This window comes from Camellia sinensis, chromosome 12 (assembly GCF_055761805.1).
Source record: "Camellia sinensis isolate YWXY chromosome 12, ASM5576180v1, whole genome shotgun sequence".
NCBI lineage: Eukaryota > Viridiplantae > Streptophyta > Magnoliopsida > Ericales > Theaceae > Camellia > Camellia sinensis.
Window position 1 is genome coordinate 127,808,542 of NC_138972.1, and position 72,089 is coordinate 127,880,630.

The window sequence follows — 72,089 nt, forward strand, 5'->3', positions numbered from 1 at the left end:
TGCATGTAAGGATCGGTTTTTCCGTCGTAGAGTGTGATCTTAGGCTAGTGGAAGCCTGCCGGAAGCGGTGTTGTTTCTATTTCCAGGGAAAAAGGGGTGGCACTCAGTCTGGCCAACTCCGTATCTTCAAAGAGTGGCACTGCATGGCGGGGTGGAGGCATTCCGACCTCCTCGCTGCCGTGAACCCTGTAGGATAGCCGCTGGAACGCCGGTATTCTCTGAGCTTCGCGCCGGCGAGCCCGCTCCTCTAAGATCGCCTGCAAATCCTCTGAATGAGCGAAGTAAGAGTACCTCGACGTCGTCACCGGACGTGAGGGTTTGTAGGTGCTGTCTTGCGCGCTAGACTTTTCTGCATGCGAGTCGGAATCACCAACCTGGTAACTCCTGGTAATAGATATGGACTGAGTGCGTCGCTGACTCTGACCGCCTGAACGGCGGGATGGGGTGCGCTCACTGTGGTCTCCCACTCCAGCTACACCTTTACCTTTGACATGCCGCTTCAGATCCTCCATCTCCACCGCCATTCGCCGGATGACAGCGTCTTGGTCCCTCAACTTATTTTCCAGACGTCTGGCGTGTGAGTCTCTCCTCCGCCGGTGACCGTCTGGACTCCGTGAATGACCATGACTTCTTCCGCGCTTATCCCGCGCGTCTCCTGACTGTCCTCCGGTGGGCGTCCCCAAGTCCGCCATTGGATGAATGGCGGGAGGGCCTTCTCTCCTTCGGGTGAACTCCGGGGTGGCTCCGTCTATGGCAGACAACGGAAACTCGTCGTTGTTCGCCATGGACGGCGATCAGATGAACCTGGAAGACAAGGTTTTGTCTGTCAAGTCTCCCACAGACGGCGCCAATTGTATGGGGAGCAAATATTCCGGCAAGCCCGTACTCCTTTCTTCCGAGCTCCGTTTTTGTTCGATCACCTGCGAGCAAATAACGGTGAGCTACCCGGCGGTGTGTGGCCGGAAAAACCCTCTGACGATCAAGTTAGCACACACCTTAGGATAGAGAGAGAGAGGGAGGAGTGTTTGAATGTAAGAATTTCCTTACAAAGTGTTCGTCTCTACGTCTGGGGGGTGCAGACATGCTTATATACCCTCTGCGCCCCATATCCACTCCCAGTCATCTCCTGACACGTGGCTCCGCTATCCTATCTGTCAGCATAAACCTTGCTGAACATCACCTAATCTCAACTGCCTGCCTTCTCAGCTGGAGCTCGGCCGCCGAGCTTCTCTCTCCACGGCCGTGCTGTGCTTCATACCCAAGCACTTCACTGGTTTAGCCCAAGGAGGACCGGGCTAGTCGGCATCTCGACAAAGCCTAGCCTGGGGTACCTCCTGTGGTCGGCCTTCCTGCCGATCAAACGATTACCTCGGCTGACCATGCCTTTCTGGGCGCCGGTCACTCAGCTTGACTGGCTCCACCATCGCCTGATTAAGCATCTCGGTCCAACCGAGCACTGCCTTGCCGAGCAGCTTCTTTCCAAACTAGGCCGCACATCCTCGGCCCAACACTTGCCCAACCCAAATCTGTCCAGCAAAACCCTGTCTGGCTTAGATCTGTCCGGCCTAGTACCAGATCATTAGTCTCCCTCTCAGTAGTGAAATGACTATTTTGACCATCTACTATTTAATTATGTATTATATTTAGTAAAATTTAATAAAATTTAAATGTCTCAATTTAAAAATAAAATAATTTTATTTAATTTTTATTGATGTTTTATTTTAAAATTTTGTTTATATTTTATTTAATTTTATTATTTAAATTTTAATAGATGTTTTATTTAATTTCATTATTTAATTGTTATTATTTTTTAAAATATATTTATTTAAAATTTTAATTAAAAAATTACACATATTTTTATTGATATTTAGTTTATTTAATTTTTTTAAAATAAATTTATTTAATTGTGCAAAAAAAAAATACTTTTATTTAATCTAGTTAAAAATAATTAAAATATTAAAAATATGTTTAATATTGCTATTAATTAATAAATAATTGAAAATGATAAAATAGTCATTTGAGCAATTTATCATTCTCCATAATACCCCAAACAAACATAAGATTCAGTAAAATAGTCCAATATAGACATCTAACCTCATGACTAAATAAACATAGGATATAAATCCAGTCTAATCAAATAGTCCGGAGACAATGTAGGACTAATAGTCCGATGGATTCCAATCCAAGAAATTCTATTTTCACACACTCATCTACCTCTGTCCACACACTTAATGATTTATTTATTTTATTACAATTTTAGCCTAAAATAAAATTACTAAAGTGTACTTATCTTCCCCACCAAAACCCTAATTTCTTCATCTCAGAAAGCCGGTGGTGCATATACAATAGGGTTTGAATTGCCTCCTCCATAGCCAATTCTGCAAATGGGTATCGAAGAGTTTGCTTGGTTTTGCAGATGCAGAAGACTACGATGAGTATAGTTCGAACCCAGATGAGAAACAGCGAAGAGCTTGATTGTTGTTAGAGACAGAGCAAATCCGTGCATGTTCATGAATCAATAATCAGTGATATGATATCGCAACCGAAGAAGACTCCATCAAGGCGTCATCTTGTGGCTGTGGACAATTCCAATCTGTTGATCGTGATAGAACACACTTTGATCGTTGTTGAATGGATTCACCATTGTTGACATTGGATTGAAGATGGAACCGAGAGAGAGAGAGATGTAATGGACTTTCAGACCATAGCAGGGGAGGATGGATGTTGGTTTAGGTTTCAATATCAAGGAGGGGTTGTTGGAGGAGATGAGGGTAATATGGTATTGTATGAAAATTGGGGTTGTGTATTGAGATTAAATCAATATATTTAATTTGTGTGTGGTGTATACTTAGTAAATGATGTGTATCGAGAGAATTGTGATGTGGAAATAAAATTACCCTTCCAATTCCTTCTTATCCAAGCCGTCCAAACAAACACAAACTAAATGGATTAACTTAAAAAAAAATTAGTTAAAAAAATCTATAACTCTTTTGACAAACCTAATTCTCCAAAAAAAAAAAAAAAAAAAAAATAAAAAAGCAAATTCTCCATTCCGCCACTAACTGCTACTTTTTGTGATAAAAAAATATTAAAAAAAAAACCATTGGATAGGCCACCAAAAAGGCCACTTTAACATTTTTCTTATTTTGTCCATACTATTTATCTTATCATATATATATATATATATATATATTATTAAAAATAATATTTTTTCTATACTTAGGTAACACATTATGAGGGCTTGATATTTTCTAGGAAAGGAAAATGAGTTGGACCCCCACTAGGGGCATCCCCCACGACCTTCTCTTTTTTTGATTGGTCAAATTTTTTTTTTTCTTCTCCTTCAATCACCAGCCCCCACGTGTGTGTGGGGGTGGGGGTGGCGATTGGAGAGGATCTCAATTATTTCCCTATTTTTTAAAAGATTTACGTCAGCATATATTTTTTTAAGTACATGTAGAGTTCAACACAAATCCAAACATAATTTAAATTATACTAATTTTATATATTTTATATAGAATCTATTTGACAAATATTTCTTTTCCATATATTTTTCATGATAAATTGAGATAATCCACAAACAAATACAAATTTTGCGTTTCACGTTTTTTTCTTAGTTTTTTCAAGGTATTGGAATTTTTTTAATACTAAATTGTCTTCTTTTTTTTTTTCTTTCTTATTTTCCCGTGCATTATTTTATACCTAATACCAATTTTATATTATTTTATATTTTGGATTTATCATTTAAATTTTATAGTGATTTTATATATGAAATTATATTTCATTTCTTACATTATTTAATATAATCACAACTCACAGGAGGAAAAATCTGCACAACAATGATACTCTTGAAAAACCTCAAAAGTTTAGATTTACTGCTTGAGTTACTTTTTCAATTGTTGAACAATAAGTTCTTTTATATTTTGACATCATATTATAGATTATTAATCACTTCACACGATGAGATGTATCTATCGTTTTGATGTTTTCATTATTTTTTCCTTTTGGGTTTAGATGTTGTTATGTGATTTTTTCTTAGTTAGTCGTTGTTGAATTTCTTTTATATAGTTGATATTTTAATTTAATTAAGAGTTTATTTTATAATCTTATAATTTAATATATATATATATATATATATATCATATATAACCATTATATGATAATCCAACTACAATATGTTTATATTTTATTTTTTAATAAATTTTATATAATTTCTATTTTTACATATTTTTATTTTCCAAATGAATAGAAGAGAAAATTAAATAGTTAGAATTACTTTTAATTTCATGTTACTAGTTCTTTTTAGGAGAATTATTTATTAGTCCTATTTGGGAGACTTATGTTACATATGGTTCTAAGTAAAAATTTATGTTCCCATAAGTCATATGGGAAGTTAGTTGACATATTTACCCTCAATATTATTTGTTAATATCATAAATAATGGCAAAACCATATATAGGAAATTGAATGTTACCATATATCATATCTATGTGGATGTGAATTTAAAATTCAAAATGCACGTTATATTTGGATATTACAGCTTTGATTAAACAAAATTTTAGGAAACAAAATATATGAGATATGTTTTGTGTCACTATTCTAATGTGGACGGTTGGTACATTTTAGAACATTTGGAAACCCACCACTGAGAGAAGAAGGGGCGTGATTTGGTGGCGAGGTTCGACGGGATGGTGGGAACGAAATCTCGTCTCTGGTGAACGACGAAGAAGGATGGCTCCAAAACAAAAGTGTGGCTTTCCCCCTATTTTGCTATGTTCATTCATTTGATTTTGGTTAACAACCCATAACTAGGGTTTATGTGAATATGATGTTGTTGATAATTTCGGTTTCTTTCAGTTAGAAGCTGTAATGGTAGTTGTATATTTTGTGAATTTTATGAGAATTACAGGTTTTGATAGTTATCGGTTTGAAGATGTTAGTATATATGTGGGGGTTGTCGATTGTGTGTTATGTGACTTAGTTGTTGGTGTTCTAAGATGGGGGTTCGGTGGGTTGTCAAATTTGGGTATTTTCTGCATGATTCATTGTTGTGTTACCGAATATGGTGTCTATTTGTTTTTTGTTTTTTTTTGAACCTATGCAAATGATTGTGTTTGATAGTTTGATTTTTGGGGGTTCACATTGTGCCAAGATGTCGTTTGGTCGTATGCATTAAGTAACAAAAGTAAGTTGTCAAATGTGACTAGTGCTACGTCCTTGTTTTATGTGTTATCCAGTTTCTGAATGTGAATGTGACCCAAATGTAAATTACTTTTGAATATGAATGTGATCCCATGTAAATAAGTTATGAATGTGAATGGGACCCCATATGAATAATTTCTGAATATGAATCTGACCTCATTTCTGAATGTGACCGTGAATTTGTGGGACTATTTGTAAATTGTCACAAAGAGTCGAATAATGGAAGTAACACAATTCTGGAACGTGGTTGTGATTTCACGTCCCCAATTCATGTCATCACATTTGTGGTTGTGATTTGACGTTTACGTGGACTACCAAAGTGTCGCATTTGTGAACATGTGTGAGAATGTGGATACGTTGTTACGTTTTTGTTTTGTGAAATATGTGATCACGTAATATACGTTATGACGTTAACTGTATTTTGAATGACAAACAATACAACTTTGGTTAGTGGTTTGTGTTGGGTACATTTAGTTGATGTTTGAATTGGTATACGTCACATTGTCTTTCATGTCGTCACATTTACACAGTGTCACATATCCATTATATGTTGTTACATTTATGTCAATCCATACTCTTTCTTCAGGTCAAACACGACGTCAATGGGACGTATAAGTGGCTTGTCACACACCGGATCACCAACAACATTGCGAACCAATTTAGAGCTGATTCTACTACTATGTTTCCCAGTTTGAACAACAGCACCACAATTGTGACACATATGTATACACTGAATTAAATGACACAACACAAATTTAAAGACAAATACAATCGAGCATAACACACAAAAGACATTACAACGTTGTAATTTTGCGCAACGTAATGTGTCTCGTTTGTAAATACTTAATTAAAAAATTAAACACGAAAGACATAACAACGTTGTAATTTTGTGCAACGTAACGTGACGTGGTTCAACCCACATCAAATTAAAAAATTAAAACCCCAGTCGTTTTGTGCAACGTAATGTGACACATATGTAAACACTGAATACAACAATGACACAACACAAATTGAAAGACAAATACAACCGAACGTAACACACAAAGGACATAACAACGTTGTAGATGTGAGTTAGCATTACACCCTCAATGTAACTTCATTGAAGGCCAATGAAAGTGTGTCAATGGATGGTTGTAACAGATTGTCGAAGCCATAAAAGATAAGATGTCATTGACAAATGAACAATTGGCAAATACACAATAACAAAACGCACCAACTGAAGAAGCAAAAACCCTACCTCCTTCCCTTAATCACTTGGATTCAAAATCGGCAAAAGCAAACAAAACACAACCTCCAACCTTCAAGACAACATCGGCCATATCTATATCCAAACAATCAACATTTTCAAAATCTACCGGAATCAACAAAAAATGAGATATTCACGCCCACGGACATGTCCAGTACAATCCACTTTCCTAAAAGCCTCCAAAACACATAATATGTGAATGATATAATAATCAATAATATGGAAACATATAAGGGTATAATAGTACACTGATACTATTTACTTACAACTCATAGGACTTTATGGAATACATTTCTATCTAAATAGGACTTGAAATTCTATAAGAAATTGCATAAGACTTCACATTAAATAAGTCTCTCAAATAGGACTTATAAATAATTTTCCGTTTTCTAATTTAACTATTATTTTTAATATTAAAATGAGTATTTATTTTACTATTTTATAATTTAATATATATCATACAAAATTATTATATGATAATTACACTTTTATAATAAGATATAACTAAAATTATAAAAATACACAAATAATTTAACTAAAATTAATATATATATATATATATATATATATATATTGCCATGACCTAAAGGAGGACAAAACATGTCCTCTCCGTTTTTCTTTGACTCCAACAAAGTAGCAATTGAAGAAAGACAACATGACAATTTTCACCCAAAGTGAATCTCTACAAAACATTCCATACCCTATGTAGACGCCCCCGAACGTCCTGGGAAAATCTCGTTTTGTTCATTAGGCTCACTATAGTTTGGACTCAAATGTCACGGTTCTGAATCTAATCTCGCAAAGTGCCATGCAAGAACGATAAATCACCATAGAGTCTAAATCTGGCAAATCGTTTTGAAAAACTGATTTTTTAGAAAGAAACGCCAAACATGGACTGCTTTGCTAGATACAGAGTTGCCACCTAAATGTTTTATTTTGGGAAATTTAGGAAACCCTGACTCGTGCCTAAGGCCACGTGTCCGTCATCACCAAAGTTGCCTCGGCTCGGGAACTTGGGTACGAGAAGGGAAGGTCATGCAATGAGCACCCCCGCTCACCCGATCAAAGATCGGCCTTTACTAACATGATATCTTGTTTTTGAAAACACATGTGTTCTTATTCCGGTTATTTAACCTAGAATTACTATGTTATGCGCACAGCAAACAAGTATAGACTAGATCACCTAAATTGGAATAAAGCATTACATATCCGTTTGTTTGAACATGGTTTGAGGTTTGTTACTCGCAAGTAGGCTAAATCAAGGATTCCAATGAATTGTCCCAATTCAAGCAATCCAACCTTTACTCACAGGCATTCAGGCAGTTAATCACATAAGCAGTTAGCCTCATAGCAAGCATGTTTTTCATGGCAACGTTAACACACATGCAATATGCTAAAGCGTAAACACTCACAGTGTACTCCGAGCCAAAACAGAGAACTAGTTAGAAATCATGCATGATCCTAGTTCATGTTAAGAAGGCTAATGCAACACATGCGAAATGCAACTAAGATAGACTCGGCTATTCTAAAAATGGCATGTGAAATGTAACAGTTGATACATGTATTCAACTTGGTATTGAAATACAATGCAGTTAGTATGATGCGCTGAACCTGGTGCATGCAAGACAGATGAATGAATGCAAACATGCAAACATAAGGATGCTAATTGAAACACGCTCTAAAACTAACCATCGTAAGCTGCTAAACAGAAGGGAGAAAGAAATGGGGGTTGGAAGATATGCATCATACACACGCACATTTATTTACAACAGTTGTGCCCTCTCGACGAAGGGTCCGAATGAATAATACAGAACCAACTAGCTAATCTAAGCTAATCTAGTTAAACTAGTTATTACACAATAGAATGAATAACAAGCTACAGCTAATTATTACACAACTCTAACTAATTAACAAATTAACTAAATTAGCAATTGAATAAGCATGTAAACTATATGAAATATGCTGCCTCAACTATGCCTTGGATGACGAAGGATGCGTGCCTGGTAACCTCGTGCGAAAATCCATCGCGATGCCCCGATTTGCCTCTGTTTGCAACTAGTCTCAGAACACTGCAAAAAGCTTCAGAAGGCTGAAACTCCATCATGGAAATCTGTAAGAGGGCTACCGACCAGTTGTTGGCATTAGAGGCCACTTGCCGACCACTTTCTGTGCTGAAAACTAGAAAAAGTGGTCGGCCAGCCACTTTATCTGGTTGGCCGACCAGTTTCTGCTGCCAGACTTCAGTTTGCTGCAACAGAGAGCAAGAAAGGGACATGGCAAAGTATTTGCAACACATGTATGCACAACCACCCTCCCTCTCATTACATAAGCTCAAGGGGGTGTGGTTCTCGACCCTCGGGCCACCAATCACGCATTTTGATGCATGATGGCCGAGGAGCCAAATTGCACAACTCAATATGAAATGAATGCACACACGAACACATAAAGCCTAAAACTCCATCATGTATAGTCAAGAGTGTTGGCGATCGAGAATTGAGGCACGTTTCATCACTTCGAGTATGAAACGTCCCTCGTTTCCCATGTTTGGACTAACTCCTATTCCAAACACAATGCAACAAACAGCATGGCATGATATACACAATGCGGCTCAAGCATGCAAACATTCAATGCAATGAAACAAGCATATGAACACGATGCAAGGGACATGCATGAAAGCATGCAACTAACATACTAGCATACACAATGCTATGAACTACATGGCATACACAATGCACAATGGACTTAAACCAAAATGGATACGCCTCAGCCATGTCCAAATCAGTGGCCATACATGCTAAGATAGAAACTCAAAATGCTATACAAACATGCATGCATATCGGCCCAAGCTTAAGGCTCAAAACACAACTCTCCAAAAGCATTGAAAGGATGAAACATGGGGTACAATGACATATATTCCAACATTGAAATGACATGCAAAATGACTTAGAATCATGCCAACAACCCATGTAATGCATGTTGAAAGGCTCAAGCGTCAAAGCTAGTGAAGTGTATTACACTAGAGGCATGCAATATAATGCTCAAATGACCAAACTAACCCCAAACAGACCCTATGCAGGCCAAAACAGGAGCAAAAATGAGTTGGGATGATGGCTTGAAAGGCACGAAAATGAGGCTCATATAATGGCTCACAAATAGGGCATAAAGGCATAACCCTCAAGAGCACTTAAGGAGTGGAAAATATGGAAGTATAACAGCCCTACATGTTCTAAAATATCATTCTCAATGATGCCAAAACATGCGAATACCTCAAGTTAAGTATGCAAGAGGCCTCGAAATTCAAAGCTAGTCAAGGCTATTACACTACAAGCATCATTCGACCAAGAAGCCTCAAAACAGAGCTAGAACAGCCTAAAATATGAACAAAATCATACTAGAGCATAGCCAAAATATGCTAGAATAATGAGCCAAAGCATCATGCAAACAAAGCTAGTAAACAAGATTTGCACTACAAGCATGTGAAGCATGCAAGAGGCTACCAAACTAGTCAAAAATAGAGTCATGACATGTCAAATGATGGCAAAAAATCTACTGAAATTGAGCCAATACACGCTAGAAAGACATGCTACTTTGATGGGCCATAAATGGGAATACACTACACATACAAGAAGCAAACACAAGGTGACCAAACCAGCCATAGACAGAGCTAAGGCAGGCCCTAAAAGTCATGAAAAAGTGCCTGAACCAAGCCTTGAAAGTATGAAGATGCATACTCCTTTGATAGGCCAATAATGCAAGCAAACAAAATAAGAAGAGAGGGGATCACCCCCCTCTGATTTGAGGCCTCAAAATGACATGCCTACCACTGAAAATCTACTGGATTTCAGTGGCTAAAAGGTCAAGCAAAGACCAACCCAAAGGCCTTAAGTCATGGCACAAAACAAGACTAAACAAGGCATGCAAGAGGGTAGAAGGCCCACAACACCAAAAGCGCCTTAAACAAACATGCTAAGGACTGAAAAATAAAGCTTTTTTTAGTTCAATGTTAAGCCAAGAGAAGCATGCAAATATGGCTAAGAGAGTGATCAAAACAAAGCTTAAAAGGGAGAAAAGAAGTTACCCTTGAACCACTGCAATACCAGCAAATTTCTTAGCCAAGAACCAGCTTTTTAACCTCCAAAATGTCCTCCAAGAACCTCAATTTAATGATGGGGGTGTATGGTTAAGGGTTGTGGTGCAAAAGTGAAGCACAACACACTCTTTAGGCACAAAATATAGAGATATAGAGAGATATATGCTTATGCCTTAGGAAAATTTCAGAATCTCTCCCATGGAGAGGGAGAGCCTCTCTTATAGAAAAACAAAGGTTCAAGCTTCTTGGAGAAGCTAAAACTTGGATGCAACCCCTCCATACACGTGTATGGAGGATACAGTCTGTGCCCTCCAGCTGGCACAGTTGGCATCCACACAGTCTGCCAAAACAGGGGGAGAGCTATCGACCACTTAAAGTGGTTTAAGTGGTCAGCTTGCTACTTGCAGTGGTCGGCCGACCACTTCAAGTGGTCTCCCAGGAAAAAAAGTGGTCGGCAGGGGGAATTGGTGGTCTCCATACTGAAAGCAAGCCAATGGTGAGGTAGGAGACCAGAAAAGGTGGCCCAAAGACCAAGAAAACCAGTTTCCCGACCAGAAAACCGGCTGGCGGGAAGGAAAGTGGTCTCCAAGGGGGAAAACTGGTCTCCCACCCTCGTACCACCTTCCAAGCAAGGAAAACAAGGTTTGTACCAAAAACAAACCAACACGGATGCAAAACGAGAGCTCTGGATGCAAAGCGCGCGACCGGGAGCCTCGAAACCCAGCTGTTGAGCACCAAAAGTGGTATACGACCACAAAAGTGGTCTCCCGGACCACAGTGTCCCTCTAGGGAGAGGAAACAAGGTGTGGTACAAAAACCAAGCCAAACGGAGAACATTAAGCGGTCCCGAGACAAGGCGCACGGCCGAAGGCTCCAAAAATCAGAAACTAGTCTCCAAACGGGAAAAGTGGCCTATGACCATGAAAAGTAGTCTACGACCACAGAGAGATGGTCTACAAGACCCCTCCCTCTCTCCGGGAAGGGAAACAAGGCTTTGGTTCGCAAATCGAGCTGAAGCACAAAGAGTTCGGAGACCCGGAGGCAAGGCTCTCAGCCAAAACTCCAAAGCTCGAAACGAGCACGACACGCACTATCACCGAGCGCTCAATCGATGACGTCTGAGTCTTAAGGTCGGTCAAAAATGGGGTGTCTACAGTTGCCCCTCTTTGACAGAACTTGAAAGTCATAAGTGACGGGAGTAAATGTCAAAGCCCAGAGACGACTTATTTTTGACAAGGCCGAAGACTTAGACAAACAGGTGAGATAACAAAGAGACGTGCCCGCAGGCAGGGGCAAAATGCAAAAGACATGCACAAAGCCGAACACAACTTATGATCATGCAAAGAAAGCTGTAATGAAGCAATTATACACAATAAATTCGACAGTTTAAGCAAACGAATACAAATCGAACTACATTACATGCAGAAAAAATGTAAGAGAATTATGCAATTCTCGCTACGTTTCACACGGAGGATACAATACCGTCCGGTTCGTCTGGTCGCACCAGCTTCAAATGAATCGTACATACAATATCGTGTCTGCAAAAGAAATAAACTCAACAGGTACAATATCGTTAGAGACATGCATGGCAATGCAAGTGAAAAGTGCGTGACAACGCAAGCAAAGTACGGGTGCATGACAATGCAACCTAAGCATGACGCATAACAATGCGAAAAAGGGGTGCATAACAATGCAACCTAAGTGTAACGCATAACAATGCGGAAGGGATGCATGACAATGCAACCTAAGTGTGACGCATAACAATACAGTAAAGGGGTGCATAACAATGCGACGGGACGTGCATACGGCTCGCACATATCACAATACTAATTTGGCACACAGCGTATTTAGGATATGATGTTGACTTGGCACACAGCTCACAGCACAATATTCTGTTAATTTGGTACACAGCTCACTCTGAACACACAGTTCGTCCTGACCACACAGTTTATTTCGGGCACACAACACATTTTCGGGCACACAACTCACTTTTCGGGCACATAGCTCATTCTCGGGCACACAGCTCACTTTCCGGGCACACAGCTCATTCTTTAGGCACGTAGCTCACTTTTCGGGCACACAGCTCATTCTCGGGCACACAGCTCACTTTCCGGGCACACAGCTTATTCTTTGGGCACGCAGCTCACTTTCCGGGCACACAGCTCATTCTTTGGGCACACAGCTCACTTTTCGGGCACACAACTCATTTTCGAGTACACAGCTCACTTTTCGGGCACACAGCTCATTCTTTGGGCACGCAGCTCACTTTCTGGGCACACATCTCATTTTTTGGGCACGCAGCTCACTTTCTGGGCACATAGCTCATTCTTTGGGCACGCAGCTCACTTTCCGGGCACACAGCTCATCTTTGGGCACGCAACTCACTTTTTGGGCACACAACTCATTTTCCGGGCACACAACTCATTCTTTGGGCACGCAGCTCATTTGGGCACACAGCACATTTGGGGCACACGGCTCATTTGCGCACACAACTCATTTGGGGCACACAGCTCATTTGGGCACACAGCTCATTTAGGGCATACGGCTCATAACACTGCTCAATCTGAACACACAGTTCATAACACAACATTTTGTCAATCTGAACACAGTTCATAACGTAGTATTTTGTTCAATCTGAACACACAGTTCATAACGCAGTATTTTGCTCAATCTGAACACACAATTCATAACGTAGTATTTTGCTCAATCTGAACACACTGTTCATAACGCAGTATTTTGCTCAATCTGAACACACAATTCATAACGCAGTATTTTGCTCAATCTGAACACGCAGTTCATAACGCAGTATTTGCTAAATCTGAATAGTTCATAACGCAGTTTTTGCTCAATCTGAACACACAGTCCATAACGCAGTTTTTGTTCAATCTGAACACACAGTCCATAACGCAGTTTTTGTTCAATCTGAACACGCAGTCCATAACGAGTTTTTGCTCAATCTGAACACGCAGTTCATAACACAGTTTTTGCTAAATCTGAACACACAGTTCATAACGCAGGGTTCTTTTTGATTTGCACACGGCTTATAACACTGTTCAATTTGAACACACAGTCCATAACACAACATTTTTTTTGATTTGCACACGGCTTATAACACTGCACACTTTTGCATTTTGAACACACAGCTCAAACTTTTGAATTTCTGAACACGCAGCTCATACTTTTGTTATGAACAGGCAGCTCACATTTTTGAAATTTGAACACGCAGCTCAAACTTTTGTTGTGAACACGCAGCTCACATCTTTCAAGTTTTGAACACGCAGTTCAAACTTTTTGTGGTGAACACGCAGCTCACATTTTTCAAGTTTTGAACACGCAACTCACATTTTTTGAAATTTTGAACACGCAGCTCAAATTTTTTGGTGAACACGCAGCCCACATCTTTTGAAATTTTGAACACGCAGCTCAAAAATTTTGGTGAATATGCAGCTCACATCTTTTGAAATTTTTGAAATTTTGAACACGCAGCTCAAAAATTTTGTGGTGAATGCAGCTCACGTTTTTTGAAATTTTTGAAATTTTGAACACGCAGCTCAAAAATTTTGTATTTGCACGCAGCCCATACATTTGATTCTGAACACGCAGCTCATACATTTGCATTTGCACGCAGCCCATATATTTGATTCTGAACACGCAGCTCATACATTTGCATTTGCACGCAGCCCATATATTTGATTCTGAACACGCAGCTCATACATTTATATTTGCATTTGCACGCAGCCCATACATTTGATTCTGAACATGCATCTCATACATTTGCATATGAACTGAATACATCTATTCATTCTGAATGTAGGTGTTCTCCCGTTTCACACGGGGTTATGGATCTATCCTTGCGAAGGAGTGGTACGCGGAGCTCCCGGATACTGTTCGACACATTGTAGATGAGGCAGGGTTTGGCCCATTCTGTGCGGGATTGTCATGTCATCCAGCGAGCAGAACCCTCATGGGCGCACTTGTAGAGAGATAGTGGGGCACCATCAACTCCTTCTATTTTTCAGCTACCGAGGACATGACAATGACCCCATTTGATTTCTCCATGTTGACGAGCCTTGACGTGGGAGGCCGACCGATCCCATACGACGCAGATATGGGTGAGTGGGAGGCCGCGTGGATTTATCTGCTCGGAGACCGTCCGCCGATCGACAGATCATTAGGCAGGGTTAGGTACACCTGGTTCTCAGAGCAGTATAGGGGGGCTTCGCCCCAGACCATTGAGACCGTACAACAGTACACCTGAGGATTCTTGATGTTCCTCATCGGGACCACACTATTCTCCGACAGGGGGAACACAGTTGGGCTTTATTTGCTCAATGCTCTCGTGGACCTATCACGGGTCAGTCAGTATGATTGGGGTAGCGCGGGCCTTGCTCCCCTTTGCTGCTACATGAGCGCGACCTCCAGCGAGCGGGGGACCATAGTTGGAGGCTATTGGCGAGCCTGGGAGGTACATTCAGCCCTCTTGATTTACAGTTCTGCTTTTCATTATCTGTACGCTGCACACGGCACGCATTACATTTTGTATTCTACATTCTGCACTCAGTATTCTGGATTTTCTGTATATTCTGCACTCAGCATTCTGTATATTGTATACTGCACACAGCATTCTGTATTCTGATATTCTGCACTCAGCATTCTGTATATTGTACACTGCACACAGCATTCTGTATTCTGACATTCTACACTCAGCATTCTGTATACTGTACACTGCACACAGCATTCTGTATTCTGACATTCTGCACTCAGCATTTTGTATACTGTACACTGCACACAACATTCTGTATATTGACAGCCATTGTATTGCCTTTCACAGCTGTGGGTTTATTCGTATTTCCCGACATTGGCCCCTGAGCTGGAGGTCGAGACACCTCTTGAGATCCCCTTCTCGTGCAGATTTGAGGGTCGGTGCCGGCCCAGGCCTCGGGAGACTTTACCTTACCTCCGACAGTTCTTTGATACTGTACGACCGACGGAGGTAATCCAGAACTCTTAGTTTTTCATGCTTTCCGCTTTGATTTGTCTTGCATACTTATGACATCTAATCAATTTATATACTTGCTACCCGCAGGTGACCTGGCAACCTTGGATAGCCATGCCAGGGAATCCTCGATTTCTGTTTGTTGGGGATGGGGCACTTCGTGATACGGGGTTCTGTTTGAGGGACCAGTCGGTAGAGCCTGGTTCCTCGGAGAGCGTTTCATGCGCCAGATGATGGGCAACTCCGATCAGGACATTCCCTCATTGCCTCCACCAGAGATGCGGTCCACAGGGGATCTCCCTTTGTGTTCTGTTGTTCGAACACTTACCTTCAACTCACAGTACAAAGGTGGTGAAATGTTGACAAGGAGCAACATCTGCTAGGGAAGCCACGGATGCTGCTTTTCTTCCTGATTATATTCACAACTTTCCTTATTCTTCAATGGGGTGATAGACTAGGTTGGTTCAGTATCTAGAATTGAGAAGCACACCCGCTACCTCAACCTATGGGGCTTCCATACAGATTTCAAGCAGGAGATACACCCTTGGGTATTTAAACTAGACTTTAGTCTCGGGAATTCCAAACCTTTGTGTTCTAGGCATCAGCCATTCGAACTCTAGTTTCCACCGTTGCAGTTGATCTCCTAGGAACTCATTGCAAACACAGCCAAGATGCCTCTGGCAGGGATTGGTACTCCGGGAGAGCACTTCTGATTGTTATTCTGGCTTTGAAGAAGTTGACACAATATTCTATTCACTTGGAACACACAGCTCGTACGACATACTGCTCACAGCTCATAACACAGTACTCGATTTATTCTGCACACGGCTTATACAACGCATTGCTCACTCTGAACACACAGCTCAAAACACAGTACTCGGTTTATTCCGCACACGGCTCATACAACACACTGCTCACTCTGAACACACAGCTCAAAACACAGTGCTAGGTTCATTTTGAGCACACGGGACGGAAAGACGGAACTTGTAGGAGTCGAAACAAACTCAGATGCTTCGAATTTTCCCTCTTTTCTTTTGCTTTCCAACCTGGAACCTATAGCTTCAGATAGGTCCTGATTCTATTGCTCTGAGATGACTTGGGTTGAACCTTGCGGTTTTATGAAATGACAAATTCTGTTTTACACAAATGTGGAGAATGGCACAGCACTCTTGAGCACAAAATGATTCATTTTTGAAATTGTAATGAGAAAAGGGTTCTCAACCGGGTATTGAGCCTATAGCTGACCACAGTCAAAACGACTCAATAAAGACAAACAAAAGGTAAACAACCTAAACACATCGAGAAACACTCGAAACGACTCAAAACAAGAATCGAGACAAAACAAAAGACACGACACTCAGACGTGCACAGGGAGCCTGTTTCTCTGGGTATTGTTTCCTACTCTTTCTTATTTGTGATTCTCACATCACTCGGCCCTTAGGCTCTGTTTTTTTTGAGAAACCCATTTTCTCACTTTTTCTCTTAGCGCACATCTCTCTATTCTTCAATCACTCATTTTTTATCTCTCCCCCGGGTGGTTGATGGATAAACAGAAAGCTGTGAGTTTTTGCCTAACATTTTTAGCTCGCGGCTACTTCCTCCAGTGACGCCTAGTCGATGCCCCAGATGAGGGAGTAGAGTATCTTGATCCATTCTAATTCATGCTTCGCACTCGACTTGATACATTGTTGCTTGGAGGTTGAGAGAGCTTTCAGCCCTTTATTGTTAGCTCCAGTTGTGCGCTTTGTGGCAAGTAGAATGCCCTTTCTGGCAAGTGTGGTAACAATGGGGAAAAAACAGAGCACCTGACTCAACTGTGCCCCTAGTTCATCATTTTGACCATTTTTTGTTTTGGTTTTCTACTAAAACAATTTTGACCAATATGAGAGTTAGATTAACACACTTGTTCGATTTTCTGATTTGAAATCATGCAAGTCAGGCTATGAGCACTGAAAATTTTCCTTTTTTGGGTCCAAGAAATGGTCCAGTTTTGAAAAAATGGAATAGTTTTCGAGAAGATTAGTCAACCTCAGTAAAAATTCTCAAAAACTATTTTTGCAAACGACCACTGCTCAACGAGCACGGAGCCTACCCTTGAGATGCACAACCTCAGATCCATAATAATGGGAAATTGCCCCTTGTTTGAACGGCACTGCATGGCAATAGAAAATTGCCTCTTGTTTGAATAGTGCCGCAGCACACTGTATGGCAACGGAAAGTTGCCCCTTGTTTGGATAGTGCCACAACACACTGTAAACGGTTCTCATAGTGATGATCACAAACGAACTCTGGGATACAGGAAAGACAAAGATGATCAGAACCATGACATGGATACAGTCGATTTGGAAGTGTTTATGGCTGGACTTCAGAATGAAGTTGCCTACGTATCCCAAACATGGGAATCAAGCCTTATGTAGTTTCGGTTAAGGTACACTCGGGTATTAACCTCTCCTTTTGCGCTCTAACTTTTGCCAAGGCCGCCCTTTCTGGGTTTTCAACCTTGCAAACTACGTTCTTCTTTTCTTTTCAATTCTTTTCATTTCTTTTATATTTCTTGCCATTCTTTTCTTCTTTTTTTTTTTCTTCTTTTTCTTGCTCTAACTTTTGCCTGGGTCGCCCTTCCGGGTTTTCGGCCCAGCGACCTCTCAAGGGTAAAAGTGTAGCTTTGTCCATGTCGAATGGTTTTGAGATCTCGAAGCCATCTGAATCCAGGAGAATGACTGATGTTCGCTAATGATGTAAAAGTCCATTTGATAGGGGCTGAATTTGCCCCTAGTGTTGTGGATGGGAACTCGGTTGTTCTTCAGTAATACTTTTTTTTTTCCTCCTTTCTGGGATTTGGCATTCTTGCCGATCTTCATTAACTTGAGGAATGTCCCAATTTTTGACTCTTCGAGCACATTTGAAATTCTTTTGTCCGTAGTTCGAGGGGTGCTTCTTATCTAGCTTCGCAAGCTTCCTTTGATGACGTTTAACCTTCTTGATCTGACTTTCTTGCCCCTAGTTCGAGGGCTGCTTCGAATCTGGCCACACAGGCCTCACATTGTGGTTGACCGTTGAACATTCTAAATTAAGGTTCAAGGTTTGAAAGTAAAGGGGGTCGAGTCTCGAGGCTGAGAGCGATCCTAGGCTGCACAATCTCAAGAGCGATTCCACACAGGTCTTCGCAGGATGGCGTAAAACATTTTTTGAAATCTTTTAAGAAAGCGACAAATCGCTCATGCTGAAGACAATGTAGAACCAATCTGGATCAAGCTAGGATCCTTCTCAGTACTCACATTAACAAACATGATTTCATTCAATAAGGGCTTAGCACGCATCTCTTTCTCTCAATTGATCAAATTTTGAAAAACCCGAGGAATTCCTTCCTTTTTGTTTTCACCGTAGTGTTCAAAAAGAGTTTTGAAAAACTTAGGTCGATGTAATGAATTCAAAGCACAAAAAAGACACAGTTTCTAGTCATATACTGCCATCTCATTCAGAACTTCTGGCATAACTGGCACAAGGCAGAAGCAAACACAAGAATGTGAAAATTACTGCTGTTTCATTTAGATCTTCTGGTGTAACTGGATCCATGACAGAAACTGACTCAAAAGAAAGTGAAAAGAAAAATGCGAAACAAAATAGTGACATCCGAAGTAACACCCCCAGAATCACCCGACTTCTATACAACAGGACTGACTCGATACAACAAGACAGACCCTTAATCAAAGAGACTGACTCAAAACAAAGAGACAGACTCAAAACAAAACCACAGAACTGACTCAACACCCAAGTCAGAAACTGCAAAAACCAGTACTCGCAAATGCTCAAAACACTATACGCCACATCTGAAGTAAACTGAGCACCGCCCACAGGTGGTTCATTCTCCGATCATATACTTGCATTATCCTCGAAGTTCACTGATCCAGTGATGATAGACTTTGCTGAGCTTGGTGGGAGGACGACCCCTTTGTCAAACAAATCATGTACTTCGTGGCAAAGACGGAAACAATTGTCGGTGCTATGACCAGTTTGTTGATTGTACGCACAGTGCTGGGTAGCATCATGACTAGATGGAAGACGACTAGGGAGAGGTCGAGGCTCGGGGGGTTTGAGATGCCCCTTTTCAGTAAGGATTCGAAGAGCCTTGAACAAAGGCATGTAGAGAGAATGGAAGACCCTGCGACCTCAGGGTAGATACTTTGAGGTTTGTGGACTTTTGCTGGATGCACTAGCAAAGGGGTCAGCAGGTGCTAGCTTGGTTTTCTGATCTTTTTGGGATACAGGATTAGGGTTGAAAGGAACGGCTTTGGCACGACAGTCTTCCTCCCGATTTTCCCCTTGGCTTGAACTGCCCTCGTTCTGAGTAACGAAAGTGTCCTCCACAAATTTTGCATCAATTGCGAGCGTTTGCTGTTTGTTCAGTCCCCCGGCTTTTAAAGTCTCAATAGCCTACAGAAGTTGTTCATAAGGATCAGGGTCTGCCTTCACCTTGTTCTTACCACTCGCCTCAGCTTGGTCGAAGGTTTGGGTTGCTACATCAGTGCGAGGCCCGGTTATTGCCGACACGTCATTGCCTGAACTTGGGATGGCTTCAGGTTGGCTGAGTTCAATTACAATTCGTCCCAATAGCGGGGGCTCTTCCGGCATGAAATTCTCGGCATGTGACATGGTCGACAGCGGAGCCGATATTCCGTAGGCTAGATAAGCAACAGATCTCTGAAGATCGCCGATCATTCCCATCAGCTCAAAAGTGGTGGGCTCACGAGTTTGAAACAATTGAGGTTCCCAGATTGGATGTGCAGCAGGTGACCTGGGCGGACGTTGCATCTCAACATCGGTCTCACTCAGTATGGTGATTCCTTGGTTTAGTGCCGCTGCCATGACCACAATTTTTTCTGAATTCTGTGTCATCATGAGTCTGCTGAAATGAACAGAGGTGATGTGACTGGTGGCTGACGGATCTGATGAACCGGTGAGCCTTGACTGGCCTTTTTTCGCCTTGCCTCAACAAAGGAGAACACTGGTTGCTCTGAACCGAATCTCTGAACCTTGAAAGAGAAAACATGCAGCATCTCAGTCCAATTTCACCAGAACTGACATAAGCATAGCTAAATAATTGTATTCGACCACTGATCACTGTTCCTCAAATTACTGCCCCAAAACTGAATCCGATACCCGCAGATATAACTGATTCTCAAAATACTGATGCCCACAGGCCTGATACTCAGACTTGCAAACTGATACATGCATTCCTGTAGAGGCACACTCTAAAAGTACATAGCAAGCAAATGAGAGCCAAAACATCCTTATGTTGGAGTAAGGTTTCCCTGTCCTATTTTGTCAGGAGCTAGGGTTTTACTACGCAAGCAACGGTTTCAAACAACCTACAACCAGATAAACAACCTGTCCTAGTCTGGAATAGTCACTATGGATTCCAATATGCACTAGGTCGAATGGTCAGAAGGGGTGCCTCAGTAAAAACTGAGGTTTATGTTCCCGTCGTGGCAGAGCCCGCAATCGGTCAGCCTTATGGGACACTTTTCAAAGCGAGCCTCCGGCAAATCGTTCAGGAATAGCATACGGCAAACACGGTGTCCTAGGCGCACTAATGCAGATGCAATGCAAAGAGACACATAAGTGTTGTCAAAACAAGATATCATGAGTTCAAGTCAAGCTCTCTAATTTCCCCAGCAGAGTCGCTAGAAACTGTAGGCGCGCCCGAACGTCCTGGGAAAATCCCGTTTTGCTCATTAGGCTCACTACAGTTCGGACTCAAATGTCACGGTTCTAAATCTAATCTCGCAAAGTGCCATACAAGACCGATAAATCACCAAAGAGTCCAAATCCGGCAAATCATTTTGAAAAATTAATTTTTTAGAAAAAAGCGCAAACCATGGACTGCTTTGTCAGATATAGAGTCGCCACCTAAATGTTTTATTTTGGAGAATTTAGGAAACCCTGTGTCACAGCCCAAACCCGGCCCTATGGGTTTAGCACCGTAACCGGCCAGTAATCCGAGATTACCGAAGGCCTGCTTAACAGTAATACAGTAAAACAGAGTACAGGGCCTGGCGGAAGCCAATACAGTAATTAAACAATGTCCGATGAGCTGTAACAGTCTGTATGCCAAAAAGATTTTCATGCATTCATACATACACAAACAGTACGGTCTATACAAAATTTACAGTCACACAGTACAGGGACTTAATCCCTTGATAACAGTACGGTAAACAGTCAGTCTATACAATACAGTGAAACAGTACAAAAGGGGGAAATTCTAAAACACCCCTAAGCCTTAACAGTTAGGCTCGGAACCTCGCAGTGAGGCACATATGCTGGCTTGACAAAAATGGAGCAACCCTGACGCTCCTAGCTGCGGTCTGGTGCCTGAACACCTACATATATATATGAGCAGTGAGCTAAAGCCCAGTGAATAACATAAAGCGTAAAGGGGTTTAGAATGAATGTCCTTACAGTAATGAAAACAGTTCATTTCAATCAGCATTTCAGTTGCTCAGTACAGTAAACAGTCATATGTGGTACATCCATTAGCATAACAGTAACAGTAGGTCTTAAAAGACCGAACAGTAATGATGGCCATCAATCAGTAAACAGTAGTGGTTCCACGAGGGAACCGACAGAGATCTCTGTAACAGTAACAGTAAACAGTAGGTGCTAAGGATGCCACAGTACAGTTCAAAAATAAAGGACATACATTCATTCAGTAATACTAGTTCAGTAAACCGTTCAATTCAGTATTCAAAAGATATCAGTTGAACATATCTTTACACAATTGTTACTCACAGAGTTCTGGGCTACAGTATGCTAGAGCGTGTCTCCCCAGTTGCCAACCCTACACAGTTCACAGGTTGAACACACTAAGCTACACAGTTGGGAAATATCATAACTTAATCCCTAATTTGCCTTGGTGTGTTCTACATCGATATCCTCATTAAGATGTCTTAAACTAGGCCTAAGAATGCCTAGAATGGGATGAGGATGCAAAGATGTACATTTAAAAGCATTTTCAGAAAAACAGAGTCCCGCTCGAGCGCAGGTTTTCCCCGCTCGAGCGTACAGGCAAACAAAGGTCCCCGCTCGAGCGTCCATTATACCGCTCGAGCGGACCAAAAGTACTGGATAGGGGAAATCTCCGCTCGACGCCTGCTCGAGCGTGAGACATGACTCCGCTTGAGCGCCCAATCCTCCGCTCGAGCGGACTGCAAAACAGTGCAGAGATGCTGGATGCTCGCATTCTACGCTCGAGCGTCACTTTCCCCGCTCGAGCGTAAGTGCGAAATCTGGAAATTCCAGATTGCACCTTCAAGCTCAAAACCAAGTTCAAAAGCATCAAAACTCGACCTCTTGGGCTAAATTTCTGGAAAACTCTTAGAAACACATGGAATAACATGATTCAAAACTCAATTTGAGAAATCAAAGCCCAAGGGTGTTTAATTCAAACCTAATTTCAAGCCATTTTCCAAGAACAATATGAACATGCAAACATGCAAGGATTCAAACCAAATTCAACCTTCAAAGCTTGTTTAGCTGGACTCATTTCTTCAAGAACAAGATGAATTCGTGGACTCAAGCCTAATTATGAACATGCATGTACAATTTTACCATGAATTCAACTCAAAATCCAACAATACTAACATGCATGCAAAGATTGAGCTTCAATTCACCATTAATGGACCAATTCATGACTTAGCTCTACAACTAGACATGAACCACGTAAGAACTAGTTCAAACACAAAATCAAAAGGATGAAATTCATACCTAGGTTCCTTGAATGCAAGTTTAGGGGTTCAAATATGCACTCAACCTTCAAGTTCTTCAATTAGCAAGAAGATTCAAGATGGAAGACAAGTTCTCTCACTCTCTCCCTCTCATGGTCGGCTAGAACAAGAAGAAGGCTGAGGAAATGTTGTTTTAATCAAATGCATTAGGTGTAATAAGGCTCAAAAGGTTTGAGGTAGTGGGCCACTACAAGGCTAGTTTGGTAAATAAGGCAACTATTGCAATTTAACTCATTTTAATCTAATTTAATCATACCTAATCAGTTTTCAGATAAATTTACCATAAAATCACGTTAATTATGAGGATCATTAAACACCAATCAATTTTGGATTCGGCCGCCGATAAGGCCTTCAATTTGCAATTTAAACATACACAGGAACAGATAATCAAACAGTCAAACAGATAGAATACAATTTAACACACACATACTCAGTTAATTCGATTCCAGTTTTCAGTCGGTCAGTTCAGTACCTTAGGCAGTTCAATTATCAGTCATTATCAGTTCCGTTTAACAGTAATCGGTGATTATCGGTAATCAATCAGTCATAAATCAGTAAACAGTACGAGGGTTGTTACAGTCTCCCCTCCTTATAAAGAGTTTAGTCCTCTAAACTCGAGTTACCTTCATTCTGGAAGAAAACAGGATTCAGTGGAAACAGTTCAGGATATCTTTTAGCCATGTCCTCTTCCCTTTCCCACGTGGCATACATGCCACCGTGGTTCTGCCAGTCAACTTTCACTAGTGAGATCTCTTTGTTCCTCAGTTTCTTGATCCGTCTGTTTACAATCTGTATGGGCCGTTCCTCGTAAGTGTAGTCATCACTCAACACTACGTGGGTAGGCTCTATTACATGGAAAGGATCCCGAAGATAGTCTCTTAACATAGAGATGTGGAAAACATTATGCATGTGTTCCATTTCAGGAGGGAGCGCAACTTGATACGCCACCGGATTGATTTTCTCAATGATCTCATATGGTCCGACGTATCTCGGTGCTAACTTGCCTTTGACTCCAAAACGAGTCTGGCCTTTCATTGGTGTCACTTTCACAAAAACGTGATCACCCACTTCATACTCTCTGTCCCGTCTTCTGATATCTGCATAACTTTTCTGTCTACTCTGTGCAGTTTTCAGTCTTTGCTGTATCAGTTTCACTTTTTCAGTTGTTTCATACACAATCTCGGGCCCAAGCAACGGCCCATCTCCAACTTCTGTCCAGCAGATTGGAGATCTACATTTTCTGCCATACAATGCCTCAAAAGGCGCCATACCAATACTCGAATGGTAGCTGTTATTGTAGGCGAATTCAACTAATGGCAGATGACTTTCCCAGTCTCCCTGAAAATCAAGGACACACATTCTCAGTAAATCCTCCAGAGTTTGGATAGTCCTTTCTGACTGTCCATCTGTCTGAGGATGATAGGCACTACTCAGCCTCAATTCAGTACCCAATGCAGTCTGTAGGCTCTGCCAGAACCTCGATGTAAACTTCGAATCCCTGTCAGAAACAATAGACACAGGCACTCCATGCAGTCTCACAATCTCATCAATATAAATCACGGCCAATTTGTCCGCATTATAAATTGTCTTGACAGGTAAGAAGTGAGCAGATTTGGTTAATCTATCAACAATAACCCAAATTGAATCCATACCTTTTCTGGAGCGAGGTAACCCGACGATAAAATCCATCGTGATATGCTCCCATTTCCATTCTGGTATGGGTAGGGGTTGCAATAACCCAGCGGGTCGTTGATGTTCCGCTTTGACCTGTTGGCAATGAAGACATTTGGACACAAAGTCGGCAATTTCTTTCTTCATTCCCGGCCACCAGAAATTCTGTTTCAGATCTTGGTACATTTTCGTATTCCCCGGGTGGATAGACAATTTCGAATTGTGGCCTTCTTGCAGAACTCTCCTTTTCAGTTCAGTGTTGTTCGGTACACACAGTCTTTCATGACATTTCAGTACATTGTTCTCAAATTTGAATCCCGGTCTCGGTTTGGATTCTATTTCTTCGATGATCTTCTTCAAGAAATCATCCAATTGCTGTTTTTCTTTAATCTCTTCAATCAGTGCCGGTTGAGCAGAAATAGCAACCAAGATTCCACCTTGTTCTCGTAAAACAATTTCGATTTCAGATTTTTCAAGGTCACAAAGCAACTCTTTTTGTTCGGTAAGCAAACATGCTACGTTTCCAATTGATTTCCGACTCAATGCATCGGCAACGGTATTGGCTTTTCCCGGATGGTACAATATCTGTAGGTCATAGTCTTTAATCAGTTCCAGCCATCTCCGCTGTCTCATGTTCAGTTCTTTCTGCGTGAAGAAATATTTTAAACTCTTGTGGTCGGTGTATACTTCACATGTCACCCCGTACAGCTAGTGACGCCAGATTTTCAGTGCAAATACTACTGCAGCAAGTTCCAGATCATGGGTCGGGTAGTTCTTTTCATGCGGTCTCAGTTGACGGGAAGCATAGGCAATGACTCTCCCATTCTGCATTAAAACCCACCCCAGACCCTTATGAGAAGCATCACTAAACACAGTATAATCATCCGTACCTGAAGGTAAGGTAAGAATCGGTGCAGTCACTAGTCGAGTTTTCAACTCCTGGAAGGCAGATTCTCTTTGGTCAGTCCAGTCAAATGATGTCCCCTTTTGTGTCAGTTGGGTCAACGGTAAAGCAATCTTGGAGAAATCTTTGACAAATCTTCTGTAATATCCAGCCAATCCCAAAAAGCTTCGGACTTCAGTCACGTTTGTCGGTCTAGGCCAGTTCACTACAGCTTCAATTTTCTACGGATCAACAGAAATCCCATCTTTGCTAACAACATGCCCCAAAAACATAACATGGTCGAGCCAAAATTCACATTTAGACAGCTTAGCATACAGTTTCTGTTCCCTTAAGGTTTGTAGGGCAAGTCTCAGATGATGTTCATGTTCTTCTATACTCTTGGAGTAAATCAATATGTCATCAATAAATACAACAATAAGGTCATCAAGGTACGGTTTAAAAATTCTGTTCATGAGGTCCATAAATGCAGCAGGGGCATTCGTGACTCCAAAAGGCATAACCAAAAATTCATAATGACCATACCTCGTTCTAAAAGCGGTTTTATCAATGTCTTCCGGTTTAACCTTCAGTTGATGATACCCCGATCTGAGATCGATTTTGGAAAACACTTGTGCACCCTGTAACTGATCAAATAAATCATCAATACGCGGTAATGGGTATTTATTCTTTACAGTTACCTTATTCAGTTCACGATAGTCAATGCACAGTCTCAGTGAGCCATCTTTCTTCTTGACAAACAAAACAGGCGCACCCCATGGCGAAGTGCTAGGCCTGATAAACTTCTTGTCTAACAGTTCCTGCAGTTGCACTTTCAATTCCTTCAGTTCAGTTGGGGCCATTCTGTAAGGAGCTTTCGATATCGGCTGTGTACCCGGAATCACATCAACGGTAAATTCAATTTCCCTGTCAATCAAATCCCCTGGCAGATCATCTGGAAATACATCTGGGAATTCCCTGACTATAGGAATACAATTCACATCAGTTTTATCACTATTATCAGTAGCCACAGTCAGTACAGAACACAGATATCCCTTACACCCCTTTCTAATTAATTTAACAGCTTTCACTGACGAAATCAAATACGGAGGAGGTACTACTCCACTCCCATTAAACACAAATTCAGGCAAACCAGGTGGACGGAAAACAACTTGCTTGGTCACACAATCAATAGTGGCATGATATTTTTGTAACCAATCCATCCCCAATATTACGTCAAAATGATCAATGTTCAATGGCAGTAAATCAATAAACAGATGCATATCCCCAACAATGATTTCACATGCGGGGTACATATAAGCACATGTCATGGACCCTCCTACGGGTAATGATACGGCTAGCAGATAGTCCAAAGGTTCTAAGGGTCTATTCAATTTCCGTGAGAAAGCATGCGATACATATGAATGCGTAGACCCCGAATCAATCAGTACATATGCATTTTGAGTACAGATAGAGAGAATACCTGACACAACGGTCTCGGTATTCTGCACATCTCCCGGTACTAGTGCGAACACTCGGCCTTGCCTCACAGGCTCTTTCCCGGTAGCTTTAGGGTTCGGTTTTGGTGGAGCGTTTGATGCTGCGCCGCTGGCTGCAGCTTTGCCAGTGCCCTGAGGAGTAGAAGGACAATCTTTAACCATGTGGCCCACTTTGCCACACCTATAACAGGCTCCAGATAATTTGTGACAAACCCCTTTATGCTTGTTACCACATACAGAGCAGGGTGGAATGAACCCACTCCCTTGGCTAGGGCTAGTCGTTGGCCCCGTATTCTGTTTCTTGTTGGCTGGGTTGTGCTTGCCTTTCTTAAATTTGAAACCCTGCCTTTTACCATGCCATTCAGTTGTTGGTGTTTCGGATTTCAGTGCTTCAATGTTCAACTCGGCCATCAATGCCCGGTCGAGAACACCCACAAAGGTCGGTAGTTTCAAAACATTTATTCGGTCAAGAATTGCGACATTAAGGCCACCTTCAAATTTTCTGGCCTTCTTATACTCAGTGTCCACCATGTGTGGTGCATAACGGGCAAGTTCAGTAAATTTCGTTTCATATTCGGCAACCGACGTGGTGCCCTGTTTCAGTTGTTCGAATTCCGTCACCTTCCTATCCCTGACACACTGTGGGAAGTACTTTTCAAAGAAGGACTCCTTGAACTGAGCCCAAGTCATAACAGCATTTGTGTCGCGGATCAACATCCACCACCTTCTAGCTTCTTCTTGTAAGGTGAAGGTAGCTAACAGTACTTTATTCGCTTCTGAGCACGGGAAAACCTCAAATAATTTTTCGGTTTCCAGTACCCAAGCTTCAGCTTTTAACGGTTCGAGGCCTCCCTGGAAGGATGGCGGTTTCATTTTGCTGAACTTATGGGTGAGAGCAATAATATCCCCATCATTCACATTCACATTAGGTTCCGGCTGAACCGGAGGAGGAGGAGGTGGGGGTTGTTGGTTCTGTTGTTGTTCCAGTCTGGCAGTTATCAGTTCTATCATTCTTTCCATTCTTTCCATTCTTGCCTCGGTAGACGAGGATTCAGGTTCATTTGCATTGTCCATTTCACTATAAGCAGTTATGACAATTATAACAATTGTAACATAAACAGTTGCATATTTAAACAGTAATCACATTACCATGTATTCAGTCATAGCATAGCCACACACTTTTCAAGTTCATGAAATGCCCTAATCACTTTTCTAGGACATCCTATAGCTCATTTGGACACGTGTGTGCGGTATAACTCGTGGTCAAGTATCGCTCTGATACCACTCTGTCACAGCCCAAACCCGGCCCTATGGGTTTAGCACCGTAACCGGCCAGTAATCCGAGATTACCGAAGGCCTGCTTAACAGTAATACAGTAAAACAGAGTACAGGGCCTGGCGGAAGCCAATACAGTAATTAAACAATGTCCGATGAGCTGTAACAGTCTGTATGCCAAAAAGATTTTCATGCATTCATACATACACAAACAGTACGGTCTATACAAAATTTACAGTCACACAGTACAGGGACTTAATCCCTTGATAACAGTACGGTAAACAGTCAGTCTATACAATACAGTGAAACAGTACAAAAGGGGGAAATTCTAAAACACCCCTAAGCCTTAACAGTTAGGCTCGGAACCTCGCAGTGAGGCACATAGGCTGGCTTGACAAAAATGGAGCAACCCTGACGCTCCTAGCTGCGGTCTGGTGCCTGAACACCTACATATATATATGAGCAGTGAGCTAAAGCCCAGTGAATAACATAAAGCGTAAAGGGGTTTAGAATGAATGTCCTTACAGTAATGAAAACAGTTCATTTCAATCAGCATTTCAGTTGCTCAGTACAGTAAACAGTCATATGTGGTACATCCATTAGCATAACAGTAACAGTAGGTCTTAAAAGACCGAACAGTAATGATGGCCATCAATCAGTAAACAGTAGTGGTTCCACGAGGGAACCGACAGAGATCTCTGTAACAGTAACAGTAAACAGTAGGTGCTAAGGATGCCACAGTACAGTTCAAAAATAAAGGACATACATTCATTCAGTAATACTAGTTCAGTAAACCGTTCAATTCAGTATTCAAAAGATATCAGTTGAACATATCTTTACACAATTGTTACTCACAGAGTTCTGGGCTACAGTATGCTAGAGCGTGTCTCCCCAGTTGCCAACCCTACACAGTTCACAGGTTGAACACACTAAGCTACACAGTTGGGAAATATCATAACTTAATCCCTAATTTGCCTTGGTGTGTTCTACATCGATATCCTCATTAAGATGTCTTAAACTAGGCCTAAGAATGCCTAGAATGGGATGAGGATGCAAAGATGTACATTTAAAAGCATTTTCAGAAAAACAGAGTCCCGCTCGAGCGCAGGTTTTCCCCGCTCGAGCGTACAGGCAAACAAAGGTCCCCGCTCGAGCGTCCATTATACCGCTCGAGCGGACCAAAAGTACTGGATAGGGGAAATCTCCGCTCGACGCCTGCTCGAGCGTGAGACATGACTCCGCTTGAGCCCCCAATCCTCCGCTCGAGCGGACTGCAAAACAGTGCAGAGATGCTGGATGCTCGCATTCTACGCTCGAGCGTCACTTTCCCCGCTCGAGCGTAAGTGCGAAATCTGGAAATTCCAGATTGCACCTTCAAGCTCAAAACCAAGTTCAAAAGCATCAAAACTCGACCTCTTGGGCTAAATTTCTGGAAAACTCTTAGAAACACATGGAATAACATGATTCAAAACTCAATTTGAGAAATCAAAGCCCAAGGGTGTTTAATTCAAACCCAATTTCAAGCCATTTTCCAAGAACAATATGAACATGCAAACATGCAAGGATTCAAACCAAATTCAACCTTCAAAGCTTGTTTAGCTGGACTCATTTCTTCAAGAACAAGATGAATTCGTGGACTCAAGCCTAATTATGAACATGCATGTACAATTTTACCATGAATTCAACTCAAAATCCAACAATACTAACATGCATGCAAAGATTGAGCTTCAATTCACCATTAATGGACCAATTCATGACTTAGCTCTACAACTAGACATGAACCACGTAAGAACTAGTTCAAACACAAAATCAAAAGGATGAAATTCATACCTAGGTTCCTTGAATGCAAGTTTAGGGGTTCAAATATGCACTCAACCTTCAAGTTCTTCAATTAGCAAGAAGATTCAAGATGGAAGACAAGTTCTCTCACTCTCTCCCTCTCATGGTCGGCTAGAACAAGAAGAAGGCTGAGGAAATGTTGTTTTAATCAAATGCATTAGGTGTAATAAGGCTCAAAAGGTTTGAGGTAGTGGGCCACTACAAGGCTAGTTTGGTAAATAAGGCAACTATTGCAATTTAACTCATTTTAATCTAATTTAATCATACCTAATCAGTTTTCAGATAAATTTACCATAAAATCACGTTAATTATGAGGATCATTAAACACCAATCAATTTTGGATTCGGCCGCCGATAAGGCCTTCAATTTGCAATTTAAACATACACAGGAACAGATAATCAAACAGTCAAACAGATAGAATACAATTTAACACACACATACTCAGTTAATTCGATTCCAGTTTTCAGTCGGTCAGTTCAGTACCTTAGGCAGTTCAATTATCAGTCATTATCAGTTCCGTTTAACAGTAATCGGTGATTATCGGTAATCAATCAGTCATAAATCAGTAAACAGTACGAGGGTTGTTACACCCTGACTCGTGCCTAAGGCCACGTGTCCGTCATCACCAAAGTTGCCTCGTCTCGGGAACTTAGATACGAGAGGGGAAGGTCATGCAATGAGCACCCCCGCTCGCCCGATCAAAGATCGGCCTTTACTAACATGATATCTTGTTTTTGAAAACACATGTGTTCTTATTCCGGTTATTTAACCTAGAATTACTATGTTATGTGCACAGCAAACAAGTATAGACTAGATCACCTAAATTGGAGCAAAGCATTACATATCCGTTTGTTTGAACATGGTTTGAGGTTTGTTACTCGCAAGTAGGCTAAATCGAGGATTTCAATGAATTGTCCCAATTCAAGAAATCCAACCTTCACCCACAGGCATTCAGGCAGTTAATCACATAAGCAGTTAGCCTCATGGCAACGTTAACACACATGCAATATGCTAAAGCGTAAACACTCACAGTGTACTCCGAGCCAAAACAGAGAACTAGTTAGAAATCATGCATGATCCTAGTTCATGTTAAGATGGCTAATGCAACACATACGAAATGCAACTAAAATAGGCTCGGCTATTCTAAAAATGGCATGTGAAATGCAACAGTTGATACATGTATTCAACTTGGTATTGAAATACAATGCAGTTAGTATGATGCGCCGAGCCTGGTGCATGCAAGACAGATGAATGAATGCAAATATGTGAACATAAGGATGCTAATTGAAACATGCCCTAAAACTAACCATCGTAAGCTGCTAAACAGAAGGGAGAAAGAAATGGGGGTTGGAAGATATGCATCACATACATGCACACTTATTTACAATAGTTGTGCCCTTTCGACGAAGGGTCCGAATGAATAATACAAAACTAACTAGCTAATCTAAGCTAATCTAGTTAAACTAGTTATTACACAATAGAATGAATAACAAGCTACAGCTAATTATTACACAACTCTAACTAATTAACAAATTAACTAAATTAGCAATTGAATAAGCATGTAAACTATATGAAATAGACTGCATCAGCTTTGCCTTGGATGACGAAGGATGCGTGCCTGGTAACCTCATGCGAAAATCCATCGCGATGCCCCGATTTGCCTCTATTTGCAACTAGTCTCAGAACACTGCAAAAAGCTCCAGAAGGCTGAAACTCCATCATGGGAATCTATAAGAGGGCTGTCGACCAATTGTTGGCATTGGAGGCCACTTGCCGACCACTTTCTGTGCTGAAAACCAGAAAAAGTGGTCGGCCAGCCACTTTATCTGGTCGGCCGACCAGTTTCTGCTGCCAGACTTCAGTTTGCTACAACAGAGAGCAAGAAAAGGGCATGGCAAAGTATTTGCAACACATGTACGCATAACCATCCTCCCTCTCATTACATAAGCTCAAAGGGGTGTGGTTCTCGACCCTCGGGCCACCAATCACGCATCTCGATGCATGATGGCCGAAGAGCCAAATTGCACAACTCAATATGAAATGAGTACACACACGAACACATAAAGCCTAAAACTCCATTATGTATAGTCAAGAGTGTTGGCGATCGAGAATTGAGGCACGTTTTATCACTTCGAGTATAAAACGTCCCTCGTTTCCCATGTTTAGACTAACTCATATTCCAAACACAATGCAATAAACAACATGGCATGGCATACACAATGCAGCTCAAGTATGCAAACATTTAATGCAATGAAACAAGCATATGAACACGATGCAAGGGACAAGCATGAAAGCATGCAACTAACATACTAGCATACACAATGCTATGAACTACATGGCATACACAATGCACAATGGACTTAAACCAAAATGGATACGCCTCAGCCATGTCCAAATCAGTGGCCATACATGCTAAGATAGAAACTCAAAATGCTATACAAACATGCATGCATATCGGCCCAAGCTTAAGGCTCAAAACATAACTCTCCAAAAGCATTGAAATGATGAAACATGGGGTACAATGGCATATGTTCCAGCACTGAAATGGCATGCAAAATGACTTAGAATCATGCCAGCAACCCATGTAATGCATGTTGAAAGGCTCAAGCGTCAAAGCTAGTGAAGTGTATTACACTAGAGGCATGCAATATAATGCTCAAATGACCAAACTAACCCCAAACAGACCATATGCAAGCCAAAACAGTAGCAAAAATGAGTTGGGATGATGGCTTGAAAGGCACGAAAATGAGGCTCATGTAATGGCTCACAAATAGGGCATAAAGGCATAACCCTCAAGAGTACTTAAGGAGTGGAAAATATGGAAGTATAACAGCCCTACATGCTCTGAAATATCATTCTCAATGATGCCGAAACCTGTAAATACCTCAAGTTAAGTATGCAAGAGGCCTCGAAATTCAAAGCTAGTTAAGGCTATTACACTACAAGCATGCATGACAAGCATCATTTGACCAAGAAGCCTCAAAACAGAGCTAGAATAGCCCAAAATATGAATAAAATCATACTAGAGCATAGCCAAAATATGCTAGAATAATGAGCCAAAACATCATGGAAACAAAGCTAGTAAACAAGATTTGCACTACAAGCATATGAAGTATGCAAGAGGCTACCAAACCAGCCAAAAACAGAGTCATGACATGTCAAATGATGGCCAAAATCTACTGAAATGGAGCCAATACACGCTAGAAAGACATGCTACTTTGATGGGCCATAAATGGGAATACACTACACATACAAGAAGCAAACACAAGGTGGCCAAACCAGCCATAGACAGAGCTAAGGAAGGCCCTAAAAGTCATGAAAAAGTGCCTGAACCAAGCCTTGGAAGTATGAAGATGCATGCTCCTTTGATAGGCCAATAATGCAAGCAAACAAAATAAGAAGAGAGGGGATCACCCCCCTCTGATTTGAGGCCTCAAAATGACATGCCTACCACTGAAAATCTACTGGATTCCAGTGGCTAAAAGGCCAAGCAAAGACCAACCCAAAGGCCTTAAGGCATGGCACAAAACAAGACTAAACAAGGCATGCAAGAGGGTAGAAGGCCTTCAACACCAAAAGGCCTTAAACAAACATGCTAAGGACTGAAAAATAGAGCTTTTTTTAATTCAATGTTAAGCCAAGAGAAGCATGCAAATATGGCTAAGAGAGTGATCAAAACAAAGCTTAAAAGGGAGAAAAGAGGTTACCCTTGAACCATTGCAATACCAGCAAATTTCTCAGCCAAGAACCAGGTTTTTAACCTCCAAAATGTCCTCCAAGAACCTCAGTTTAATGATGGAAGTGTATGGTTAAGGGTTGTGGGGCAAAAGTGAAGAACAACACACTCTTTAGGAACCAAATACAGAGATATAGAGAGAGATATATGCTTATGCCTTAGGAAAATTTCAGAACCTCTCCCATGGAGAGGGAGAGCCTCTCTTATAGAAAAACAAAGGTTCAAGCTTCTTGGAGAAGCTAAAACTTGGATGCAATCCCTCCATACACGTGTATGGAGGATACAGTCTGTGCCTTCCAGCTGGCACAACTGGCATCCACACAGTTTGCCAAAATAGGGGGAGAGCTGCCGACCACTTAAAGTGGTTGGCCTGCTACTTGCAGTGGTCGGCCGACCACTTCAAGTGGTCTCCCAGGAAAAAAAGTGGTCGGCAGGGGAAATTGGTGGTCTCCACACTGAAAGCAAGCCAATGGTGGGGTGAGAGACCAGAAAAGGTGGCCCAAAGACGAAGAAAACCAGTTTCCCGACCAGAAAATCGGCTGGAGGGAAGGAAAGTGGTCTCTAAGGAGAAAAAATGGTCTCCCACCCTCGTACCACCTTCCAAGCAAGGAAAACAAGGTTTGTACCAAAAACAAACCAACACGGATGCAAAACGAGAGCTCTGGATGCAAAGTGCGCGGCCGGGAGCCTCGAAACCCAACTATTGAGCACCAAAAGTGGTATACGACCATAAAAGTGGTCTCCCGGACCACAGTGTCCCTCTAGGGAGAGGAAGCAAGGTGTGGTTCAAAAACCAAGCCAAACGGAGAACGTTAAGCGGTTTCGAGACAAGGCGCACGGCCGAAGGCTCCAAAAATCAGAAATTAGTCTCCAAACGGGAAAAGTGGCCTATGACCACGAAAAGTAGTCTACGACCACAGAGAGATGGTTTAAAAGACCTCTCCCTCCCTCCGGGAAGGGAAACAAGGCTTTGGTTCGCAAACTGAGCCGAAGCACAAAGAGTTTGGAGACCCAAAGGCAAGGCTCTCAGCCAAAACTCCGAAGCTCGAAACGAGCACAACACGCACTATCACCGAGCGCTCAATCGACGACGTCTGAGTCTTAAGGTCGGTCAAAAATGGGGTGTCTACACCCTGCTTCTTGTGCGTGTGTCTTGTGCGTGTGTCTTATGCTCCAATGTGTTTTTGTTGTTTTTTTAGAAAAATAATTTCTCTGATATCACTTGTGTCACGATCCAAACCCGGTACCCAGAGGTTAGACGTCGCGACAAGACAAAAATATAAGTCAATACTAAAATGTATCAAATTAAAAACACATCGGAATAAAATAAAAAGGTACCCAAATATTTATTTCATTAATACATACATTAGAGCTTTTATTGTAAACAATAACATAGCTAAACTATATTAGATTGTGCTCTGTGTTCACCCAAGTTTTGGGCCAGCTATACCCACAAATGGACAAGGGGACAAGTCCCTCCTTAAGCTTCGTCACCTGAAAGTGGTTAGCAACTATAAGCACATGGCTGAGTGAGAAATATTCTAAGAGCATAAGGGTATAAAATCACCATAAATAATTATTTAGGCTAAATAGAGATTTGTTTGGTAACAAATATACATAAACTATTTTATATAACAGAAGCATAACTCATAAATCATATAAGCAAATAATCATAACTACAGTACATAACAGAACATAATAGATGTTGGACTAAAAAGGTGGCTCATAAGAATTCTAGAGGTAACTCCTACAATAGTGTAGCACTTAGTTCCGCACAGTACTTTGCTCCACACCAGAAATTAGAGGGCCAGTGGATCCATTACAAAGAGGGTCACTTAAAGTGACAACAGAACAGAACAGTGGGTCACATAAAGTGACAATACGGAGGCAATGGTTATTTAAGTCCCCAAAGACATGGGACCTCTGTGGTGATACTTACAAAATAATTGTATAAAACACATTTAATAAATAGTTATATCCATGGGTTTCCATTTTTAAACAAATAGGGTCCATTTAACAAATACTATACTTTTTAAAACTAATATGATTTGCTAAATATAATTTACATAAAATAGTTTATGGTAACTCAAAAAATAATAAAACTCACCTCAAACTTAATCGTTTACTCTCATTTCTAATTTCGGCTCACTCTCTTAGATACCCTTCGTTTGTTATTCTTGTGATTTTATTACCATACAACTTATCTATTTATAGATGAGAAGATCCTTACTATACTGCACTATAGAGCATTGTGCAGCCATGTGATAGTTTCACCAAATGGCTTACTATGCCATCCACAAGGTTTCTTGAAACAATTGAATAAGTTTTTCCAAATTCGATTATAGCCCAGATTATATATATATTTTCAAAGATTAAGTAATATATAAGTATTCAAATAATAATTTTATAGCACGATAGCATTAATATTATCAAAATAAATAATTAAAATAATACTTTAATTTTGATTTTAAATTAAAATTAAAATTATTCTTTTTATAACACATATTGTACCGTTATTTTTTTATTATTTAAAAATATCACGTGTATTGCACGGGTTAATTGCTAGTTTAATACATTATTATGAAGATAAATTAGTTAATTTGTATGACAAGTTAAAAGTGAAAAGGTCAGTACACAACTAAAAAAAAAAAAATCTTTTTATTTATTTTTTAATATCTTTTTGTAAAAAATTAAAAAAATTAATTTTCAAAACAACCCTACATGCAACTATGTAAAATTCAAACTCTTATAGCACAACTCTTTATCATATCTCTAGCAAATGCTCTTTAATCAATTTGTAGCTAACTTTCAAAGTTTAAAAGATAGTTAAAAATTAAATTTTTAATTTTTTTTAAATATGTAAAAAAATAAGAGTTGAAGTGGCAACAAAATAATTTTAACTTTTAACTTTTAACTTTTAACTTTTAACTTTACCCATAGTTAGTAGACAGATGATAATTAACCAGGACCATTGATAAAGAGCAGTAATAGGTGTCATTAGATGATGATTAACCAAGACCATTAATAAGGAGTAGTAATAGGTGTCATTAATTTTGGAGCATTGACAGTTCTAATGAGCTGGAAAAAAAAAAAATACAAGGTCAAAATATTTTGTTATGTGAAGCTCACACTAATATTAAAGTTATTAGAGCTCTTGAATTAATAGTCTAGAATATTTTTTAAAAATTGGTGAATCCAAAAAATAAAAAATAAAAAATAAAAAAAGAAAAAGGAATCTACTGATGAACCAGAGTAATTATTATTAGTATTAATATATATATTTAAACATAGATTTGGTACAACAAAGCAGTCGATGTTTTTTTTTTTTTTTTTTTTTTTTTTTTGATTCTTGCGAAAGATAAAGGTTAAACAAAGAGAGGAGTTTACTGCTACATTCCTGGGATACATCAATCCCTACTAGAGCTAACAGTGCTCATATCAGTGATCAAAAAAGAGAGAATGGAACTTGGAGGATCCTCTAGAAAGACAGTGTGGTCATGCTGGTTTACACCTAAGTTAGCCAGAGCATCAGCACTCTGATTAGCTTCTCTAGGGATGGCTTTAAGTGTGCATTGGCAGCACCGTAGGAGGAAATTAGCATCCTTAATGAGTGCTCGATAGGGAGAGTTTGCTACAGTTCCATCTCGGATCAACTCCATAGCTGTCTGTGAGTCGGTCTCAATGTCAATGTTGGTCAATCCCTTCTGCATAATGATGGTCAGGCCTCTGTAAATTCCCCACAGCTCGGCTTCCAAGCTTGTGCAATTTCCTAAATAGCCGAAGTACCTCCACACTTAGGTTCCAACTTCATCTCGGAGCAGCCCTCCAAATCCGGACTGGCCAGGGTCTCCTTTGGAGCTTCCATCTGTGTTTAGTTTGAGTTTACTTGCAAAGGGACAAGATCACAACATTAAGTTGGGATCTCTGAAATGTGGGTTCAGGATGGCCTGGAAGGCCTCCTGAGATGCCATAGCTTGTTCAAGAATGGAGTTAACAGTTATATATGTAGGTGTGGAGAGGTTATCAAACACTTCTTTGTTCCTCCTTTTTCCAAATGTGCCAGAGTGTTGTCAGAAAAACAGTAGGCCACTGAATATTGTGCACCCGATCCTTACTTGTCATATTAACTTTGATCCAAGCCTGCAGAGGAGTGTTGTTACTATGCTGCCACCAGTTAAGACTTTTAAGGTTAAGCCATATTGCCTTTGCTTTAGGGCAGCCCCGAAGTAAATGGTACATATCTTCTTTACAAGTTTGGCATCTGAGGAAAATCTCAGAATTTGAAAGATGTCTGATGAACCTCATATGGTTAGTCAGAAGTCTCTCATGCAAAACAAGCCAGAGAAAGGTTTTGAGTTTTTGAGGGGCCTTTATTTTCCAAAGCCACTGCCAATTCACTTCCTCTCTGTCTTCATTTAAAATAGTTGTGTAAGCTGCTGCTATTGAAAAATGTCCACTAAGGGAGTCTTTCCAATGAGGGTTATCAGTAAAAGTCACATACCTTGGTCTATATATACTGAGAATTTCCTCTTTCATTGGTTAGGAAATAAGATCTTGAATTGAGGTTAAGTCTCATTGTCCTTCTTCATTGATTATAGAACTAACTTTGGTTGTATTATCAATGTGAGCCCCTGGTTGAGTGATACACAGTGGTTGGTTACCACACCACCAATCTGTCCATAAGGCTATGTTCTCCCCTATGCCAACATTCCATTTTATATTCTTACCCTGGACCTCCTCATTCCTGATAATGCTTTTCCAAGTGTGTGATGCTCTTCTTTGGTTGGGCCAGTTAGAGACTGAATGGTCCTTGAGATATTTGGCTTTTAGAATTTTGCACCAAAGCTCATCAGAGTTAATAGTCAATTTCCATCCCAGCTTAGATATGAGAGCTAAATTCTGGACTCTAGCTTGTCTTATACCAAGGCCCCCATTACTCTTAGATTTACAAACCTGCTGCCAGTTAACAAGATGAACTTTCTTCCTATCCTCTGTATTACCCCAGAGAAAATTTCTATTTAGTTTATCAATTTGGTCACATACCCTTCTTGGAATTTCCATGGTTTGCATTAGATGATTAGGCATGGAAGAAGTGGCAGCCTTGGCTAGGGTAGCTCTGCCTGTAAGAGATAAATTTTTGACTTTCCAACCAGATAGTTTTTTGGCCATTCTGTCAAGAATGTCTTGTAAATGATTTTTGCTAACTCTAGTGTGAAGTAGAGGAGTACCCAGGTATTTCCCTAGTTCAGTAGTGATAGAGATGCCACATATATTGCTGAGAGGGAGAGCTTCTCTTCTAGGGATGTTGGGGGAAATGTACATATAGGATTTATGAAAATTAATTTTTTGACCAGACATGTCACAAAACTCAGATAGAACTTCCATAATGCAATTACAGTTACCTCTATTAGCTTTAGCAAAGAGAATCAAATCATCTGCAAAAAACAGGTGGGAAATGGGGGGGCTGTTATTAGAAGCTTTGAGGCCTTTCCATTTTCTACTTTCAGTTTTAAGACGAATCATGTTGGAAAGATTTTCTATGCAAAGGACAAACAAATAAGGGGAGAGGGGATCCCCTTGCTTGAGACCTCTCCCCACACTGATGTTAGGTAAGGTTTTCTCATTCCAAATTATAGCAGAATTAACAGAAGTCACACAGTTCATGATGAGAGTGATTCAGTCTGGAGTTAGCTTGAATTCTTTAAGAGTATGATGTATGAAATCCCAGGAAATGCGGTCATATGCTTTCTCAAGGTCAATTTTGAGGATCATGCCACCAAGCTTACCTTTTTTACATCTGAGTGTATGAAGGATTTCTTGGGTTATGATAATATTATCAGTGGTGGTTCTGCCGGGGATAAAACTGCTCTGGTTGGGACTGATAAGGTCAATGGGGAGAGGTCTGAGTCTGTTGACAATGATTTTGGATATGGATTTATAGATGACATTGCAAAGATTGATGGGTCTAAATTGTTTTAAAGACTCGGGATTATCCAGCTTGGGTATAAGAGTGATGAGAGTTTCATTGATTTCTTTGGGGACCCTTTTAGAGTGAAAGCACTCTTGGATAAAATGGCAAACAGACGTGCTAATAGTGTTCCAGTGTTTGTGGTAGAAGATAGCTTGGAGTCCATATTTTTCCGGGGCTTAGAAGGCTTTAATGTTTTGATGGCTGTCCATATTTCAGAGTTAGACACAGGGGCAAGGAGACGATTATTATCTTCAGAGGTGAAACAGGTTCTAGCAATGTTAATCCATTTATCCACAGGGTAAATTTCCTCGTATTGGAAAAGCTGACTAAAATGATCCATGATGTGGTTTTTGAGTTCATTAGTGTTTGAGATCCAATTACCATTGTCGTCTTTTAGCACATGAATTTTAAGCTTTCTACGCTTGGTTAAGGTAGACATATGGAAGAATCTAGTGTTATTGTCTCCTATAGTGAGCCATTTGTCTATGGATTTTTGAAACCAAAGAATCTTTTCCTAAAAAAGGGTCGAATTAAATTGTTTGATAAGGCTTTTCTCCAGGATATGCAGGTTGTGAGAAAAGACCTGAGCTTGAGTTTTTTGGATGCCCTCTATACCGGCCAAAAGATTTCTTTTGCGTTTAAAGATGTTACCAAAGACTTATCTATTCTAGGTTTTAACATTCTGAGTAAAATTGTCAATAGCTTCAAGGAGTTTAAAATCTTTGTTTAACCAAGAAAGATGAACAACCTCAGAGAAATTAGGGTGGCAAAGCCAAGCCGCTTCAAATCTAAAAGGCCTATTCTAAGGGTTAGAGGGATGCATACCTTGAGTGTATACTACCAGTGAAGAATGATCCGAGTAGGTTCGTGGGGGAGTCCTCACAGTTCCTTCAGGAAAAAGGGCTCGCCATTGATCATTGCTCATAGCTCGATCCAACCTCTCCATAGAGTTAGCCAGGCCTTGACGGTTGTTTGTCTATGTGAGACGGGGACCAACACTTCCTAAATCAGTGAGATTGCAATTATTGATCCTTTCCATAAACCTCAGGGTTCTATTCTGATTAGGGGTGTGTGAGAAGCTCCTTATCTCACTCTGGTTAGCATAGTTATTGAAATCTCCGGCTATAAGCCAAGGCTTGTTTAAGTTCCTCGCTGTGTCTTCCAGCTCCTCCCAAAGAGCCTCCCTCAGAGAGGGGTTAGGGCTGGCATACACCGCGTTGAAAGCCCATTCCTCGTAGTCCTCTTTATGAACCATGGCTTGTATGTACTGATTAGTAACAGCGGATGCACAAACGTTAGCTTGGTCAGTGTCCCAGATTAACCAAATTCCACCTGGGTCAACAATGGTAGCTGCGGAGAAACCCATGTTACTGAAGAAATTTCCCATGGAACTGAATATGACTTTCGTTTCCAAGAGAACAAGAATCCTAGGTTTGTGGATTTGAAGGAGTTCACGCATGTTGCGTCGAAATGTATTATTACCAGCCCCGCGGCAGTTCCAAATCAAGATTTTGAGCGAATCCATGGATGGAAATGATGGCAGAGGATCGGCTTTAAGACCTGGTAGGAGGCTACGGATCCTACAATGATCCTGGTTGATCGACCGCATGGATGCCATTTGCAGTGAGTGGAATGGAGGTATGGCTGTGTTGCTCCACCCTGGTTCGATTTTTAGCCTTATTTGCTCTATCCACCAGATTGTGTCTACTCGGTGAATTGCTTCTGTCCCTGACTCTAACAATAGCCCCAAGTTGTTGCCTTTCATCTTGTTGATTGTTACGTCCGGGAGGTTCATCTCCTCTTCCATGTTTGATGTCTGGATCAGGAGGTTTTCTAGCTCTTGATTTCCCTTCTCTAAGAGATATGGATTGGTTTAAAGAGGGGGGTATAGGTGGGAGAGAGTTGGAGGGGGCTTCAGTTATCACGTCCATTGGGATTTCTGGAGATATGTTATCAGAATCCTTGGGAGTAATAGTTTCAGGCTCCAGAGTATGAGTGAACTCTTTCTGTGTGTTATCATTATCATTATGGGTAGGTGAGCTCAAAGTTGGATTTGCACGTGGGTTGGATGATGTATATGGTGTTGGCTGAAATGGGGGTAATCCTAAGCTTTCAAAGTGGTTGGGGTTCTTAGCGTGGTTAGTCCTTTGGTTAACTGTGGTAATCTCTTGCCCAGAAGGGGTCGAAGCATTGAAGGATGAGAAGGCCTCCTTATCAAGGCCCAATCTGTTAGTTTTTTTACCTCGTCCAGATCCCTCGTCCTGATAAGCAGAATTGCCCAATTCAGCAAATCTATTGGATTTTGGGCTATGTCCACTATTCTGGGCCTTCCGAGTGGGTGTGGGCCTTCGGCTCTTTTTGGTAACTAACATCCACGGCCCAAAACCAGCATCACTGTCCTCTGAACGTTACCGGCTGTCATTCGTCTGCAATTGTGCCGTTGAATGGTTCTCTGAAACGGCTAGTCCATCACCGGCCGGCAGCGAGTTTGTGGCTTGAGGCACCTGTGAGGATTGGTGTGCTGTTTTGTATCGGCATAGCTCCCTTCAATGGTCCACCCTGCCACAGAAGAAGCAAAATGAGTGGATGGATTCATATTCAATGTTATAGCTTTTCTTACCTAAAAGAAACTTGGGGCAGAGGGGTTTGTTCAGGTCCATTTCAATGCAAACTCTGGCGTATTTGCCTCTGGTAGCCATGGCCGTTGAAAGGTCAATTTTGAGTAGTTTCCTGATCTGTTTAGCGATGGTGTATAGGACCTTTTCTTGGAAATACTCAATCGGAAGCTCCGGAAACCTTACCCAAACAGCAGTGGTGGTTTCAAAGGCTTCCGATGCCTTAAAGTTAGGCTCCCATTTCCGAATCATAAGGTAATGGTCCATGATGACCCAGGGACCTCCCGTGTAGATATGGTTACAGTCGTCCTAAGAAGAAAATTTGACCAAAAAATAATTATTTCCCAAATCTATAGCATCAAAATCCTCTTGAATAGCCCACGGGGTTACAGTCGATGTTGAACCATTATGACTAGACAATGTAATCAAATTTGCTTTTAGCATCGAGCAAAGATCTTCTAGAGTGATTTTTTTCTAAAGTTTCCTAGAGTGCTACATTGTGTGGTTGAGATTTACTGGCAAGTCACATCAATTTTTCTGATGTGACTTGCCAGTAAATCTCAACCACACAATGTAGCACTCTAGGAAACTTTAGGGAAATTTCACTCTAGAGGATCCTTGGTGTTTAGCATCTGCCACCAACAAAATTAATCCACGCGGCCCGCAGCCCATACCATTGAGAAAAGAAAAACAAAAAAACTTATTAAGGCATTGTTTGGGAACTTGGTTTGGGGCTAAAATAGCCACAAAAAACAAAATAGGCTATTTTAGCCACAAAAAACAAAACATCAAATCCAACCCATAATCATTACAATCCTCTCTCACAAAAAAAGTCAAAAAAGTCAAAAAATCAAAAAGTCCTTCCCAAACCAGGCTAAAATAGCCCAGGCTAAAATAGTCAAAAAGCCAAAAAGCCAAAAAGCCAACCCACTTCCCAAACGGAGGCTAAGCCTCCGTTTGGGAAGTGGGTTGATTTTTTGATTTTTTAGCTTTTTTAACTTTTTTGACTTTTTTTGTGAGAGAAGAGAGTAATGATTATGAGTTAGATGTGATGTTTTGTCTGCTGTGGCTCAAATAGTCTATTCTGTCTTTTGTGACTCAAAGAGCCAAAAGAGCCCAAATGAACTCTCCCAAACGACACCTAAAAATAAGAAAATTGTTTAAAATTAAAAAAATAAAATAAAATAAAATCTTTTATAATTTGATCCACATTGATATGATAAAATATATGTCATTTTTTTATTTATTATATATTTAATTGTGTAGAACCTATCTATTTTGTCACATTATTATAGATAAAATATAGAAATTTAAATTGTGAACCTCTAATATTACTCTAGAAATAAATATAATAAAAAAAATCTAATTTATTTATCATATCAATATATATATATATATTATAAATAATATATACACACAATTTCACAAAATAGTCCATGATAAATGATTGTAATCATTAAAACTGGTGGAAAATTTCACAAATTCAAAGATCGTCTAGATTTTGGATTAAAAATAAGGGAGATGTTAGAGAGCTCTAAATCTAGAACTCTAATTTGAGCTCTAGTGATGTGTCCAAGCAATAAAAAAAAAAAAAAACCAAGGCAAGGCACAAACATCACATCAGAAGGGGTCCCACATCCCCATTAGAGCTATTAGAGCTCCTATATTAGAGCTCTAAAGCATTTTTGTAAAAATAATCGATTGATTTAAATTTTGAAAAATTATTTGTACATCTATTTAGTTTATATTTTGTGAAATATTTTAATAGTTTAATTAATAATTATTATTATTTATTTTTATAGATATACTTAATTTAGATGCATATAAAAAATTAAAAAAAATGTCTAATATATAAAACAAAACAAAAAAACCCACTAAAAAATAAACAAAATTTTGAATAAAAATCTGATTTTTATTTTCAAAAAATCAAACAAAAAGTTTTACTTTACTTATTAAAAAAAAAAACAGCTCGTGTCAGGCACTTGACCCTGGGGGAGAAGTTACTGGCTAATTCTGGGACATCGTCAGACGGGGCCCTAAAGCTTCTTTTTGGAAGTTGGGTTTGCTTTATGACTATTTTAGGTCCGGATAAAAGATTTGTGTAGGTTGATTTTTTTAATTTTTATGAAAAATAAAATAAAATAATTATTATTTAAATGTAATATTTTATTTTATTATAATTAATTTAGTCAAAAAATCTCATATCCCAAACGACAATTAAGGATGTTGTGATTGGTGGAAGAGATAAAATCACAATTTTGAGTTAAATGATTAAAATATACGAAAAAATAAATTTGATTGGTGAGTAGCATCGCCACGTGACGCCGCTGAAGCACCAAATAATTTTTTCTTCTTCCGCCACCAAAAATTCTCGAATCTGCTACTCTCTTTCTCTCTCTCTCTCTTCTCTGTACTTCACTAGCTGACTTCTAGGGTTTCGTCTTCTCTTTCGTCGATGACGACATCGATCGGAGCTTCGCACACCGCAATGGCGAGGGACTCGAAGGTTCAAATTCAGAAGTTTAACGGCCTGAGGTCTTCGCATTCACTGCTCTTGAACAAGCGCATTCATTTCTTCTCGGCTTCGACTTTCAATCCTCCGATCATCAGAGCTGTTTCAACGGTAACAATAATAAAAAAAAAAGAAGCACTTCTTCAGTCTGTTCATTGTGAACTTATATATATGTGGATGGTAATACTTCGCTGAAGTGATTTTTTTTCTTTTCTATTTTCCGAGAAAATTAGGACAGTTGAAATAATGTTAATAGTAATCTTGTTTATATGTACCAAATTATGTTTTTTGCTGGCAAAAATGAAGAGAAAATGATTCTAGGCTAGCATTGCTAAGTTTTAAGAGTTTTAAAGTTGATCCTTCACTGATTGCCCATTTATAGAGCACTTGTTAAATTCTGGAAAAATTGCTATCACCTGGTTTATGCTATTTGATCTTAGATTGGTTGGGTTTGTCTTTTTTATTTAATTATTTTTATGATAAAAGTACAATAAGAAATGTAATTTTTCTAAGAAATATAAGGAGAAATGCAAAGAGGGAATGACAGATTATCTTTCTTGAAAAAGCTAATGGGATATGAGAACCTTTGGGGGCTACCAAAGGTACATGTACATCTTGAACTGAGGAATGATCTAAACAACCAAATCTGCCTCTTAATTTTCTGAACAGGGGTCCAATTATAAGTCACTTTTCCATGCAAAGACAAATAACCTCCTGTCTCTCTCTCTCACACGTGTGTGCACGCACACAATGTTAAGACTAGAATGGCAGTAAGAAAGACTTGTGCACTACTATTTCAGTATTTATATGGATGAAAAATCAGTAAAGTAGGTCAAAATATTTATGTTGAAACTCGTATAACATACCTTTATTTGACCCTTTTCATCTTTGTAAAAAAACTGGAGATAGGGCTTTATGTTACTTTTAGTTCAAAGAAATGGTGGAGTTTCAGCTTATATTGAGATGTTGAATTACAATTAGCATAAAATATTTTGTAGGCACCTTGTTCTTTTCTAATTATTGTATAATATCTTTGCAGCCAGTCAAGCCAGATACTTCCACTGGGCCTAAGCGTAGCAAAGTGGAAATTTTCAAAGAACAAAGTAACTTCATTAGATACCCTCTTAATGAGGAGCTCTTAACGGATACCCCAAATATAAATGAGGCTGCTACGCAAATGATCAAGTTCCATGGAAGCTATCAACAGACCAACAGGGATGAACGTGGTACAAAGTCTTACTCATTTATGCTTCGTACAAAAAATCCTTGCGGAAAGGTTTCAAACAAACTCTACTTGGCCATGGATGATCTTGCTGATCAGTTTGGTATTGGAACACTCCGTTTGACTACCAGACAAACATTTCAGCTCCATGGAGTTTTGAAGAAGGACCTCAAGACAGTAATGAGTACCATCATTAGAAACATGGGTTCAACTCTTGGTGCGTGTGGTGATCTCAATAGAAATGTTCTTGCTCCAGCTGCACCACTTGCTAGAAAAGATTACCTTTTTGCACAGGAGACTGCAGAAAATATTGCTGCGCTTCTAACTCCTCAGTCTGGTTTTTATTATGATATGTGGGTGGATGGAGAGAGAATTATGTCTGCAGAACCTCTTGAAGTAGTGAAGGCACGCAATGATAATTCCCATGGGACAAATTTTCCCGATTCACCAGAGCCTATTTATGGAACACAGTTCTTGCCAAGGAAATTCAAAGTTGCAGTTACTGTGCCAACAGATAACTCAGTAGATATTCTCACGAATGACGTTGGTGTTGTGGTTGTCTCCAATGATAATGGGGAACCTCAGGGTTTCAACATTTATGTGAGATTTACAATCTTTTTCTTTACACTTCTCTTCTTCTAATGTCTTAGGGATATAGATTTTAAGTCGTTTATCCTTTCTGTTGCAGGTTGGTGGTGGTATGGGAAGAACGCACAGACTGGAAACTACATTTGCCCGTCTGGCAGAGCCATTGGGATATGTACCAAAGGAGGATATATTGTATGCTGTGAAAGCTATTGTTGTTACACAACGAGAAAATGGGAGAAGGGATGACCGCAAGTATAGTAGAATGAAATACTTGATCAGCTCATGGGGGATTGAGAAGTTTAGAACTGTTGCTGAACAGTATTATGGAAAGAAGTTTGAGCCTTGCCGTGAATTACCTGAGTGGGAATTTAAGAGTTATTTGGGATGGCATGAGCAAGTTGGTTTTTTTTATTGAGGCATATAATTAATGCTCCCGTGAATAAGTTGTATAATTAATAGTCCTCTGTTTATAATTGGATGTCTTCCTTACAGTTTTTTATTTATTTTTTTGTTCCAGAATACATGTCCGGTCAAACCAATCACTTTTTACTTTCATATGTTGCCCCTCATAGCTAGATAAATTAGGGAACTATAGAGACGAAGCAAATAATCTAACTTTTATCATGTTTCCTTGACTTTGTGATGTTCATCACATGATTGTTTGTATGGATTTTCTTTTTGCCTTCCTCTGTTCAGGATTAGCTCCTATATGTTTGTTCCCTTACTCATGATCTATCCTCTTGACTATTCTTTTCTCTCACCTACTGAAAAATGACTAGACTTTTCTTTCCTCTTTATTTATGATCATTTAAAATCTTCTTTGGCAGGGTGATGGTGGTTTATTTTGTGGGCTCCATGTTGATAATGGTCGTATTAAGGGTGTGATGAAGAAGACATTGAGGGAAACTATTGAGAAGTATAACTTGAATGTGCGTATCACACCAAACCAGAACATTGTCTTGTGTGATATTCGTCGAGCATGGAGGCGCCCCATTACCACAGCTCTTGCACAATGTGGTCTGCTGGTAAGACATCTTGAGTTTGCTTTAGCATTCATATGAATGTGATGAATTAGGAGAGTTTTACTGAATTTTTTATCCAATAAGGAGTACGTGTTTTTCAGCTACTGTGGTAACACTGAATGTCAACATGACTACATGGTTCAATGTCCGAGTAAAGAATTGAAATCAAATCAAATAAATGAATATTAGCTGATGGCACATGGCTGCAGGAGAGGAAATGAATCAAATAAGTCAACTAATGGAGAATACAAATTTTGGAATTTTAGATTTTTTCCCCTCATTCTCTTGGCAGCCAAAAAGATGCAGAAAGTAGAGATAGCCTGTCAATGGTAATCTAAAATTGCTTTATTTCATCTGATGTTGAACAAGTTCATTTCAAAGTCTATGCTTTGTAATGGTCCATTCAAATTCTTTGCATTGCAATTGACAGTCAACACACCTAGTGTTGATAAAATGTTTCTATATTGTGTCAGATTATGTAAATAATCCCATGTGAATTTTGTGTGTCCTGTGAGACTGACCAATTTTGGATCTTTCCTTTTGCTACTCTCTTTATTATATATTGAAGATTTTTGTTGAATTTGTTGGTTCAGATCATATTCTCTAGAGTTACATGTATGTGTATTTTTTTTTATGAGGAGCTATCTTTTGATTTCTTATTTTTTTACCTTCCTGAATTTTTGAAGAACTAATGTAGCTTATTTTGATCACTGTTTATTATGGGCAGCATCCTCGGTATGTAGATCCCCTAAATATAACTGCAATGGCATGCCCAGCTTTGCCACTTTGCCCTTTGGCAATAACTGAAGCTGAGCGTGGAATACCAGACATCCTTAAGCGGGTTCGTGCTGTGTTTGAGAAGGTATATTGACAAATTTACAAGTTTCAAGAAATCCAACAAAGCTCCTAGAAAAAAGTTGCCAATTAACATTATGTTTAGATTGGGTTAATAAAGCTTGTTAAAGAACATGGGCTTTGTGATTTCAGGTTGGTCTCAAGTATAATGAATCCATAGTGATAAGGGTAACTGGTTGCCCCAATGGTTGTGCTAGACCCTACATGGCTGAACTTGGATTGGTTGGTGATGGTCCCAATAGCTATCAGGTATTTGTAGTACTATCTACTATGTCCTTAAACTTTGATTTTTTATTGGGTCTCAAACTTCTCATTCCATTTGGGAGATTTGTGAAATCAAACTGAATGTATTCGTTCTTGTGTTAAATCAGATTTGGCTTGGGGGAACACCGAATCAAACCTCATTGGCAAGAACCTTTATGAACAAGGTCAAGGTTCAGGAGCTTGAGAAAGTTATGGAACCTTTATTTTACTATTGGAAGCGGAAGCGACAAGCAAAAGAATCATTTGGTGACTTCACAAACCGCCTGGTGAGTAATAAACTTGAAGTTCCGAATTTATCTTCATTTGGGCAACCTGTATAAGAGATGGCTGGATTTTCTCTAATTTCTTCGTACTCCACTCAATCTTAAAATCCATTTCCATATCCAAACTATCAAAATCTAAATTTGAGCTACTCTCCTTAAATGATTAGTGTTGAATTATTTCATTTCAAATCCGTAAATCAAAACAAAAGCTTAATGTAGATTTGGTTTGTTTGTATCAGGGATTTGATAAACTCCAGGAATTGGTTGACAAATGGGAAGGTCCAGTGGAGTCATCTTCTCGATTCAACCTGAAACTATTTGCTGATAGGGAGACATACGAGGCTGTGGATGAACTAGCAAGGGTTCAAAACAAGAATGCTCATCAATTAGCTATGGAAGTCATTCGCAATTTTGTTGCTTCCCAACAAAATGGCAAGAGTGAATAAACCATGAGAAAAGTCTATCGCCAATTTTGCTATTGACTTGCAAAATGGTGAATGTGAGGAAAGGTAAGAGTCGATTCTCTACTGTTACCACTCGGTAACAGCTGAAAATAGTGGAGATTGGATTTAGCAGCCTTTTGTACCTAGTTTAGGTGTGTGTTTTAGTGTAACTAGACATGGATTTTGTATTTTATTTTCTAAGTTTTCTATTTATATGATCGGACCAGACGTGTAGATAAGCTTGATCGCTTTACTCACCACTGAAACAATAATTCCTCCATATTAGCTTGATATATCTTGTTGAGCTCATTTCTTCTCTACTGAAAGTTTTGGAGCAATTAGTGACCTAATATGATATATAAGATCTCTAAACTGCAAAAGATAGAGTTTTAAGTCTTATCACACTCGTTATATCTATCTTGTTACCATTTGTTCCTCAAATCAGGATCCACATTTGACATTTTGATTGATATCACTTGAACACAATTTGCATTAAAGAGCATCCTTCAATTCTTTTGGGGGCATCTATATGGTCCATGGCTTGAAATGTATGTCCCTTTTCATTTTTTCAGGCTTGAAGAGCCATAGTAAAAAAAAACGGTAGTTGTGTGCTGGTGGTTTAAAAAGCGAAAAACGTTTCTTGCACAGACTAGTCGATTTTAGTTAATTTTTTTGTTAAGCACAGAAATCTTTTTTCATTGATTTGAATTTTTCATTGTATCAAAGACCAAAAAAGAAAAAGAAAAAAAGAAAATGGAGTGTAAGCTTCTTGTAGCTGTATGTCTGATATATATATATATATATAATAGAATAATGTTATATGCATTAATTAGTGTACTAACAAATGATGTGTTATAATTTTAGAAATTTTAGATATTTGTAATTTGTATAAGAATAATGCTATATGTACAAATTAATGTACTAACTAACATACTAACAGATGATATAGCTTAATTTTAGAGGTTTTGGGTATTTATATTTGTATAATAGGTGAGGTCAATAATAATAGCATAACACTAATTGATACACTAGTATGTATATTAATTGATGCATGTAGCACAACCGTTTGTATAATAGGTAGGGTGAGTAATAATGTCATAATACTAATAAAGTGCATGTAGTACCACCGTATATAATAATTTAGATTGTTTAAATGCACAGAAATCCAAGTCTAAGATGTTTAAAATGGGGATAACAATCAAGAGGATAAATTACAATAGAAATCATCAATTTTTTATTTTTTATTTATTTTTTATTTTTTTTACATGGACCACCATAGACCAACAAACAGAAGCACCATGACAATAAAAAATGCTCCCTCACTTCACTTGCGGCAGATGCGAGCGGTGGGCATTGTAACACAGACCGGTGCATACTTCTTCTTAGCTTCTGGAGTCCCCCGCTGCGGCTCATCCGCCACGGCTACTTTCACCACCGACCACACTGCAGCAGCTGCAGCTGCAAACACCAGATCCCTCCTCCCAGCACTGCTGCTGTTGTTGTTTTCATTGCTCTCATTCTTGAAACTCACACTTTCACTCACCTTTGAGGCCTTGGCCATTATAACCCCCCGCCTCCGGCCGCCCTGGCCGGTGGTTGAGGGCGGTTTGGTGGTGGCTACGCTGTGGAAGGAGGCTGCTGTCATTGTTATGGAAGCCATTTCTTTTCTCTACAGACTGGTTTGGTTTGTTTTTGTTTTTTGAGCTTTGAATAGGGCTTAGTTTAATGTCAGCTAAAAGTGCATATAAGGGTGCTTGTTACAAATGCTATCCATATCCTTATCACAAAGAATGTTTTGGCAAATGGGTTTTTGCCACTTGGAACTTTATCTTGGCAAGAATTGATGGTTTTCAATATTCAAAAAAAATTTAGAAAATCAAAAGGCCAATTACACTAATAGTTTTATAATTTGGAGTTTGTGTCATTTTAATTTTTAATTTTTTAATTGTGATATATTTAACTCGAAATTTTAAATCTTGTTTTAAATAAGGATAATTCAATATATCATTATTTAATTTTAAGAGTAAAATTGTTAATTTGATAAAATTTAAACTAATTTGACAAAAATAAATGTTAAAAAAATATTTTTAAAATTTTAAATAATTATTTTTACCAATCAAAGATAAAATCATGTAAAATTGATAAATCTCTTAAACATTTATTTATTTATTTATTTATCAAATTAATTTTTATTATGTGTTTGGATGAAAATCATGCAATGGGTGGTTGTTTTTATTTTCATTAAATTAGTTTTTATTGTTTTAAAATTCAAATATGACGGCAACTTTGATATCATTATTAAACTAATCTATTAAATTAAAAAATTCAAAACTAAAAATAATTCATATAAATATGTCGATTATACATTAAAATCCTAACAACTACCTATTATATGATCATCATCCAATACATAATAAAAACTAATTTGGAAAAAAAAATGTCTAAAAGATTTATCAATTTTATATAATTTTACCTTTGGTTGGTACAAATAATTTTTTAAAAATTTAAAAATATTTTTTTGACATTTATTTTTGTCAAATTAATTTATATTTTATTAAATTGACAATTTTACCCTTGAAATTAAGTAATGATATCTTTGATTGTTCCTATTTGAAACAAGATTCAAAATTTAAGATCAAATGTATCACAATTGAAAAGTTAAATATTAAAGTGATACAAATCCCAAACTACAAAAATATTAGTGTAATTCACCCAAAATAAAAATCATATTCATCCACTGCCATTGGCTTCAGTGTTACGTCCATAAACTTCAACCCCTAATGGGTGTCGCAAACTATATAATTTGTGTTGCAATTCAGCCCAATTTGAAAACCTGAGCCCAGCAAGCAGACCGCAACAGAAGTACAACAATGACAGTGAAAATAAAATGAAAACACCGGAATCTATACTATATATTAAGTGAAAAGAGATTTTTAACCCCGAGCCTTTTGAGAACTCCAATCTTTCAATCTAATTTTTTTGATTTTTTAATTTTTAAAAAAAAAAACTTAGCATTTATTAACTTCTCTCAACCCCCAAATCTTACCCTCATAATAACACTTTAATGCATTAAGAAAAAGCTTAAAAAAAATTCTTTGACATCCAACACATGAATTTCTTGAAAAGTCCCAATACATATGATTATTATCCCTCATAATAACACTTCAATGCATTAAGAATAAGCATAAAAAAAATTTCTTGAAAAGTCCAACACATATGATTATTATCAAAATATTAAACTTTAATATAATATAATAAAAAAAAAGATATTTAATTCCTTGAAAAGTCTAACATATATATGATTATTATCAAAATATTAAACTTTAATATAATATAAAAAAGGGAAGAAAAAGAAGGCATTTAAAAAAAAAAAAAGACATTTAAAAATCGCAATTCACATATATAGATAATTGTAAACACAATCCGTACATAGCACGAGTGATATGCTAGTAAAAATTAAAGCAAAAAGTTGAAGAAAAAAAAAAAACTCACAATGCATCAAAGATTATAATTTTTTTTAAAAAAAATAATAAATTATAAAGGCATTACACAACTCAAAAATGGTTTTGTTGCTTTCTTTAACAACATTGCAGAAAAGAAGCATTTCAAAATTTCATGTAATTTCTAGGTTTCAATCTCTCAATTTTACACAAGAAAGTTAGAGAGCCTCTCATTGCCACCTTAACCCTTGCAAGCTTGCACAAGGACATTCTAAAGCCTCACAAGCAAATATAGTAGAAGTAAATACAAGCATAGCAAAAAATGCACCAATGTCACAAAAAATGTTTGTATCAATAATTGCAAAAATTTTGTGAGACATTGGTGTGTTCTATGTGCGGAATTTTTTGTACATGTAAAAACATTGCCATTCCAACCCAAGTATATGCTGCTGCCTATATAAGTACATTTTACTAGAAATCCAAAATGCGATTCTGCCATATCTACATGACAAAAATATACGACACAACAAATTGACATTGCCATTGAAAGTAGACAAAGCAACTAAGAAAGCACAAAACTTTCCTCATTCAATTGCAAGCAAATCCAAATTGTTCAGAGAAAAAACACTAACAATATTAAATAAAATTTATGAAAAAGAGAACATGCTTATTGTTTTGACAACCAAAAAAGGCAAATCAAATCAGCTCCCACAGAACATGCTTAGTTTCCTGATAACCTACAGAACCAAATCATATCAGCTCTTGGAACTATTACTCAACCTCATATGCACCCATAAATCCTCCTTAAGCGTCTAGTTTCTCTGCATCATCAATTATGAGGGGCTTCGTAGGCTTTCCCAAGAAATCCGTATATTCTTGAAACGGGGATCTTGAAAAGCGGGTTTCCTTCCAGAAATCAGGTGTCAAGAAACCATATGTTTTCAACAGACAATCAAAAGTGGCCTGCATCATCAAATACAAAGAAATAACATTATACATTCTATGCCTCAACAGAAAACCAAATAAAAAGAAATTAAACACAAAGGGCCACTTAAAGAAATCATCACTCCAATCATGTCTATGAAACAATGTTGGTGAAAGCGTGAAGGCCACTTAAACACAAAGGGCTTCTGGAACCGAGGCGAAAAGCACAAGCATGTGCTTGATTGAAGTACAAAGGATTCATAATATAAAATTTTAATTTTTTTTTTTAAAAAACAGCATTATATTAATCCTTTCAACTAAAAATGAATAGAATCTTATGCAGTTGTACAAATGATATACAAAATTATCTCCAAAAATCACTAATTGAGTTTACCAATCTACTTGAAACAGCAGTCAATGCACAAACTATCTGTTAGGTTACCCAACAACAAGCAGCTCAAAAAAAAAAAAAGGTCACCCAACAACAAAACCAAAACAATTCATAAGCTCAAACATATACCAAGATTAGGTTCAACAGGTACAATTCCAACTTTATCTGTTTAAGTTTTTGTTTGGATCAAGAATTTGATTAGAGATTTATGAAGGAAAAGTAAAAAAGAAGAGAAAAGTTAATTTATTTATTTTTTTCACTTTCCCACGAAAAATGATCGCTTTTCCTCCTTTATCATTTTCGTTTCCATCAACAAATCTGGTCAAATCTTTTATCCAAACACAACCTCAATCCAAAGTTAACTTAAATATGAACACCTTAGACCATCTCCAATCCTTCACATTTTCCTTCATCAAATTTAAATTTGATAAAAAAGTTCAAAAAAATCATCTCTAATCATTTCATTAATTGTTCATCAAATCAAAAAAGAGTAATCTTTTTTATCAAATTGAAAACCTCATCTAATCTTCATCATCAAATTAAAAAAGATAAAGCATTGAAGATAAAAAAAAATCATTAAATTTGATAGAAAAAATAAAGGAAAAATTACAAAAAAAACCCTAGGGTTTTGCATGTTTTTCAAATCAAACCCCATAGTTTCAATTTTGACAAATTAAACACTGGCGTTTCTTTCGTATTTCAATATGAACCTTCTGTCTATATCCGTTTGATCAAACTAACGGAATCTAGAAAAAATTCTCAGATTCAAGCACACATGTTCAAACATTTGTATTTTCCTCGTCGTAACTCCGTTTTGTCTCATTTTTGCGTTTGTTGGATTCACCTCATTGCCTAATTTTCATTCCATGCCTCATATGCCTCGTTCTACCTCTTTTTGTGTGCCGTTGGAACTCCAAAAGTTGGAAAAAAAAAAAGATTTTTCTCTCTTAGGAAAATTTTCAGATTTAAACATACATGTCCAAAAACTTGTATCTCTTTCGTCGTAGCTTTACTTTGCCTCATTTTTGCGTCTTTAGATTCACCTTATGGTCTAGTTTTCATTTCACCCCTCATAAGCCTTGTTCCATCTCTTTTTGCATATTGTCGAAGCTCCGAAAGTTGACCAAAAATAAGAATTTTTTTTTTTTTCGTCTATCTTATATCTCCATACTTCTTCCTCCCTAATTCTTTTCCACAATTATTCTCTCTTTTCCTCTTCCTTCATGGCCCTTCCCCGACTCTTATGCTTCTTTCCGTTCTTGTAAGTCATATATATTCATACTCGACGACGCTGCCACCGTCGGAGGTTCGATGGCCACCACGAGCTTGGTGGAAGGGCCATGAAGGAAAAGAAAAAAAGAGAATAATTGTGAAAAGAAAGTAGGAAGGAATAAGCATAGAGATAGAAAATAGAGGAAAAAAAAAATATTTTTTACCAACTTTTGGAACTTAGACAGCATATAAAAAGAGATGGAATAAGGCGCACGAGGGAGTGAAATGAAAATTAGGTCATGAGGTGAATCCAACGAAGCAAAAATGAAACAAAACAGAGTTACGATGAGAGAGATATACGTGCTTGAATATGTTGGTTTGAATATGAAGATTTTGTCCAAAGAAAGAAAAATCTTATTTTTAGCAAACTTTCAAAGCTCCGACAGTATGCAAAAAGAGGTGGAACAAGACTTATAAGGGGTAAAACAAAAACTAGGCCATGAGGTAAATCCAAAGACGTAAAAATAAGACAAAACGGAATTACGACAAAAGAGATACAAGTGCTTGAACATATGTGTTTAAATCTGAAATTTTCCCGAGAGAAAATTCTTATTTTTTTCCAACTTTCGGAGTTCCAACGGCACACAAAAAGAGGTGGAACAAGGCATATGAGGGATGGAATGGAAACTAGACAATGAAGTGAATCCAACGACGCAAAAATGAGGCGAAACAGAATTATGACGAGAGAGATACAAGTGTTTGAACATGTGTGCTTGAATCTAAGAATTTTGACCAGATTCTGTTAGTTCAATCAAACGGACATAGACCGAGGGTTCACATTAAAACACAGAAGAAACTCCATGATTTAATTTGTCAAAATTAAAATTATGGGGTTTAATTTGAAAAACACACAAAACCCTGATTTTTTTTTTTTTTTTTGTAATTTTTCCAAAGATAAATTTGGGATGAGAGAGGAAGTTTTAAAAAGATTCTAATGAAAATTTGAATAAAGGATTAAAATAGTTGATATCAAATCAAGTTTTTTATAAAAATTTGAAATCAAATTTGATTGAAAAAAAAAAAAATGTTGGAGATGCTCAAGCCTTTGTTTGAGATGTAGGTTGATTTTTTTGACTTTTTAATTTTTTAAACTTTTTAGCCTCGGCTAAGAAGTCTCATTTAGGATAGACTTTTTGGCTTTTTTTTTTTTTTTTTTTACTTTTATGATATAAAAAATGAAATAATTATTATTTGAGTATACCATTTTATCTTATTTAGCTAAAATAACTAATTTTGTATATGACTAAATTAGTCCAAATCAGCCTGCCAATAGGAGCCTTATCAGATTCATCCATCTTCCCCTTGATCAGATTATTTAAAAAAAAAAAGAAAAGATTCAACCCTTCTTCCCTGTTGATCAAATTATCAAAAAAAAATAGATTCAACAGATTATCAAAAATAATAATAATAATAATAATAATGTATATACCATCAAAATGTAATAGCAAGGGAAAAAAAAAAAAAACCCAACCTTGACAAAATTCCCAAGAGTTTTGGTAGACCCACGAGAGGAAGTAAAGACATCCTCAATCCCAGCAAACTGCAGCACCTTCTTGGGAACCCTAGCCGCCACAATCCCAGCCCCTCTCGGCGCCGGCACCATCCTCACCGTCACTGACCCACATTTCCCCGTAACCTTACACGGCACCGTATGCGGCTTCCCAATCTTGTTCCCCCAATACCCTCTCCTCACCGGAATCACCGACAGCTTCGCCAATATTATCCCTCCTCGAATCGCCGTCGCAACCTCCTTGCTACACTTGACGCCCAGACCCACATGCCCATTCCCATCTCCGACGACCACGAAGGCCTTGAACCGGGTTCTCTGGCCGGCCCGAGTCTGTTTCTGGACCGGCATGATCTTCATGACCTCGTCTTTGAGAGATGGACCGACTAGGGTATCGATGATTTGGTGTTCCTTGATGGGGAGAGAGTGGAGGTAGATTTGCTCCAAGCTTCGGATCTTGCCGTCTTTGACGAGGCGGCCCAGTTTGGTGACTGGAACCCATTTCTCTTCTTCTTCGCGCCGGGGGCCACGACGGCGGCCTCGGCCGCGGTCACCGCCGCGGCCTCTGCCTCTGTCTCCGCCGCCGAAGCCTCGCCCGAAACCGCCTCTCTCACCTCCGCCTCTCTCCGCCATGGTTGGTGATTTTGAAGAAACGAGTGAGTGAGTGAGTGTATATATAGTTTAGGGTTAGGGTTAGGGTTAGGGTTAGGGCTTTGTGTACCAGGGTGATGAGCAAGAAATGGATACGACCCGTTTTTTAATATGGATCGTGAGGCCCAATGTTTGGATTGGGTTGGGCTTGGATGAACACACAAGTCAATTAATAATTTGGGCCCAAACTTGGTCTGGCCTTCCCATTTAGCAAAAATTACATTTTAGTGGTAAGATGTAAAAAAAAAACATTGGCCTATTTTGAGAATTTGGATATAACCTGTTTTTTTTGCTTATATTTAAGTTTTTTTGTTTTGTTTATTCACAAAATTATTTGGCAATATGGAAAAAAAAGTTATTATTTTGCCTTTTTCAATATTATTTGTTTATGGTGTCACAACACTAGAAAATGGATAAATTGACCATATCATCCCATACAATTTTGTGAAATTGCAATTTTACTATCACCGGAAGGCATTTTGGTGTCAACCTAAATGATTTTTTGTTTAAAAAAGCTTGTTTTTGACTTTTTCTTAAAAAAAGTTAAAAAACAGCTTATATCCTTGTTCCCAAATGAAGAATCAATTTTAATTGCACCAAAAGAGGAGAGAGAAAGAGAGAAAAAAATTACAATGGGAATTTACTTAGAGGTAGCAAATGAGGAGTATCGGCAAGTCGAATCAAGTAGCAATTCAATTCAAATTCAAATTCGTCTATTTAATTAATTGACTTAAATTAATTAGGTTAAATTAGATACGAGTTAGACAAATTATGCAATGGTGGAACTCAAAATCATTGGAAATTGCATTTGATTGAAATACTTTTCATTGTTATTAATATTAGCATGCTTGAAAGATGCATGCTAGCTAGCTAGCTATTACAAAGATATCTATAGATCATCATCAACAATAACAGTGACAAACATGGCCGTTGCCAACTTTTTTACAAATGCCTCCTTTCTCACAATCATTGATGCAGTAAATCCAACATTTTCCATCACTACCTGGCTGATCATCCTTCCCTGGTATACAGTGCCCTAGCGATGGGTGATTGTTACAACATCTGGATGCTTGTGCTTCATTCTCATCTGCCAAAAACACAAAAACAAAAATAAAATACAAAAGTATGTATGTACCAACAGGGAAAAAAAAAGAAAAAGAGTACTACATTGAATGACATTTATTTACATAAATACTACTACTGTTACATCATTTTGATAACACATTCGATATAAAAATTCTATATGAATTGTGTTAAAAAATTACATTATCTAATAAAAATTGTTTATATTTTACAAAGAAAAGTGGTTTTATCCGGTAGAAAATATATTAGTTTTTTTTTTTTTTGTGTGTGTGTGTGTGTATGTTTGGTCAATTTATTTAGGGTTCTCTAGTGACTAGTCCTAACAAACCTAAAAAATATGTAAAAAAAAATTGGATCAAATTTTAAAAATCCTAATATGACAAATCTAAGCTAACTTTTATCCCCAAATTGGCTTATTTTCATTTTATTTGAACTTTTTCAAATTTGGCCAAAAATCTTTATTTTGATTTTTAGGTTCCTCAAAATTGGAGACCGTAAGAAAAATCTTAAAAAGACGAAAATAAATGAATGTTTCTTATATTAAAATATTAACTAATTATATAATCCTAATCAATCACACAACATTCACAAAAAAGATGAGTCACACACGTCCATTGTGAGTGTGCCTTGTATGATCAATTCTGTAATTTGCTTCTGTAAAAAAAAAAAGCAACTATAACACATTAAAAATTACAAACCTATGCATAGAAAAAGGAGTGCAACAACTAGGATCATAGAGACAACTTTAACAGAAGCCATTATATGGTTTGTAAGAATCTATGAAAGACTCCTTTTTTTTCTTTTTTTTCCTTTTTTCGTTTTCTATGGAGAACACTCACAAAGGTGTGTCATTTATAGGCAAATACATGAGAGAGTGGCATTTATTATTTACTAGTGAAATTGCAAAGGAGCAAGGGACCTAAAATAAATTATCAAATATTATATATAATATTTAGTTGAGTGTAGAACTCATGTCACATGAGATCTACACTTATGTGAATATTTAATAAAATATTTTGTAATTCAATTGGATCTTCAAGTTAAACATGGTCATGTTTAGTAAGCTATATAATAAGCAACAATTAGCGTAAATCGAAAACAAAATCACAAAAACTTTCTGCATAGTGAAAGTCACAAAAACTATCAAAAAAAGTTAAAAAGTAACTTTTAACTATCTTTTCAAAACACTCTAGAGTAATGATACACTTATCACTTGTTGGACCATTTTAATATCTTATATTTATTTATTGGTTTATCTTTTTCATAAATGAGGTTTTATTACTTTGGTAACCTCTTGGTCATAAATGGAGGTTAAATATAATTCATGAACCTGGTTAATGATCATTATTTTGATGTAACCATTTTCTTGTTTAATGGTCATTATTTTTTGTGTAACTGTAAGGTCCTTATAGCCTATATATAGTCTACTCTTTTCTATCTATAGAGATTAACTATTTTCTATACAAGAGAGATTACTAGCAAAGAAGGGTGTTTTATTGGTGGAGCTTTGGGTTCACCATCTTATACAGAGTTGGCCTGAACCATACGACAAGTGGTCGGGCTGTTGTATCCTGGAGGGGACAAGTCATAGTGTTGTGACTACTGCATCGGTATTTGGATTCTTCCTACCGCAGTGGGCTTGATCTCCTTAAAGAAAACGAGATATCCGTGCCTCAGTCTGATCTATTTGTATCTCATTTTCTTTGTATCATTTATCAATAATATAGTTTAGTTTCTGGTATTTTCTCCAACAATTTTAAGGAGATCAAACATGGAACAAGTACCCGAAAAAACCAATGATGGAATTGGAGATCTCAACAAACCTTTCAAGTTCAAAGGAGTTCATTTTAAGAGGTGGAAAGAAAAAGTTCTTTTATACCTTAGCCTTTTGAAAGTTGCATATGTTCTTACAGAAAAGAATCCGAACAAAATCCCAACCGAGGAGATAAATGATGAAGACTATGAGGCACATGAAGCAAAAGTGGCTTCCTACAATACAGATAAGTATAAATGTCAATTTATCTCTTTAATTTCCTTACTGATTAATTTTATGATTATTACTATGACACTACTTACATTTTGTCTTCTATTAATTTTTGGTATGCTGGCTTGTGTCATATAAATAGTAAATATGTGGGAATCATGAGTAGTTTAGAATTAATTCCTAAAGTGACAAAAAAATTTGAGAAATGTGAAGTTTGCAGTAAAAGCAAAAATTACCAAGAGGCCTCATAAAAGTGTTGAAAAAAATGCCGAATTGCTAGAATTATTTCATACTGATTTGTGTGAGTTTGAAGGAATTTTAACTCGGGGTGGTAACCGATATTTTATCACTTTTATTGATGATTTTTCAAAATATACAAACGTATATTTATTAAAAAATAAAAGTGATGCTTTTGAGAAATTTAAAGAATTCCTTCTTGAAGTGGAAAATCAATTTGGTAAAAAGATTAAAAGAATTAGAAGTGATAGAGGCCGGGAGTATGAATCTCTAGGATTCAACTCTTTTGTTCAGTCATTGGGAATTATTCATGAGACTACTCCACCATATTCACCTTCATCAAATGGCGTAGCTGAAACAAAAAATAGAACGTTAATTGACTTGATGAATGCTATGATTATTAATTCAGGTGCTCCCTCAAATTTTTGGGGTGAGGCTATTTGACAGCTTGCCATGTGATAAATAGAGTGCCACACAAAAAGACTAAAATTGTCCCTTATGAGTTATGGCGGGTGTAGACACCCCATTTTTGACCGACCTTAAGACTCAGACGTCACCGATTGAGCGCTTGGTGATGTTGCATAATGTGCTTGTTCAGAAGTTTCGGAGTTGCGGTCGTGAGCCCTGCCTCCGGACTCCCGAACCCTTTTCTGTGCCTTGTCTCGGTTTGCGAACCAGACTCGGTTTTCTCTGTTTCTTTTCCTGAGGGGAGGAAGAGGTCCTGTAGACCATCTCTCAATGTCTGTAGGCTACATTTGGTGGCCGTAGGCCTTTTTTTTCCCATTTCGGAGTCCGGTTCCCGGTTTTCGGAGCTGTCAGGCCGTGTGCCTCGGTTCGGGACCGCTTAACCATCTCCTATTGCTCTAATTTTTGGCATACTTCCTATTTGCTCCCTTTTGAGGGACACTGGGGGCTGAGAAACCCACTTCGAGGTCGAATACAATTTTCGGTGCTTAACAGCCCATTTCCGGGACCCCGAACTGCGTGTTTTGGCCTCGGAACGTTCGTTTTGCAACGGTTTTTGTTCATTTTTGGCAGGTACCTCTGTTTTATCACAAGGAAGGTCACTGAAGGGTGGGAGGCCAGCAATTGTTGCAGCAACCAGTTATCTCTCCTCCGGGGCCTCCCGGCGCCCGTTTTTGCAACTTCCGGGCTAATGTTGAATACCTTAGGGGTAGTGTTGCCAACTTTCAACCACATATCTGTGATCTACACATCTGGGAGGCCCCTAAAAGTTCATGGCCGGCCATTAAGGTCACCTGACCCTTTTGACCCCTTTCTTCCGGGCTAATGTTGAACCTCTTGGACCTTTTTTCTTGAACTTTGAACCACATATCTGTGATGTACACACCTGAGAGGCCCCTAAAAGTTCATGGCCGGCCAGTAAGTCAACTTGACCCTTTTGACCCCCTCTTTCCGAGCCATTGTTGAACCCCTTGGGCCCACTTTCTTGGAATTTCAATTACATGGTTGTGTTGTACACACATAGGGCTACCTCCCCAATACCTGGCCGGCCAGAAAATCTGGTTGACCCTTTTGACCCCTAGCCGGCCGGCTAGGGGGTGTGGCCGGCCGGCCACCTCCAGCCAAAGTGAGCGGCCGGCCGTGCTCTCCTCACTGTACCCTTTCCAGCTGTGGGGCAATATCCCCCAGATATTTTCTGTATCCGGGGGATATTTTGGGAGAGAGTTTTCCTCTCCATTTGACCCCCCTTTTACACCCCTTTCTTGACCATATAACCAGCTGAGGGTCTTCTTCATGAGGGTTAGAAAAATTCTTCTCCAAGAACAAACCCTAAACTCCATTGTCTTCTTCTTCAATTCTTCAAAAAACCCTAAGTCTATAATCTTCATTCCTTCTACACCACCAAGCTCCACCACCACCATCTCATTTCCAGCAGCTAGGAGGGATTCTTGAAGGCTAAAGAAGCTGCAAATCAACCCAAGAAGTAACAAAAGCTTGGATCTTCAAGGGTAAGTTACACTTTGATCCTTTTGACCCTTTCCTTTGATCTATTTCTAAGCCTCATTTCTTTTTGGTTTCAAGCTTCGGCCCTAACTGAAAAGGGCCATATTTTGAGCTCATATTCACTTCTCATTAAGGGCTCAACCTTGTTTGAGCCCTCCATAATATACTTGCTTCATTGACCATGTTGTATGTCATAATCTTGCATGCTATTTTTGACCCATGAGCAATTTATTTTCGAGCATGTTGTAAACTGATATGAGGCATATTTTGAGCCCCTCTTCAACATTGGAGAAGGGCTCAACATTGTTTGGTGTTTCCATATGTCACTTGTAGTTATATCCCCTATTTAGCCCCATTTTTGCATAAATTAATAGCCCTCTTGGCTTCTGTTTTTGGACCTTGGTCCGAACTGAAAGTGGTCTTATTTTGGCCTATACTTCATGTTTAATTCACACTTTTTTTCTATTTGGTGATTATTTTATACACTTCATGTTTTAGCACCTTTTGAGCCTTATTTTGCATCATATTTTTAGCATGTTTGTATACTGATTTTGAGGCTGCCATATACTGTAAATGTTCATATTTTTGGTCCATCTTCAGTGTTGTAGAAGGAAAATTTTCAGTTTGAGTTTTGCTTATACCACTTGCTTCATTACCCCTCTTTTGGCCCCTATTCTTGCATGCTATTTTCGCCATACCTATACTTGCTGTTTGGCCATGTTTATAACTGTAAAAGTGCTTATTTTGGGACTGTCTAGCTTCTGTCTTTGCATTGCATGTCCATGTTGTGCATGTTTAGTATGGCTACAGGCCATTTCGGATGCCTAATGTTGCATTTCGGGTCATTTCCTTGCATTTCATGTCATTTCACTTCATTTCGGGACTGTTTTCCCCCATATTTTGTTGCTGAAATTCCATTGGCATGCTTGCATATCATTTTTGCCATGTTTCATTGCATTTTATCATTGCCTCGGTTTGCGTGCCCGTGTGCACGCATTTCGAGGCACCTCATTTTCTGCCATCGGCATCTTATGTGAGTGTGGCTGAGGCTCTCTCATGTTAGTATAAGTCCATTTGTCATTTTCCATGTCATTTGCATTGCGTATGCATTGCCTCGGTTTGCGTGCCCGTGTGCACGCATTTCGAGGCACCTCATTTTCTGCCATCGGCATCTTATGTGAGTGTGGCTGAGGCTCTCTCATGTTAGTATAAGTCCATTTGTCATTTTCCATGTCATTTGCATTGCGTATGCATTGCCTCGGTTTGTGTGCCCGTGTGCACGCATTTCGAGGCACTTCATTTTCTGCCATCGGCATCTTATGTGAGTGTGGCTGAGGCTCTCTCATGTTAGTATAAGTCCATTTGTCATTTTCCATGTCATTTGCATTGCGTATGCATTGCCTCGGTTTGTGTGCCCGTGTGCACGCATTTCGAGGCACTTCATTTTCTGCCATCGGCATCTTATGTGAGTGTGGCTGAGGCTCTCTCATGTTAGTATAAGTCCATTTGTCATTTTCCATGTCATTTGCATTGCGTATGCATTGCCTCGGTTTGCGTGCCCGTGTGCACGCATTTCGAGGCACCTCATTTTCTGCCATCGGCATCTTATGTGAGTGTGGCTGAGGCTCTCTCATGTTAGTATAAGTCCATTTGTCATTTTCCATGTCATTTGCATTGCGTATGCATTGCCTCGGTTTGCGTGCCCGTGTGCACGCATTTCGAGGCACCTCATTTTCTGCCATCGGCATCTTATGTGAGTGTGGCTGAGGCTCTCTCATGTTAGTATAAGTCCATTTGTCATTTTCCATGTCATTTGCATTGCGTATGCATTGCCTCGGTTTGCGTGCCCGTGTGCACGCATTTCGAGGCACCTCATTTTCTGCCATCGGCATCTTATGTGAGTGTGGCTGAGGCTCTCTCATGTTAGTATAAGTCCATTTGTCATTTTCCATGTCATTTGCATTGCGTATGCATTGCCTCGGTTTGTGTGCCCGTGTGCACGCATTTCGAGGCACTTCATTTTCTGCCATCGGCATCTTATGTGAGTGTGGCTGAGGCTCTCTCATGTTAGTATAAGTCCATTTGTCATTTTCCATGTCATTTGCATTGCGTATGCATTGCCTCGGTTTGCGTGCCCGTGTGCACGCATTTCGAGGCACCTCATTTTCTGCCATCGGCATCTTATGTGAGTGTGGCTGAGGCTCTCTCATGTTAGTATAAGTCCATTTGTCATTTTCCATGTCATTTGCATTGCGTATGCATTGCCTCGGTTTGCGTGCCCGTGTGCACGCATTTCGAGGCACCTCATTTTCTGCCATCGGCATCTTATGTGAGTGTGGCTGAGGCTCTCTCATGTTAGTATAAGTCTATTTGTCATTTTCCATGTCATTTTAGCATCGCCTCGGTTTGCGTGCCCGTGTGCACGCATTTCGAGGCACTCCATTTTCATCCGACGGCATCCGATGTGAGTGTGGCTGAGGCTCACTTATGTTGGTATAAGCCCATTTCTCATTTTCATTGTACCTGTCATCGCCTCGGTTTGCGTGCCCGTGTGCACGTACTTCGAGGCATCTCATTTTCATTGTATCTGGCATCGCCTCGGTTTGCGTGCCCGTGTGCACGTATTTCGAGGCATCTCATATTCATTGCATCTATCATCGCCTCGGTTTGCGTGCCCGTGTGCACGCATTTCGAGGCATCTCATTTTCAGCATTCTATCATTGCCTCGGTTTGCGTGCCCGTGTGCACGTATTTCGAGGCATGTTATTTCATAGCATTGTGTATGTTAGGATTGTATATTAGTTGCATTTCATGCATACCATGTATATTGCATCATGTCCGGAATAGGAGTTAGCCCGGATACGGGAAACGAGGTACATTTCGTACTCCGAGTGACGGAATGTGTCTCAATTTCCCAGTCACCAACACTCCGGATTATCCATGATGGAGTTAGGTTTTAGCTGTAGCTTCATGTGCATTCATCCTATATTGAGTTGTGCATTTCGACTCCTCGGCCATCATGCCTCGATATGCGTGATTGGTGGCACGAGGATCGAGACATGCATACATTTGTCCAAATACATTGCTACGCCCCTTTCCTGCTCTCTGTCGCAGCAAAATCAGGAATCAGCAATTTTTCGGGATTCGGCACGCATTTCGAGGATAACTGCTAAACAGAGGCTAATTGGGGCATTCCGGTGGATTTCCGCGCAAGACAACCCGGACATGCATCATCCATCAGAAGCAAGACAGTCCCTGGCTTGCATGCCAGTTTTATTTGCTTTCTTAGTTAATTCATTAATTAATTAGGAATTTGTATATTATTCGGACTGTAATATTCGGGACTGTAATATTCGGACTGTATTATTTATTCGGACCCTCCGAGTGAGGGCATAACTGTAATAAGTGTGCGTGAGTGTGATGTATGTCTTCCAACCCCACGTCTTTCTCCCTTTTATTTATCCGCTTATGATGGTTAGATTAGGGCATATTTAAATTAGCATACAGTATGACAGCATGTTTGCATCATTCATCTGTATTGCATGCACCGGGCTTGGCGCATCATACTAACTGCATTTGTATTTCAATTCCAAGTTGAATACATGGTAGTTGTAGCATTTCATATACCATCTTAGAATAGCCGAGCCTGCTATAGTTGCATTTTGCATGTGTTGCATTAGACATTTCTGTATACTTAGGATTCATGCATGATTTCTAATAAGTGTCTATTTTGGCTTGGAGTACTCGGTAAGTTTTTATGCTTTAGCATCCTTGCATGCGTGTGAGTGCTGCCATGATAGCATGTTTACCATGAGGCTATATGTTTATTTGATATAACTGCCTGAATGCCTGTGGGTGAAGGTTGAGTTATCTGAATTGGAATAAATCATCAAATGTTTTAAAGTCTACCTGCGGGTAGCAAACCCTTTTCAAAAAACAAGCATGAAATGTTTTGTTCCAATTTGGGCGACTCGGTCTATACTTGTATGCTGTGCGCATCACATAGTAACCTAGGCTAATGACCGGAATAAGAACTCACAATGTTTTTAAAAATAGATATCATGGTTAGTAGAGGCCGGTCTATGACCGGGCGAGCGGGGGTGCTCACGAAGTGACCTTCCCCAATCGTACCCAAGTTCCCGAGCCGAGGCAACTTTGGTGATGACGGACACGTGGCCTTTTGGCACCGAGTCAGGGTTTCCTAAATTTCCCAAAATAAAATATTTAGGTGGCGACTCTGTATCTGGCAAAGTAGTCCATGTTCGGCACTTCTTTCAAAAATCAGTTTTCCTAAAACGATTTGCCGGATTTGGACTCTTTGGTTCAGATTTAGAACCGTGACTACGAAAAGTCGAGTCCGAGCTGTAGCGAGGTCCCCCGCGGGCTTGTTACAGTTTCTGGCGACTCTGCTGGGGATTTAGAGAACTTGACTCGAACTCTTGATATCTGTTTTTGACTACACTTGTGTGTTTCTTTGCATTGCATTTGCATTGGTGCGCCTAGGACACCGTGTTTGCCATCTGCTATTCCTGAACGGTTTGCCAGAGGCTTGTCTTGTCAAGGCATGACCATAAGGCTGACCGGTTGTGGGCTCTGCCAGTATGGGAACACAAACCCCGGTTTTACCGGGGCACCCTCTTTGACCATTCGACCTAGTGCATATTCGGATCCATAGTGACCATTCCAAATTAGGACAGGTTGCTTACCCGTTTATAGGTTGTTTGAAGCCGCTGTGTGCGTAATGAAACCCTAGCTCCTGACAAAATAGGACAGGGAAACCCTACCCCAACATAGGGGTGTTTTGGCTCTCACTTATCTGTTATGTGCTTTAGAGTGCGTCTCTACAGGAATGCATGTATCAGTATATGAGTTTGGGCATCAGGCCTGCGGGCACCAGTTTGCGAGTTTGGGCATCAGGCCTGCGGGCATTACTATCAGTATTTGGGAGTCAGCTTTACCTGTGGGTATCAGACTCAGATTTTGAGGCCGAATTTTGGGCAGAATTCAGTAGAGGGCACACTCATTCAACTATGCTCGTATCTGTTCAGGTGAAATCAGGCTGAGGTGCTATCTGTTTTCTCTTTTGCTAGGTAGTCTTGGAACCGTCGCTTCAGAAGGCTCCGATATCCCCCGAGGTTCATCGAACTTGTGCTGATAGACTTTGCCAGGTCAAAGATTCAGTTCAAGGGTAATCAGTGTTCTTTCGCTGAGGCAAGGTAAAGAAAAGCCGGTCAGGGCTCATCTGTTCATCTAATCCGTCAGTCGCCAGTCACATCACCTTTGTTCGGACTCAGCAGACTGTGATGGCACAAGGTTCGGAAGAGTTTGCGGTCGTGACAGCAGCGCTAAGTCAGGGAACTGCCATGCAGGCTGAGACCAGTATTGAAACGCAGCGCCCATCTGGGGCATCTGCCTCACATCCAGCCTTGGGACCCCAGCCGAACTTTGACCCAATTCCGCCAGTTGAAGATTTGCAGGATCCAGATCCTCGAGAAGGGTTGGCTCAAGCTCAAGTTTTTAGACCCCTGGTGCAGCCTAATGAGAGGTGTTATCCCCTTGATGCTAATGACCCCGATCTGACCGCAGTGAAAATTGCAAACCTTGAGAAGCAATTCAAAAAGGCACAGGGCCTTAACTCCATTCCTGGCATTGAGGATGGGCACACCGAGGCTTCCATCCGGCTCCCAGACAGATTCAAAATGCCATATATCGACCGTTTCGACGGGTCTGGAGATCCAATGGTACATATCCGAGTTTTCTTAGATGTCCTGAAGCCGATGGGTCTGACTAAGCCACAGAAACTCTCTTTGTATGGAAGAACCCTGTCGGGTGTGGCAGCCACTTGGTATACCAAATTGGAGGATACAGTGAAGCAAAACTGGGAAGAACTGGCTGAGGCCTTTGTCGATCAGTATTCCTACAATACCCAAGTTGAAATGACCATCCAAGAGCTTGAAGCAACTCGCCAAAACCCAACAGAGCCTTTTGTGGAATTCATTGCAAGGTGGAGAGCAAAGGCAGCACAAATGACAGATCGTCGCCCTTCTGAGAAGGATCAAGTGCAGATGATGGTCCGAAACCTCGAGCATGATATGTTGCAAAAGTTGATAGTCGCTCCACTATTCACTTTCAAAAGTTTGCATGAACTGGGGGTTCAAGTCGAGAATGCGTTCAACAACGGGATCATTCCCAGGACAAGGGAACTGACAAGGAAGGTGATTTCAAGGAGTACCAACGCTAGTAGTAGCATTCCCAAACCCACCGAAATCAATACGGTCACCACAGCCGACCCTTTTGCCAAACCGAGCCTACAAACAGCTGGCCCAGTCCGAACTCAGGGTAGAACTTTCACCCCCCTCTATATGAGCCTGACTAGCACACTAAAAGCCTTGATGGAAAAAGGGCATCTCAAACCCCTCGATCCTCAACCTCTTCCCAACCCACTCCCAGCCAGACATAACCCCGCCAAGTACTGTGTGTACCATCAGCAGCGCGGTCATGGCACCGACCGTTGCTACCGCCTTCGTCATGGGATCCAAAATCTCATCGACAACCGGACGATAGCTCCACCTTCGGACCCCAATGACCAAACATCTCCTGCCTACCTCAATCACATCCACATACTGCCATCCACCTTTGACCCCAGCATATACATCACCCCGGCCCATCTACCCAAGCCTGAGGTGTTTATTCCAGAAAGCATGGACTTATGCATGATGGGTACACCCGAACCTCAACCATTTCAAACCCGTGAACCCACTACTTCTGAGTTGATGGGAATGATTAAAGATCTTCAAAAAATCGTGACGGATCTGGCCTCCGGGACATTGGCTCCATCATCGACCACACCACATACCGGAAACCTCATGTCGAAAGACGCCCCGATGTTGGGACGGGCTGCGTTTGAGGAAAGCCAATCTCTTCACAAAGTGGAAGCAACTAGTAGGAGCAAAGTAGGGGCAGGCATTGGTCCCCATGAACACCTTCGGTGGGATATTGAGGCTTTGAAAGCTGAGGGACTGAACAAAGAGCAAGTCCTCGCAGTTGTTACAAAAACTGTGGATGACACTTTCGCCACTCAGAATGAGAGCAGTCTGAATCAAGGGGCAAGCCAGGTGAAGGGCCTTTGCACGAGGAATGTTCCTTTCAGCCCTAATCCTCCACTCGGAAGAGATCAGCAAACTAGGCCAGCACCTGCTAATCCCCCTGCTGGTGCGTCCAGCAAAAATCCACAAACCTTGAAATACCAACCCCGAGGTCGGAGGGTCTTCCATGCCCTCTATATGCCTTTGTCCAAAGCTCTCCAAATCCTTGTTGGACAAGGCCATCTCAAACCCCTTGAGCCTCGGCCTCTCCCGAACCCTCTTCCGGCTACACATGATACTACCCAGTACTGCGCGTACCATCAACAAACTGGCCATACTACCAACGCCTGCTTCCGTCTTCGCCATGAAGTACAGGATCTATTTGACAATGGGGTCATCCCCGCACCAGGTCCTGCAAAGTCTATCGGCACTTGATCAGTGAACTTGTAGGGGATAATATGATGCGATTGGAGGGATGAACCACCTGCGGGCAGCGCTCAGTTTACTCCAGATATGGTGGATGGCATGCGCTGTTTTGAGCATTTGCGAATGCCGGTTTCCGACTCGGGTATTGGGTCAGTCTTGTTGTTTTGTTTTGAGTCTGTCTTTTTGTTTTGAGTCAGTCTCTTTTTATTTTGGATCTGTCTTGTTGTATCGAGTCAGTCCTGTTGTACAGGAGTCGGGTGATTCCGGGGGGTGTTACCTCGGGCGTCACCATTTTGTTTTGTGTTTGTCTTTTCGTTTTGTTTTGAGTCTGTTTCTGCCAGGGAGCCAATTGTACCAACAGATTTGAATGAAACAGCAGTAATTTTTGCACTTCTATGTTCGCTTCTGCCGAGTGCTAGTTGTGACGGAATCTGAATGAAATGGCAGTACATTCCACCTGCTCTCTTCTGCACCCCAAAATCATTGCATTTAACCTAAGTTTTTCAAAACTTTTTGAACACTGCGGTGAAAACGAAGAGGAAGGAATTCCTCGGGATTCGCAAAACTTTGATCATTTGAGAGAAAGAGAGGCATGCTAAGCCCTTAATGAATGAAATCATGCTTGTTAGCGTGAGTACTGAGAAGGACCCTGCTTGATCCAGACTGGTTTCACACTACCTTCAGCGCGAGCGATTTGTCGCTTTCTTAAAAACTTTCAAAAACAAAATGTTTTGCGTGGTCTTGCGAAGACCTGTGTGGAATCGCTCTTGAGATTGTGCAGCCTAGGATCGCTCTCAGCCTCGAGACTCAACCCCTTCGCTTCCAAACCTTGAACTTGAAATCAGAAGGTTCGACGGTCAACTACGATGTGAGGCCTGTGTGGCTAGATTTGAAGCAGCCCTCGAACAAGAGGCACCAAAGTCAGGTCAAGAAGATCAGACCTCATCAGAAGAAGCTTACAAAGCAAAGCAGCAGCCATTCTCCTGGATTCAAATGACTCTAGGATCTCAAAACCATTTGGCATGGACTTGTTATACTTTTACCCTTAAGAGGCTCGCTGGGTCGAAAACCCGGAAGGGCGACCCAGGCAAAAGTTAGAGCAAGAGAAAAATACAAAAAAAGAAGAAGCAAAAAATGCAAAAAGAAAA

At 39.7% G+C, this 72,089-nt stretch overlaps 3 protein-coding genes across 3 annotated transcripts; 1 reads left to right on the forward strand and 2 right to left on the reverse strand.

Moving 5' to 3' along the window:
* Positions 1-41,165: 41,165 nt before the first annotated feature.
* LOC114312281 (uncharacterized) lies at positions 41,166-41,648 on the reverse strand. Its single transcript, XM_028258496.2, has one exon. It carries the CDS (start codon positions 41,646-41,648, stop codon positions 41,166-41,168), a length of 483 nt encoding a protein of 160 aa, XP_028114297.2.
* Positions 41,649-45,034: 3,386 nt separating this feature from the next.
* LOC114312259 (sulfite reductase 1 [ferredoxin], chloroplastic) lies at positions 45,035-50,277 on the forward strand. The gene is made up of 8 exons (XM_028258468.2): positions 45,035-45,427; positions 46,356-47,138; positions 47,227-47,523; positions 47,954-48,151; positions 48,876-49,010; positions 49,136-49,252; positions 49,375-49,533; positions 49,770-50,277. The coding sequence occupies exons 1-8, from the start codon at positions 45,260-45,262 to the stop codon at positions 49,974-49,976; spliced, it is 2,064 nt and encodes a 687-aa protein (XP_028114269.2). The 5' UTR covers positions 45,035-45,259; the 3' UTR covers positions 49,977-50,277.
* Positions 50,278-53,963: 3,686 nt separating this feature from the next.
* Positions 53,964-58,232, reverse strand: LOC114312258 (uncharacterized). Its single transcript, XM_028258467.2, has 2 exons — positions 57,472-58,232; positions 53,964-54,376 (listed from the first exon to the last, which is right to left on the reverse strand). The coding sequence occupies exons 1-2, from the start codon at positions 58,138-58,140 to the stop codon at positions 54,218-54,220; spliced, it is 828 nt and encodes a 275-aa protein (XP_028114268.1). The 5' UTR covers positions 58,141-58,232; the 3' UTR covers positions 53,964-54,217.
* Between the last annotated feature and the right edge of the window lie 13,857 nt (positions 58,233-72,089).

What these genes read in the sequence shown, in the direction of transcription:
- LOC114312281 (XM_028258496.2), bottom strand. Translation starts at nt 41,648, where the DNA reads ATGCGTGAACTCCTTCAAATCCACAAACCTAGGATTCTTGTTCTCTTG.
- LOC114312259 (XM_028258468.2), top strand. Translation starts at nt 45,260, where the DNA reads ATGACGACATCGATCGGAGCTTCGCACACCGCAATGGCGAGGGACTCG. An exon ending in TCATCAGAGCTGTTTCAACG is followed by an intron (nt 45,428 to 46,355) that starts GTAACAATAATA and finishes ATATCTTTGCAG; the next exon opens with CCAGTCAAGCCAGATACTTC. An exon ending in ATGGTCCCAATAGCTATCAG is followed by an intron (nt 49,253 to 49,374) that starts GTATTTGTAGTA and finishes GTGTTAAATCAG; the next exon opens with ATTTGGCTTGGGGGAACACC.
- LOC114312258 (XM_028258467.2), bottom strand. Translation starts at nt 58,140, where the DNA reads ATGGCGGAGAGAGGCGGAGGTGAGAGAGGCGGTTTCGGGCGAGGCTTC. An exon ending in CTCTTGGGAATTTTGTCAAG is followed by an intron (nt 54,377 to 57,471) that starts GTTGGGTTTTTT and finishes TTGATGATGCAG; the next exon opens with GCCACTTTTGATTGTCTGTT.